The sequence below is a fragment of the Lagopus muta genome, chromosome 3 (genome assembly GCF_023343835.1).
Source record: "Lagopus muta isolate bLagMut1 chromosome 3, bLagMut1 primary, whole genome shotgun sequence".
Taxonomy (NCBI): domain Eukaryota; kingdom Metazoa; phylum Chordata; class Aves; order Galliformes; family Phasianidae; genus Lagopus; species Lagopus muta.
This window is the reverse complement of record NC_064435.1, coordinates 466,448-535,703: the sequence shown is the minus strand read 5'-3', so window position 1 is coordinate 535,703 and position 69,256 is coordinate 466,448. Positions and strand designations below refer to the sequence as shown.

The following is a 69,256-nucleotide window of genomic DNA, read 5'->3' as shown; positions in this document are numbered from 1 at the left end:
TGCCGAGCTGCGATGCTGCATTCCTGCACCCCAGCACCACTGCTTTGCATTCTGACACAGCTCTTCTTGCTGCCGAGCTGCGATGCTGCGATGCTGCATTCCTGCACCCTAGCACCACTGCTTTGCATTCTGACACAGCTCTTCTTGCTGCCGAGCTGCGATGCTGCTCAGCTGCATTCCTGCACCCCAGCACCACTGCTTTGCATTCTGACACAGCTCTTCTTGCTGCGATGCTGCTCAGCTGCATTCCTGCACCCCAGCACCACTGCTTTGCATTCTGACACAGCTCTTCTGCCGAGCTGCGATGCTGCGATGCTGCATTCCTGCACCCCAGCACCACTGCTTTGCATTCTGACACAGCTCTTCTTGCTGCGATGCTGCTCAGCTGCATTCCTGCACCCCAGCACCACTGCTTTGCATTCTGACACAGCTCTTCTTGCTGCCAAGCTGCAATGCTGCTCAGCTGCATTCCTGCACCCCAGCACCACTGCTTTGCATTCTGACACAGCTCTTCTTGCTGCCGAGCTGCGATGCTGCTCAGCTGCATTCCTGCACCCCAGCACCACTGCTTTGCATTCTGACACAGCTCTTCTTGCTGCGATGCTGCGATGCTGCATTCCTGCACCCCAGCACCACTGCTTTGCATTCTGACACAGCTCTTCTTGCTGTGATGCTGCGATGCTGCATTCCTGCACCCCAGCACCACTGCTTTGCATTCTGACACAGCTCTTCTTGCTGTGATGCTGCTCAGCTGCATTCCTGCACCCCAGCACCACTGCTTTGCATTCTGACACAGCTCTTCTTGCTGCGATGCTGCAATGCTGCATTCCTGCACCCCAGCACCACTGCTTTGCATTCTGACACAGCTCTTCTTGCTGCCAAGCTGCAATGCTGCTCAGCTGCATTCCTGCACCCCAGCACCACTGCTTTGCATTCTGACACAGCTCTTCTTGCTGCCGAGCTGCGATGCTGCAATGCTGCATTCCTGCACCCCAGCACCACTGCTTTACATTCTGACACAGCTCTTCTTGCTGCCGAGCTGCGATGCTGCGATGCTGCATTCCTGTCCTGGAGCCGTTCCCTTTTGTCTGGGGACAATTCTCACCAATGTCAGCATTGGGTTCGTTGTGGGACCGCTTGGGGGTCCCCCTCTGTCTCCCACCCTGTCTGTGGGGTCAGCAGTGCTCAGCGATCCTCGTTCCCGTTTCCTCCAGACAAGCAGAGCCTGCTTGGGTTGGCTTGGCAGAGGGAAGCTTGCTGTGTCTGGAGGGGCTGAAGAGGAGCAGACCTTGCAGCAGGAGGGAGAGCAGCCACAGGCTGAGCTGCTGTCCTTGCTTAAAAGGGCTTTGAAGGATGATGCTGTCTGTGCACACGGAGGAAAAGGAAGGACGAGTGCCTGCACTGTTAGCGACGTGTTGGCCTCGTGTGCGTCCTGAGCACAGGATTGGGCATTTGCCCTTCAGGCTCGCAGATATGCCTTGCGGCTGCCCCTGTTTCCCAAACTGCACGACTGCCACCAGCTGTGTCCTGAAGGCCCTGCTGGGCACCGACAGCTCCAGAAACACGTGAGGATCTTCCAGGTCGAATTCCCAGTTGCTGAAGCGTGGGCTGGAGAGCTGTATTTCCATCCTTGTGACCCACGGCTCGCATGGAGCAGCAGCGGGCAGGCTGACGCTTCAGCCCCAAGCGTGGCTGCGCCAGTACAGGATGGGGGATGAGCTGCTGGATGGGGGATGAGCTGCTGGAGGGGAGCTCTGCGGAAAGGGACCTGGGTGTCCTGGTGGACGACAGGTTGCCATGAGCCAGCAGTGTGCCCTTGTGGCCAAAAAGGCCAATGGCATCCTGGGCTGCATTGCACAGAGCGTGGCCAGCAGGGCGAGGGAGGCGATCCTCCCCCTCTGCTCTGCCCTGGTAAGACCTCACCTGGAGCACTGCGTCCAGTTCTGGGCTGCCCAGCACAAAACAGACAGGGATCTGTTGGGAAGAGTCCAGCGGAGGGCCACCAAGATGGTGAGGGGCCTGGAGCATCTCTGCTATGGAGAAAGGCTGAGTGAGCTGGGTCTGTTCAGCATGGAGAAAAGAAGGCTGAGAGGGGAGCTGATCCAGGTCTGTCAATATCTGAGGTGTGGGGGGGGCAGAATGGCGAGGCCGGACTGTTTTCAGTGGGGAGTGGAGACAGGACAAGGGGAAATGGCCAGAAACTGGAGCATAGGAAGTTCCGCACAAACATGAGCAAGAACTTCTTTACAGTGAGGTGACGGAGCACTGGAACAGGCTGCCCAGGGAGGTGGGGGAGTCTATGGGTCCCAACGTGTCTCTATGGGTCCCAATGTGTCTCTGTGTCCCAACGAGTCTCTATGGGTCCCAATGTGTCTCTATGGGTCCAATCGTGTCTCTATGGGTCCCAGTGTGTTTCTATGGGTCCCACCGTGTCTCTATGGTCCCACTGTTCACTGGAACAGGCTGCCCAGGGAGGTGGTGGAGTCTCCTGCTCTGCAGATGTTCCAGACCTGCCTGGATGCCTACCTGTGCTACCTGGTGTAGGGAACCTGCTTTGGCAGGGGGTTTGGACTCGATGATCTCTGGAGGTCCCTTCCAACCCCTACAATTCTGTGATGCTGTGATTCTGTGGCAGATCTGTGAGCATCTCAGCATCTCGTGAGGAGATCAGAAAAACAGATCTCTGTGCTGCTCCTCAGCTGCTCTGGCAGCGCCCCTCCTGGCCCAGCTTTCCTTCCCGAGCCAGCTGATGACTTCTTAATTGCTGAGGTGTTGGCTGCATTGCAGCACAGACTTTGCAGGCACACGGGGATGTCCGCGTCCTGCCTGCAGTGTGAATGAATGCGCTCCCAACTGCTGGTGTCAGCTGTAGGGTTGTCATGGACAGACACGTCTGACCCATCTGCAGGGCTGTACTCAGCACACAGCTGATCAGCTGTCGTTCCATTTCTGCCCTACGGTCCTCCACCTCAGCAAAGAGAGAATTGCCTTTACTTGCAGGGTCCAAAGATTGCTGCACCACATGATCCAGCTGAACCTGAAGCTCTTGATTAGCTTCACGAGCTTTCTCTAGTGCATTACAGTAAGAAACAACTTCTTTTTCCCTCTCTTCCTTTTCTGCTTGTAGACGCTCCAGCTGATTACGTAAGTTACTGTTGATGAGTTCTAGTTGCTCTTTGCTGTACTGCAGTTCATTCAGCTTTTCTTCAACACTGGCCTTCACACTTTCTAGTTCTGTGAGCTCCATCTGAAGATTGAGCATTTCTGAAGACATGGTTTCATGCACGCGTTCAGACATCGTGTGCAGCTCTTCTGTTTTGGCAGCAATTATTTCCTTCTGATGGTCCACTTTGTGCCTCAGTTGTTTCTCAGAGAGCCGAGTTTTATCTACTTCTGCCTTCAGATTCTCCAACTTGTATTTAAGGTCATTGACTTCTTGTCCATGAGCTCTGGTAAGCTGTTCTTTCTGTTTATCCAGTTGCACATTTTGCTGTTGCTTGAGGGCATCGCATTCAAAACTCAGGCTTTCCAACATCCTATTCTTAAGTTCGATTTCTCTCTGAAGAGAATATTTCTCTTGTTCAAATTTCTCAGTCTTCTCCGTTAATTCCCGACGTATTTGATCCAACTGATTCTGAATTTCATTTTGAGACTCCAACAAGTGTAAGCCATATTGTGCAGCCTTCCTTCGCTCGTTCTCTGCTTCTTCCAGTTGTTGTCTAAGATTTCAAATGGTCTCTGTCTCCATTTTTTCTTCCTTTTATTACCTTCAAAAGTCCATTTAAGCTTCACTTAACCTTTATGCCCTCAGCCCCGCGCCGCCACCGTTGCTACCGTTCAAACTCGCCTCCCAGCTCTTGCACAGACCTTCAGTTTCACCCCAGTGCTTCCCAAAGCTGTTACTTTGAGGCTGCAATGGAGTCTGGCGTTGGCAAGCAGTGATTTGCTTGCAGAACGTTCGCATTGTAGGTGGTTGGTTTTCATCCCTTGGCGCAATGGGCTCCGTTGTGGATGTGGAGATATGAAGAGGGGAGAAGGATTTTGCAGCATGAGCTGTTTTGTAGGAAGGAGGCACTGCTGACGTCTGCCTTTCTGCCCCCAGGTGTCCAGCATAAAGAACGAGGACATCAAGGTGCGGCAAGACAACGTCACCAAGCTGCTGACCGACATCCAGGTGATGAAAGGAAAGCAGGAGAGCATGGACTCCAAGCTGATAGCCATGAAGCAGTATGTATGTGGGGAGGGGTGGCGGAAATCTCACCGTTTGCTCCGTGTTTTCCTTCCTCCACACGTTGGGTTTGGGGCAGGAAGTGGGGCAGTGCTGCGGGGAGCTCGTGAGCACCATCACAGCCCGTTGGTGACGTCCTGTTTGCAGCCAGATCGCAATCCCGAACATGGGGTGAAGGTTCCTGGAGTGCAGCTCTGCTTTGAGACCCTTGCAGTGGTGGTGAGGCCTTCTGTGCCCCCCTGGTTTTGGTCTGACGTTTTGGGTGATGTTTTGCCCTTGTGGGTTTCTTTGGTGGACTTTTTTTGTCTCCCTCTCACAAAGTGTAACTGTTCCATCCTGTGCTGCGCTGGGGTGTTGGGGTCATTTCGGATCATGTCTGCTGCCCTTCTCTTGTGTTACTGCAGTCCTCCTCCAGGCCCTTGTCCTCTTGCACCAGTTGGATTCTGGCTGTGTGTGGCTCACTGACGGTGCTTGCGCTGGGCTGGAGGCAGAGCGGGCGATCTCAAGGCCTCCAGGATGCTGCCTTCCCCTAAAGAAATCCGTCACCAAGGTGATGAGGCTCCAGCACTGCTGCCCGGAGCTGTGGGGGCCCCAGCCATGGAGGTGCCCCAGGCTGGGGGTGGGCACTGGGCAGCCTGAGCTGGGGGGCAGCCAGCCCACGGCAGCGGTGGGGCTGGGGGGTCCTTATAACCCACTGTTCTGTGGTTGTGTGATCTGTAAGGACCCTTCCAACCCAACTGTGGTGTGGTTGTGTGATCTGTAAGGACCCTTCCTATCCAACCCAACTGTGTTGTGGTTATGTGATCTGTAAGGACCCTTCCATTCCAACCCAACCATTCTGTGGTTCTGTGATCTGTAAGGATCCTTCCAATCCAACCCAACCATTCTGTGGTTCTGTGATCTGTAAGGACCCTTTCTATCCAGCCCAACTGTGTTGTGGTTGTGTGATCTGTAAGGACCCTTCCTATCCAACCCAACTGTGTTGTGGTTGTGTGATCTGTAAGGACCCTTTCTATCCAACCCACTGTGCTGTGATTGTGTGATCTGTAAGGACCCTTCCAATCCAACCCACTGTGCTGTGGTTGTGTGATCTGTAAGGACCCTTCCTATCCAACCCAACTGTGTTATGGTTCTGTGATCTGTAAGGACCCTTCCAATCCAACCCAACTGTGCTGTCATTGTGTGATCTGTGAGGACCCTTCCAATCCAACCCAACCATTCTGTGGTTCTGTGATCTGTAAGGACCCTTCCTATCCAACCCAACTGTGTTATGGTTCTGTGATCTGTAAGGACCCTTCCAATCCAACCCAACTGTGTTATGGTTGTGTGATCTGTAAGGACCCTTCCAACCCAACTGTGTTATGGTTGTGTGATCTGTGAGGACCCTTCCTATCCAACCCACTGTGTTGTGGTTGTGTGATCTGTGAGGACCCTTCCAATCCAACCCAACCATTCTGTGGTTGTGTGATCTGTGAGGACCCTTCCTATCCAACCCAACTGTGTTGTGGTTGTGTGATCTGTGAGGACCCTTCCTATCCATCCCAACCATTCTGTGGTTGTGTGATCTGTAAGGACCCTTCCTATCCAACCCACTGTGCTGTGCTTGTGTGATCTGTAAGGACCCTTCCAATCCAACCCAACCATGCTGTGGTTGTGTGATCTGTGAGGACCCTTCCATTCCAACCCAACCATTCTGTGGTTCTGTGATCTGTAAGGACCCTTCCTATCCAACCCACCGTGCTGTGGTTGTGTGATCTGTAAGGACCCTTCCTATCCAACCCAACTGTGTTGTGGTTGTGTGATCTGTAAGGACCCTTCCTATCCATCCCAACCATTCTGTGGTTGTGGGATCTGTAAGGACCCTTCCTATCCAACCCAACCATTCTGTGGTTGTGTGATCTGTAAGGACCCTTCCTATCCAACCCAACTGTGTTATGGTTCTGTGATCTGTAAGGACCCTTCGAATCCAACCCAACTGTGCTGTGGTTGTGTGATCTGTAAGGACCCTTCCAACCCAACTGTGTTATGGTTGTGTGATCTGTAAGGACCCTTCCTATCCAACCCAACTGTGTTGTGGTTGTGTGATCTGTAAGGACCCTTCCAATGCAACCCAACTGTGTTGTGGTTGTGTGATCTGTAAGGACCCTTCCAATCCAACCCAACTGTGTTATGGTTCTGTGATCTGTAAGGACCCTTCCAATCCAACCCAACTGTGCTGTGGTTGTGTGATCTGTGAGGACCCTTCCTATCCAACCCAACCATTCTGTGGTTCTGTGATCTGTAAGGACCCTTCCAATCCAACCCAACCCAACTGTGTTGTGGTTGTGTGATCTGTAAGGACCCTTCCAATCCAACCCAACTCTGTTATGGTTGTGTGATCTGTGAGGACCCTTCCAATCCAACCCAACCATTCTGTGGTTGTGTGATCTGTGAGGACCCTTCCTATCCATCCCAACCATTCTGTGGTTGTGTGATCTGTAAGGACCCTTCCTATCCAACCCACTGTGCTGTGGTTGTGTGATCTGTAAGGACCCTTCCAATCCAACCCAACTCTGTTATGGTTGTGTGATCTGTAAGGACCCTTCCAATCCAACCCAACCATTCTATGGTTGCCAACCCAACCATTCTATGGTTGTGTGATCTCCTAAGAGCCATTCCAAGACAGCCATTCCATGGCTCTATGATCTGTGATCTTTAAGGACCCTTCCACCCCAACCATTCCATGGCACTACAATCTCTAAGAACCCTTCCAACCCAACCATTCTATGGCTCTACAGTCTTTAAGGACCCTTCCAACCCAATCATTCCCAGACTCTGTGATCTTTAAGGACCCTTCCAACCAATGTGTACTGTATTGCTGTGATCTTAAAAGACCATTCCAACTCAACCATTCCATGGCTCTATGATCTTTAAGGACCCTTCCAACCCAACCATTCTGTTTTCTATGATCTGTAAGGACCCTTCCAACCCAACTCATTCCATACCTCTATAAACAGTAAGGACCCTTCCTCCCCAACCATTCCATGGCTCTATGATCTTTTAGGACTCTCCCAACCCAACCATTTCAAGGCTCTGTGATCTTTAAGGACCCTTCCAACCCAACCATCCCATGCCTCTGATATTTAGGACCCTTCCAACCCATACTATGTCACTGTGATCTTTAAGGACCCTTCCAACCCAACCATCCCATGCCTCTCTGATATTTAGGACCCTTCCAACCCATACTATGTCACTGTGATCTTTAAGGACCCTTCCAACCCAACCATCCCATGCCTCTCTGATATTTAGGACCCTTCCATCCCATACTATGTCACTGTGATCTTTAAGGACCCTTCCAACCCAACCCACCCCATGGCCCTATTGTCTTTAAAGGCCCTTCCAACCCCACTCAGAACCATTCCGTGGCTCTGTGTTCAACATACATGTGCAGTGTGCGCAGCAACACGTGTGTGCTGTGCCCGTAGCCCTGTGGCTACATATGCACACATACATGTGCACACGCGTGCGCTGCTCTGCGCTCCCTGGTGCAGTGAGAGCTCTCTGCAGCCGCGATGCCAGCAGCCCACAGCCTTTCCTGGTGCCTGGAGCTCTGTTGTGAAACCTTTCTCCTCATCCAGAGGTGCATTTGGAACAGACAGGGCTCCCCTCCGCTGCTCCCCAGCTGTCCTTTCTATTAAGCCTCTCTGCCTGCTTAATAGGAACAGCTTAACGAGCGCGGCGCGTCCGTCTCACAGGGAGATCCCATAGCATTGGGATGCAGCGGGCTGGGAGCTGCTCTGGGAGTTTCCTGCTGCGGCTCAGATGCATCCTTGTGGCTTTTGGTGTTTTAGTTTCTGGGTTTGTTTTTTTCTTAGGTTGTTTTTTGTGGGTTTTTTTGCTGCTCCCCTGGAAAATGCAAATCCTTGGTCTTCTTCCAGAGCCTTTATGGGTCTCTGGAGGTTGAAAAGTAAAAACAACATATGTACGAGATGGAGAAAAAAGGCACGCCTGCCACACGTGGAACAAATGGAACGGCCAGGAGCTTTAGGGAAGGTTTTAGTGCCCCCTGCGGCCTCTCTGCCTTCTGGCTCCGAGCGCTGCGGTGCATCGCAGCTTCCCCATCCTTCCAGTTCACCCCCAGATGGAGGAGCGAATGCAGCGGGTCCTGGCCTGAGGAGAACGCAGTTCTGTGCAGGAGGAGCGTGGAGCTGGCACCCAGCTGTGCCTTGGGGCTGTGCAGCCCCAGCACTGCTGCCCAGAGCTGTGGGTGCCCCAGCCATGGAGGTGCCCCAGGCTGGGGGTGGGCCCTGGGCAGCCTGAGCTGGGGGGCAGCCAGTTCAGGGCAGGGGGGGCTGGGAATCCCTTCCAACAGGTCCTAAGATTCTCTGATCATGAAGGACCCTTCCAACCCAAACATTCTGTTCTCTATGATCTGTAAGGACCTTCCCAACCCAACCATTCAGTGATTCTATGACCTTTAAGAGCCCTTCCAACCCAACCCATTCTATGGCTCTATGACCTTTAAGAGCCCTTCCAACCCAACCCATTCTATGGCTCTATGGCCTTTAAAAGCCCTTCCAACCCAACCCATTCTATGGCTCTATGACCTTTAAGAGCCCTTCCAACCCAACCCATTCTATGGCTCTATGACCTTTAAGGACTCTTCCAACCCAACCATCTTATGGCTCAGTGATCTTTGTGAACACTCCCAACCCAACCATCCCATTGATTTATGATCTTTAAGGACCCTTCCAACCCAACCATTCTGTTCTCTATGACTTCAATGACCCTTCCAACCCAACCATTCTGTTCTCTATGACTTCAAGGACCCTCCCAACCCAGCCAGTTGGTGTCTCTGTGACCTTCAAGGACCCTCCCAACCCAACCATTCTGTTCTCTATGACTTCAAGGACCCTCCCAACCCAACCAATCGGTTTCACTGTGACCTCCAAGGACCCTTCCAACCCCCCACCCCATGGCTGTACGACAGGTCAGGTCTGGGTTGTGTGGGGCAGAACGCTGAGCTGTGCCACCCCGCTTCGCACTGCTTGTCTCGCAGTTTGCCACCTGAACGTGGTGTTCTTGCCGGCGTTTCTGTGTATCACAGAGGGAAATTTATTGGAGCATACAAAGGCAGCCCCTCTGGGCCTTACCCATAGCTGGGGCACACCATGGGGAGTTCTGCCCCACACAGCTTGTCCTGCAGCTTTTTCCTGATCTCTGCAGCCGTGGTGCAGAAGTGGATCTGCAGCAATGGCGTGGTGCAGCTGAGCAGCACTTCCATTTCTCTACTCTGACGTGAGGCCCTGGGCGTTAGCAGTGCCTCTGTTGGGATCACTGCTAATTCTGAGTTGCTTTATGTTTCAGTGTTGAAACGTTTGGGAGGTTGTGGGAGTTGGGGACAGGAGGACTGAGAGGACCCCCAGTTGTCCTCCAGCAACTCCTCTTTGAGCCTGCAAGTGCTGCAGTTGCTTTTGGCGACCGTTCTGCTTTCTGAGCTTCCTAAGTTGGGACCCGCGTCAGCCAAACGTTTCCTTCTGGGCTTTTCAGCCTGGAGCTGTGCGGGTTTTAAGCTGACAGCTGCAATTAGCGCCGTGCCACGCAGTCGGGTGCTGAGCAGCTTTAAATCAGGGCAGCGTGTTTCCCTGCTCCGATTCTGTCGGTGCCTGGCTGTGACCCCTCAGCTCTTACAGTGCCTGAAGGGGATTTCTGAACACGAGGAGAGCGACTGCGTGCGGGCAGCGAGTGATGGGACACAGGGGAATGGTGTGAACACAAAACAGGGGAGATTGGGGTCAGACGTGGGGAAATCCTTCAGCCAGAGGCGGTGCAGCCCCAGCACTGCTGCCCGGAGCTGTGGGTGCCCCAACCATGGAGGTGCCCCAGGCTGGGGGTGGGCACTGGGCAGCCTGAGCTGGGGGGCAGCCAGCCCACGGCAGCGGTGGGGCTGGGGGGTCCTTCCAACCCACTGTGCTGTGCTTCTGTGATCTTTAAAGATCCTTCCAATCCAACCCATATCATGTCTCTATGACCCATAAGGACCCTTCCAACCCAACCATTCCGTGGTTCTGTGACCTTTAAGGACCTTCCCAACCCTTTCTATGCTAACCTATAAAGACCCTCCTAACCCAACCGTCCCATGGCTCTGTGATCTTTAAGGACCTTTCTAACCCTACCATATCATGGCTCTATGATCATTAAGGACCCTTCCGACCCAACCATTCCACGGCTCTGTGATCTTTAAGGACCCTTCCAACCCAACCATCCCATGGCTCTGTGATCTTTAAGGACCCTTCCGACCCAACCATCCCATGGCTCTGTGATCTTTAAGGACCCTTCCGACCCAACCATCCCATGACTCTGTGATCTTTAAGGACCCTTCCAACCCAACCATCCCATGGCTCTGTGATCATTAAGGACCCTTCCAACCCAACCATTCCATGGCTCTGTGATCATTAAGGACCCTTCCAACGCAACCATTCCACGGCTCTGTGATCATTAAGGACCCTTCCAACCCAACCATCCCATGGCTCTGTGATCTTTCAGGACCCTTCCAACCCAACCATTCCATGGCTCTGTGATCATTAAGGACCCTTCCAACCCAACCATCCTGTATCTCTATGATCTTTAAGGACCCAACCAATCCATCCCATCCTGTGATTCCATGGTTCTGTGATCACCGCCGACTCACCTGTGGTTCTGCCCATGTGTGACGTTAGCGTGTCAGCCAGCTCAGAAGGAGACCTGGTCATCTTTTATCAGCAGGTGGCTGCTCTTAATAGAGTCACAGATCTTAATAGAGTCACGGAATCACCAAGGATGGAAAAGACCTCCAAGATCCCCCAGCCCAACCCGCCCTGCCCACCTCCACATCCCCAGGTGCCACATCTCCACCATTCTGGATCCCTCCAGGGATGCTCCCGCTCCCTGGGCAGCCCGTGCCAAAGCATCACTGCTCTTTCAGAGAAGCTTTTCCTGATCTCCAAGCTGACCCTGCCCTGGGTGCACCATGAGGCCATTCCCCTCTCATTCCATCACTGCTCCCCGGGAGCAGAACGGTCTGGAAAGGAGTCATCCCCAGTAGCTGCTGGTTCCCCACCTGCTTGATCTGCTGGAAGTGTGGATCTGCCTGGGGGTAACGAGGCCCTACAGAGGGATCTGGACAGGCTGGAGGGCTGGGCTGAAGCCAATGGGATGAGGTTCAACAAGGCCAAATGCCGGGTCCTGCACTTGGGCTACAACAACCCCAGGCGACGCTGCAGGCTTGGGGCGGTGTGGCTGGAGGACGGCGTAGAGGAAATGGAGCTGGGGGTATGGATGGATGCTGGGCTGAACAGGAGCCAGCAGTGTGCCCAGGTGGCCAGGAAGGGCAATGGCAGCCTGGCCTGCATCAGAAATGGCCAGCAGGAGCAGGGAGGTGAGCATCCATCCCCTGTGCTCAGCACTGGTGAGGCCGCACCTCGAGTGCTGTGTCCAGTTTTGGGCCCCTCACTGCAAGAAAGACATGGAGGGCCTGGAACGTGTTCAAAGGAGGGCAACGAAATGGTGAGGGGTCTGGAGCACAGGGCTGGTGAGGAGAGGCTGGAGGAGCTGGGAATGTTCAGCCTGGAGAAGAGGAGCTCAGGGCAGAGCTCACTGCTCTCTATGGCTGCTGAAGGCAGGCTGCAGGGAGCTGGGGGTCGGCCTCTGCTCTCGTGTCATCAGTGATGGGAGCAGAGGGAACGGCTTCAAGCTGCGGCAGGGGAGATTCAGGCTGGACATGAGGAAGAATGAGGTGTCAGAAAGGTGGGCAGCACTGCAATGGATGCCCAGGGAGGTGGGGGAGGCACCGAGCCTGGGGGTGTTGAAGGAAAGGCTGGATGCTGTGCTGAGGGCCGTGGTTCAGTGGGAGCTGTTGGTGATGGGTGAGCGGTTGGACTGGGGGAGCTTGGAGGTCTTTTCCAACCTTGGTGATTCTATGATGCTATGATTCTGTGATTCTATGATCTGTTTCTCCACTTCTCCTTTGGGGACCATTCCGGTGTCGGCTTTGTGGGATCTGAGCACGATTCCTCCCAGCTGTGCTGTGCCAATGAGGCCCGCAGAGCTCAGAGTGAGCATTTCACTCGATGCAAATAAATCTGAGCAGACACGAGAACTTGGCTGTGCTCAGCGCAGTTCCTCCTCACCAGCATTAGTTTACCGCACGCAAACCCCCCATAAATCATACCAAATAACTCCAACCCCTGTAACTTTCCTTACGGGTTCGGGAGTTCCAAAAGCAACAGATCCATCACCGCTCCACGCTGAGCCCTGGGGACGGCATTTGCAGCGGAGCATTTGTGGAGAGGATGGAATCCATCAGCGTTGGGTGAGAGGAGAGCGGTGCTGGGCCGCGGCGGAGCCAACGAGGCGATCTGTGCGTGCCTCGTTAGCAGGGGGCTGCGCTGCTCTGCTCCAGTGCTGCTGGGGTGACGTGGGAGAGCAGCGAGCACAGCTCTGTCCCAGCACGGCTGCAACTTACAGCCCTGCTTCTCTCTTCCTTTTTCCTCCATGGCTCTGGGAGCGTGATGGCATTCCATGCGCCGGCATTAAGGGCTATGGAAAAAGTGAGGCTCGGTGTGTGCTGCAGCAGCGTAAAGCTCGTAACGAGATCTCTTGTGAGATTGCTGCCCGGATACTTTCTGTTTTACACCGTGCTTTACAAGTCTGTCTTGCCCCATGTGTCCTGCCTGCAGGTGTGCAGCTGCGTGCCGGTGCTGCACTGCCAAACTGGGGCAGGAGCTGCTGTCCCTTAAGGCCATCTGGGCACACCGAGGGCTGGGTGAGGAGGAACCTGGTGGGCTTCAGCAGTGCAGGGTCCTGAGCCCAGGAACAACAGCATGGAGAAGGACAGGTTGGGGCTGAGCTGCTGGGAAGGAGCTCTGCCAAAGGACCTGGGGGTCCTGGTGGGCAACGGCCAAGGGTTGACCAGCAGTTGACTAATGATTGACCAACGGTTGAGCAGCAGTTGACCAGTGGTTGACTAATGATTGACCAATGGTTGAGCAGCAGTTGATGAATTGACCAGTGGTTGACCAACAGTTGACCATTGGTTGACCAACTCTTGTCCAACGGCTGACTGTGAACCAGTATTGAGCCCTTTTGCCAAGAAGCTGTCAGGAGCCCATCAGAAGCTGTTAGGAGCCCATCAGAAGCTGTCAGGAGTCCATCAGAAGTACAAGGTGCCTATCAGAAGCTGTCAGGAGCCCATCAGAAGTACAAGGTGCCTATCAGAAGCTGTCAGGAGCCCATCAGAAGTACAAGGTGCCCATCAGAAGCTGTCAGGAGCCCATCAGAAGTACAAGGTGCCCATCAGAAGTACAAGGTGCCCATCAGAAGCTGTCAGGAGCCCATCAGAAGTACAAGGTGCCCATCAGAAGCTCTCAGGAGCCTATCAGAAGTACAAGGTGCCCATCAAAAGCTGTCAGGAGCCCATCAGAAGCTGTCAGGAGTCCATCAGAAGTACAAGGTGCCCATCAGAAGCTGTCAGGAGCCCATCGGAAGTACAAGGAGCCCATCAGAAGTACAAGGTGCCCATCAGAAGCTCTCAGGAGCCCATCAGAAGTACAAGGTGCCCATCAGAAGTACAAGGTGCCCATCAGAAGCTGTCAGGAGCCCATCAGAAGTACAAGGTGCCCATCAGAAGCTCTCAGGAGCCCATCAGAAGCTGTCAGGAGCCCATCAGAAGCTGTCAGGAGCCCATCAGAAGTACAAGGTGCCCATCAGAAGCTGTCAGGAGCCCATCAGAAGTACAAGGTGCCCATCAGAAGCTGTCAGGAGCCCATCAGAAGTACAAGGTGCCCATCAGAAGCTCTCAGGAGCCCATCAGAAGTACAAGGTGCCCATCAGAAGCTGTCAGGAGCCCATCAGAAGTACAAGGTGCCCATCAGAAGCTCTCAGGAGCCCATCAGAAGCTGTCAGGAGTCCATCAGAAGTACAAGGTGCCCATCAGAAGCTGTCAGGAGCCCATCAGAAGTACAAGGTGCCCATCAGAAGCTGTCAGGAGCCCATCAGAAGTACAAGGTGCCCATCAGAAGTACAAGGTGCCCATCAGAAGCTCTCAGGTGCCCATGAGAAGTACAAGGTGCCCATCAGAAGCTCTCAGGTGCCCATCAGAAGTACAAGGTGCCCATCAGAAGCTGTCAGGAGCCCATCAGAAGTACAAGGTGCCCATCAGAAGCTGTCAGGAGCCCATCAGAAGCTGTCAGGAGCCCATCAGAAGTACAAGGTGCCTATCAGAAGTACAAGGTGCCAATCAGAAGCTCTTAGGAGCCCATCAGAAGCTGTCAGGAGCCCATCAGAAGTACAAGGTGCCCATCAGAAGCTGTCAGGAGCCCATCAGAAGCTGTCAGGAGTCCATCAGAAGTACAAGGTGCCCATCAGAAGCTGTCAGGAGCCCATCAGAAGCTGTCAGGAGTCCATCAGAAGTACAAGGTGCCCATCAGAAGCTGTCAGGAGCCCATCAGAAGTACAAGGTGCCCATCAGAAGCTGTCAGGAGCCCATCAGAAGCTGTCAGGAGCCCATCAGAAGTACAAGGTGCCCATCAGAAGCTGTCAGGAGCCCATCAGAAGTACAAGGTGCCCATCAGAAGTACAAGGTGCCCATCAGAAGTACAAGGTGCCCATCAGAAGCTGTCAGGAGCCCATCAGAAGTACAAGGTGCCCATCAGAAGTACAAGGTGCCCATCAGAAGCTGTCAGGAGCCCATCAGAAGTACAAGGTGCCCATTAGGATTGCTCTTGAGGCACCGTGGTCCCACAACCCAGGTCTGGGCGCTGGGATCAGGACAAGTGGAAGGAGCCCCAAGGAGCAGCCCCACACTGAGGCTCCGTGCACCGGGTCAGGAAGCTGGGCAGCGTTGTTGCTCTGGCTGCAGAGCCTGAGTGCTGCGCCGTGCTGCTCTGCCTGCTCCCAACCAGCCGTTCCCTCCCGAAAGGAGTGGTTTTGGGATTAACGGCAGCTCTGTTGCTGAGCATCTGCACCGAGCGCTTCTGTGGGGCTCCGCTTTGCAGCATAGCGACCCCCCTCTGGAAAATCATAAACTGATTTTGCTGCATTGCTGAATTTCCATTTAAAAATGCGCGAGGGGGAGCTGTGGTGCAGCAGAGGCTGAGGGCTGGGATTGCAGGAGCTCAGGAGCCGGCGGTGAGAACATTTGTGCTCACAGCAATCGTTAGCAGCTGTGCTGGTAGAAGGGCTTCCATCGCCCGTCCCGTGTGCTGCAGTGATGGAAGGGATTGAGCACCTCTGGCTGCAGCCTCATCTGAGCCCCGTACCTGGGCCAGGTCCGGAGGGGGGACCCTCTGTTGGCACAAATGTTGCCCAGTGCTGCTCCCAGCGAAGAGCTGGGGGTAGGGGGATGACTGTCACTGCCCCATGTGCTGCTCCTTTCAATTAAAGGAAATGAAAGCAATTAAAGCCTTTCTGCAGGTGTGCTATCAGCGTGGTCACCTGCTGCTTCAAAGCGGAGGTGGCGCTGCTTTGGCAGAGGAGGGAGAGTTGGAACTGGAGGATCTTTAAGGACCCTTCCAACCCAACCATCCCATGGCTCTATGATCTGTAAGGACCCTTCCAACACAACCATCCCCTGTGACCTTTAAGGACCCTTCCAACCCAACCATCCCATGGCTCTATGATCTGTAAGGACCCTTCCAACCCAACCATCCCGTGTGATCTGTAAGGACCCTTCCAACCCAAACCATCCCATGGCTCTATAATCTTTAAGGAACCTTCCAACCCAACCATTCCATGGCTCTGTGATCTGTAAGGACCCTTCCAACCCAACCATCCCATGGCTCTATAATCTGTAAGGACCCTTCCAACCCAAACCATCCCGTGGCTCTATGATCTTTAAGGACCCTTCCAACCCAACCATCCCGTGGCTCTATGATCTTTAAGGACCCTTCCAACCCAACCATCCCATGGCTCTATTATCTTTAAGGACCCTTCCAACCCAACCATTCCATGGCTCTATAATCTGTAAGGACCCTTCCAACCCAACCATCCCCTGTGATCTTTAAGGACCCTTCCAACCCAACAATCCCGTGGCTCTGTGACCTTTAAGGACTCTTCCAACCCAACCACCCCATGTGATCTTTAAGGACCCTTCCATCCCAACCATCCCATGGCTCTATAATCTGTAAGGACCCTTCCAACCCAACTATCCCCTGTGATCCATAAGGACCCTTAGAACCCAACCACCCCATGGCTCTGTGACCTTTAAGGACCCTTCCAACCCAAACCATACCATGGCTCTATTATCTTTAAGGACCCTTCCAACCCAACCATCCCGTGGCTCTATTATCTTTAAGGACCCTTCTAACCCAAACCATCCTGTGGCTCTATTATCTGTAAGGACTCTTCCAACCCAAACCATCCCGTGGCTCTGTGATCTGTAAGGACCCTTCCAACCCAAACCATCCCATGGCTCTATGATCTTTAAGGACCCTTCCAACCCAAACCATCCCATGGCTCTATGATCTTTAAGGACCCTTCCAACCCAACCATTCCATGGCTCTGTGATCTGTAAGGACCCTTCCAATCCAACCATCCTGTGGCTCTAATCTTTAAGGACCCTTCCAACCCAACCATCCCATGGCTCTGTGATCTTTAAAGACCCTTTGAACCCAACCTAAGCTCAGGGCAGTGAGGCTCCTGGAACCCAGCTACCACTCAATCTGATTTTATGGAGGGAAGACCGTACACCCAAATTCTCCCCAGAAGCCAAAAAGAAGTCCTTGGAATTCCATCCATCCCCAACCAGGAACGCGCTGCTCTCCATTTCTCTCCCAACCCGACTCCCATTGGCCGAACTGGGGCTCTTCCAGCCCCACACCGTCACCACGCTCCCTGCACCTGTGACCCCTAAGTGGGACAATTGCTGTGTGTTGTTTCACAGCCTTCCTGCACTGAGGACCAGCCCAGCCCCGGGGAGCCACACTGGCTCCGAATCAACCATCAGCTGGAGCCTAAAATGGCGTTGATGGCCCGTAATGCTGCGCACAATGTGGGATCTGTGCGTTTTATCTCCGCTGCTGCTTTTTTACGAGCTGAGTCACTGCTTGAGATGATCTGAAGTCATTTGTACGGGGCGTTCCGAAGCGGGGGTTAAAGACCTGGAGATCTGAATCTGAAATTAATTACTGCTGCAGCCCAGCTAACGATGCTAAAGTAACTCGAGCCAACCGGCCGCTGCCATTCCTCCTTCTGGCTCCCGCCGCACGGTTTTGGCTGCGTGGGGTTTGTGGGCCTGAGCAGCACCCGTAGGCTGTGGGGTGCAGGTGCCAAACGAAATGGGCTTCGCAGGCTGGGGGCTGGGAAGTTGCCCTCAATGGCTGTCAGATCAGCGCTTCTCCAAACGTCCCGCTGCTTTCGGCAGCAAGAGTGGATTGGAAACACAAAGTCCTTATGGAGCACAGATGTCCTGGTTGGATTTTGGTTGCTGGAAGTTTGACTGGCAGAGCGCAGAGGGTCGTTGTTGGTGGTGCAGGGTCCGGTTGGAGGCCTGTAAGCAGTGATGTCCCCCAGGGGTCGGTGCTGGGTCCAGTCTTGTTCAACATCTTCATCAATGACCTTGATGAGGGGATGGCGGCCACCCTCAGCAAGTTTGTGATGATACCAAGTTGGGAGGATTGGCTGAAGGCCGTGCTGCCATTCAGCGAGAGCTGGACAGGATGAGAGCTGGGCAGGAAGAAACCAGATGGGGTTTAACAACAGCAAGTGTAGAGTCTTGCATCTGGGGAGGAATAATGGCGTGCAGCAGTACAGGATGGGGGATGAGCTGCTGGAGGGGAGCTCTGCGGAGAGGGAGCTGGGTGTCCTGGTGGACGACAGGTTGCCATGAGCCAGCAGTGTGCCCTTGTGGCCAAGAGGGCCAATGGCATCCTGGGCTGCATTGCACAGAGCGTGGCCAGCAGGGCGAGGGAGGCGATCCTCCCCCTCTGCTCTGCCCTGCTGAGGCCTCATCTGGAGCACGGCGTCCAGTTCTGGGCTGCCCAGCACAAAACAGACAGGGAGCTCTTGGGAAGAGTCCAGCGGAGGGCCAGCAAGATGGTGAGGGGCCTGGAGCATCTCTGCTATGGAGAAAGGCTGAGTGAGCTGGGTCTGTTCAGCATGGAGGAAAGAAGGCTGAGAGGGGAGCTGATCCAGGTCTGTCAATATCTGAGGTGTGGGGGGCAGAATGGCGAGGATGGACTGTTTTCAGTGGTGAGTGGAGACAGGACGAGGGGAAATGGCCGGAAACTGAGCATAGGAAGTTCCGCACAAACATGCGCAAGAACTTCTTTACAGTGAGGTGACGGAGCACTGGAACAGGCTGCCCAGGGAGGTGGGGGAGTCTATGGGTCCCAACGTGTCTCTGTGTCCCATCGTGTCTCTATGGGTCCCAATGTGTCTCTATGGGTCCCACTGTGTCTCTATGGGTCCCAACGTGTCTCTATGGGTCCCAATGTGTCCCTATGGGTCCCAACGTGTCTCTATGGTCCCACTGTTCACTGGAACAGGCTGCCCAGGGAGGTGGTGGAGTCTCCTGCTCTGCAGATGTTCCAGACCTGCCTGGATGCCGACCTGTGCGACCTGCTGTAGGGAACCTGCTTTGGCAGGGGGTTGGACTCAATGATCTCTGGAGGTCCCTTCCAACCCCTACAGTTCTGTGTGATTCTGTGATACTGTGAAGTTTAGCGACAGCGAATGCACGGGAAAGGTCGGGTTGGATGGATGGAGCCCTGGGCAGCTTCAGGTCGGATGTGGGGAAGGATTTCTGCTCTGAAAGTGGTGATGCATGGCTGTGGGCTGCGCTGGGAGCTGCCAGGCCATCGTCCCCACAGCTGTTTGGGAACCATGAGATGTGGCGCCTGAGGACGGGTCAGTGGGGCTGGTTGGGATTGGGGATCTTGGAGGTCTTCTCCAGTCTTTATGATTCTACGAACTTGTTCTGGTGCATGATTTAGTGGCTGGGAGCCTGCCCACCATGGGGTTGGAATGACGTGATCTGTAAGGACCCTTCCAACCCAACCATCCGGTGTGATCTGTAAGGACCCTTCAAACCGAACCATCCCGTGTCATCTGTAAGGACCCTTCCAACCCAACCATCCCATGGTTCTGTGATCTTTAAGGACCCTTCCAACACAACCCAACCATCCCATGGCTCTATGATCTGTAAGGACCCTTCCAACCCAACCATCCCATGGTTCCATGAGCTGTAAGGACCCTTCCAACACAACCCAACCATCCCATGGCTCCGTGATCTGTAAGGACCCTTCCAACACAACCCAACCATCCCATGGCTCCGTGATCTGTAAGGACCCTTCCAACACAACCCAACCATCCCATGGCTCCATGATCTGTAAGGACCCTTCCAACACAACCCAACCATCCCATGGTTCTATAATCTTTAAGGACCCTTCCAACCCAACCATCCCATGGTTCCATGATCTGTAAGGACCCTTCCAACACAACCCAACCGTCCCATGGCTCTGTGATCTGTAAGGACCCTTCCAACCCAACCATCCCATGGTTCCATGATCTGTAAGGGCCCTTCCAACACAACGCAACCATCCCACGGCTCTATGATCTGTAAGGACCCTTCCAACCCAACCATCCCATGGCTCTGTGATCTGTAAGGACCCTTCCAGCTCAACCATTCCGTGGTTCTATGAGGTGTTGGCACCAGGGTCAGGAATTCTGCTGCCCCTAACCCTAAGCCAGCCACGTTACTGAACTTGCTGCTGCGTGGTGCTGGTGTTTCCCTCAGTCTTTGGGTATGGTGTTACGGTGGTGTTTTTTTTGAGCCCTATCAAAATAAATAGGTTTTTTTTTCTTTCTTTGTTTTCTTGTGACCTTGGGATCAATGCTGGTTACAACTCTTTGATCATTATTTTTACACGTATTAAAAATTGTGTACTGACAAACTGGGCAGAAAAGTACAGAACCACGGGGTCGTTAAGGTTGGAAGAGACCTCTGAGATCATTGAGCCCAACCCATCCCCACGGAGACCCTAATTAGAACCACAGAGTCGTTCAGGTCGGAAGATGCCTCCAACCCCACTCCAGCCTCACCCTACCCCCACCGTGACCCCAAACAGAACCACAGAGTCATTAAGGTTGGAGGAGAGCTCCAGGATCCCCAGCCCAAACCCCTCCACACTCCACAATGTCTCTGTGCCCATGCGAGGGGCTGACTTGCAGTGCACCCACAGCTTGCTTGGAGAGAAAAGGGAGCCATGCACCGAGGAAGCCAGGCGTGCAGAGCACGAGGCTGCAGATGCAGCAGCCGCTTTTTGCAGCAGCAGAGCGAGAAGCAGAACGCGGAGCTGAGGATGGAAGGCAGAGGGATCCCCTGCTGTCGGGTCTCAGCTCTCCTTGCGTTGGCTGCGTCCCTGCGGCCCGCAGTGAGACGCTGCGTTCTCACCGCTCAGCAGTGATGGAAGGAGGGCCGGAGCGGCGCTGATGGGCGCTGATGGATGCGTTCGGGGTGCAGCCTCGTTTAGTCAGCAGAACGCAGCTGATCCCCGTGTCGGGGCCGTCAAATTAACGAGCTGCTGCCTGGCTCTCAGATGTGCCGTTCGCAGCCGTTTGGTGCTTTCCCACACAATGCGTCCCCCGAAGGTGGGACCCGCTGGAGGCCGATGATGGATGGCAGCGCAGCCGCCATGCGCGGCCGCTTTTTGGGCCGGCGGCTGATTTGGTGTGAGCCACAACAGCTGCTTCCCCGACAGCTGGCACTGCGGCACTGCAGGGATGCGCCGCTCCGTGGCACTGTGCTCCAACAGATCAACGCCAGCCTTGTGCCCTCGGCCCGGTCCTGACCCTCAGCCCCATCCTTCTGCCCTCAGCCCCATCCTTCTGCCCTCAGCCCCATCCTTCTGCCCTCAGCACAGTCCTGACCCCATCCTTCTGCCCTCAGCCCCATCCCTCTGCCCTCAGCCCAGTCCTGACCCTCAGCCCCATCCTTCTGCCCTCAGCCCCGTTCCTCTGCCCTCAGCCCCATCCCTTTGCCCTCAGCCCCATCCCTCTGCCCTCAGCCCAGTCCTGACACTCAGCCCCATCCCTCTGCCCTCAGCCCCATCCTTCTGCCCTCAGCCCCATCCTTCTGCCCTCAGCCCAGTCCTGACCCCATCCTTCTGCCCTCAGCCCCATCCTTCTGCCCTCAGCACAGTCCTGACCCCATCCTTCTGCCCTCAGCCCCATCCCTCTGCCCTCAGCCCCATCCTTCTGCCCTCAGCCCAGTCCTGACCCCATCCTTCTGCCCTCAGCCCCATCCTTCTGCCCTCAGCACAGTCCTGACCCCATCCTTCTGCCCTCAGCCCCATCCTTCTGCCCTCAGCCCCATCCTTCTGCCCTCAGCACAGTCCTGACCCCATCCTTCTGCCCTCAGCCCCATCCCTCTGCCCTCAGCCCCATCCTTCTGCCCTCAGCCTCATCCCTCTGCCCTCAGCCCCATCCTTCTGCCCTCAGCCCCATCCCTCTGCCCTCAGCCCCATCCTTCTGCCCTCAGCCCAGTCCTGACCCCATCCTTCTGCCCTCAGCCCCATCCTTCTGCCCTCAGCCCCATCCTTCTGCCCTCAGACCAGTCCTGACCCCATCCTTGTGCCCTCAACCCCATCCCTCTGCCCTCAGCCCCATCCTTCTGCCCTTAGCACAGTCCTGACCCCATCCTTCTGCCCTCAGCCCCATCCCTCTGCCCTCAGCCCCATCCTACTGCCCTCAGCCCCATCCCTCTGCCCTCAGCCCCATCCCTCTGCCCTCAGCCCCATCCTTCTGCCCTCAGCCCCATCCTTCTGCCCAAGGCCCCATCCCTCTGCCCTCAGCCCAGTCCTGACCCCATCCTTCTGCCCAAGGCCCCATCCCTCTGCCCTCAGCCCAGTCCTGATCCTATCCTTCTGCCCTCAGCCCCATCCCTCTGCCCTCAGCCCAGTTCTGACCTCATCCTTCCACCCTCAGCCCCATCCTTCCACCCTCAGCCCCATCCTTCTGCCCTCAGCCCAGTCCTGACCCTATCCTTCTGCCCAAGGCCCCATCCCTTTGCCCTCAGCCCAGTTCTGACCTCATCCTTCCACCCTCAGCCCCATCCTTCTGTCCTCAGCCCAGTTCTGACCCCATCCTTCCACCGTCAGCCCCATCCTTCCACCCTCAGCCCCATCCTACTGCTCTCAGCCCAGTCCTGACCTCATCCTTCCACCTTCAGCCCCTCTCCTCTGCCCTCAGCCCAGTCCTGACCCCATCCTTCTGCCCAAGGCCCCATCCTTCTGTCCTCAGCCCAGTTCTGACCCCATCCTTCCACCCTCAGCCCCATCCTTCTGCCCTCAACCCAGTCCTGACCCCATCCTTCTGCCCACAGCCCCATCCTTGTGTCCTGAGTGCAGTCCTGACCCTGTCCTTGTGCCCCAAACCCCATCCTTCTGCCCTCAGCCCCATCCTTGTGCCCCAAGCCCTGTCCTGACTCTGTCCCTGTGCCTGGATCCCCGTCCTTGTGCCCTGACCCCATCCTTGTGCCCCATCCCTGTGCCCTGGACCCTACCCTGACCCTGTCCTTGTGCCCACAACATTGCATGTCATGGAACACCTCCCTTTGGACCCCATCCTCCAGGAGCTGTCAGCTCAGGCATGGAGGCAGCGATGTTGGGTTGTTGGGTTGGGCAAACCGGGGTCAGATGTTGTGGGAAGGGGCTGAGTTGGGATTCAGCTGCGTGCTGACCTTACGGGATAGTGGGGAAAGGGCTTAAAAACCAACGGGCTGCGGAGCTGATGCTCCCAAACCGCTCACGGCCACGGAGCCATTGTTGCACTCCTCCGATTTGTTTTCCTGGCCTGACTTTGTCCCACGACCCCCGGGAGGCTGCGGCGGCTCTGCATCTCAATTACAGGTGCCTGGGGAGCGGCGGCCTTTTGTGTGCGTTGAATCCACCAGCTGCTGGCTTCGACTGATGCCTCCGGATCAGGGGAGGGGGAGAAGTGCTGTGCCCACGCTTTGTCTTCTGGCTGTGCTGCGCTGGGACCCTCGGTGCTCGTAGATCTGATGCTGGGAGGCGCACAGCCGCAGCACGGCGCCGTCCTGTGCTGTTCTGCTGCGTCGTGTCTGCTTCTGGTATCCGTCTGCTGCATAGAAGCACAGAATTGTAGAAAGGGTTGGGGTGGAAGGGGTCTGATAGGTCATGGAACTGTGGGGTGGTTGGGGTGGAAGGGGTCTGATAGGTCATGGAACTGTGGGGTGGTTGGGGTGGAAGGGGTCTGATAGGTCATGGAACTGTGGGGTGGTTGGGGTGGAAGGGGTCTGATAGGTCATGGAACTGTGGGGTGGTTGGGGTGGAAGGGGTCTGATAGGTCATGGAACTGTGGGGTGGTTGGGGTGGAAGGGGTCTGATAGGTCATGGAACTGTGGGGTGGTTGGGTCAGAGGGGTCCTGGAAGATCAGAGAGCTGTAGGATGGTTGGATTGGGTTGGAAGAGTCCTTACAGATCATAGAGCCACAAGATGGTTGAGTTGGGTTGGAAGGGTCCTTCAAGATCGTGGAGGCATGAAATGAGTTGGAAGGAGCATTAAAGATGATAGAACCACAGAATGGTCGGATTGGAAAGGTCCTTACAGGTCGTAGAGCCACGAGATGGTTTGACTTGGGTTGGAAGGGTCCTTTATTAGAATTGTGAGACCACACAATGGTTGGTGTGGAAGGGTCCTTAAAGATGGATAAAGCCATGGAATGGGCTGGGTTGAGAGGATCCTTGAAGGTCGTAGAGCTGTAGGATGGTTGGGTTGGGTTGGGTTGGGTTGGAAGGGTTGGAAGGGTTCTTTAGAACTGTAGAACCACAGAATAGATACAGCTGGGAGGGTCCTTGAAGATCATAGAGCCACGGGATGGTTCGGTTGGAAGGGTCCTTAAAGGTCACAGAACCACAGAATGGTTGTGTAGGGAAGGTCCTTGAAGATCATAGAGCTGTGGAATGGTCGAGTTGGGTTGGAAGGGTCCTTTGGAGTTGTAGAAGCACAGTATGGTTGGGTTGGGAGGGTCCTTGAGATCATAGAGCTGTGGAATGGTAAGGTTGGGTGGGAAAGGTCCTCTGGAGTCGTAGAATCACAGCATGGATGCTTTGGGAGGGTCCTTAAAGATCACAAAACCACAGAATGGTGGTGTTAGGAGGGTCCTTGAAGATCATAGAGCCGTGGAATGGTTGGATTGGGTTGGAAGGGTCCTTTAGAGTCATAGGAGCACAGCGTGGCTGGGTTGGAAGGGTCCTTACAGATCATAGAGCCATGGAATGGTTGAGTTGTGTTGGAAGGGTCATTTGGAGCTGTAGAAGTGGAGTGTGGTTGGGTTGGAAGGGTCCTTACAGATCACAGAGCCACGGAATGACTTAGTTGTGTTGGAAGGGTCGTTTGGAGCTGTAGAAGCACAGCGTGGTTGGGTTGGAAGGGTCCTTACAGATCACAGAACCACAGGATGGTGGTGTTGGGAGGGTCCTTACAGATCACAGAGCCACGGAATGGTTGAGTTGTGTTGGAAGGGTCGTTTGGAGCTGTAGAAGCAGAGTGTGGTTGGGTTGTAAGGGTCCTTACAGATCACAGAACCACAGAATGGTGGTGTTGGGAGGGTCCTTACAGATCACAGAGCCACAGAATGGTTGAGTTGTGTTGGAAGGGTCGTTTGGAGCTGTAGAAGCGGAGTGTGGTTGGGTTGGAAGGGTCCTTACAGATCACAGAACCGCAGGATGGTGATGTTGGGAGGGTCCTTACAGATCATAGAGACACGTAATGGTTGAGTTGTGTTGGAAGAATCATTTGGAGCTGTAGAAGCACAGCGTGGTTGGGTTGGAAGGGTCCTTACAGATCACAGAACTACAGGATGGTGATGTTGGAAGGGTCCTTACAGATCACAGAGCCACAGAATGGTTGAGTTGTGTTGGAAGGGTCGTTTGGAGCTGTAGAAGCAGAGCGTGGTTGGGTTGGAAGGGTCCTTACAGATCACAGAACCACAGGATGGTGGTGTTGGGAGGGTCCTTACAGATCATAGAGACACGTAATGGTTGAGTTGTGTTGGAAGAATCATTTGGAGCTGTAGAAGCACAGCGTGGTTGGGTTGGAAGGGTCCTTACAGATCACAGAACCACAGGATGGTGATGTTGGGAGGGTCCTTACAGATCATAGAGACACGTAATGGTTGAGTTGTGTTGGAAGAATCATTTGGAGCTGTAGAAGCACAGCGTGGTTGGGTTGGAAGGGTCCTTACAGATCACAGAACCACAGGATGGTGGCGTTAGGAGGGTCCTTAAAGATCATAGAGCCACAGAATGGTTGAGTTGTGTTGGAAGGGTCGTTTGGAGCTGTAGAAGCACAGCGTGGTTGGGTTGTAAGGGTCCTTACAGATCACAACACCACAGGATGGTGGCGTTAGGAGGGTCCTTAAAGATCATAGAGCCACAGAATGGTTGAGTTGTGTTGGAAGGATCGTTTGGAGCTGCAGAAGCACAGCGTGGTTGGGTTGTAAGGGTCCTTACAGATCACAACACCACAGGATGGTGGTGTTGGAAGGGTCCTTAAATGATCATAGAGACACAGAATGGTTGAGTTGGGTTGGAAGAGTCGTTTGGAGCTGTAGAAGCACAGCGTGGTTGGGTTGGAAGGGTCCTTACGGATCACAGAACCACAGGATGGTTGGGTTGGGAGGGTCCTTAAAGATCACAGAACCACAGGATGGTGGTGTTGGGAGGGTCCTTACAGATCACAGAGCCACAGAATGGTTGAGTTGTGTTGGAAGGGTCGTTTGGAGCTGTAGAAGCACAGCGTGGTTGGGTTGGAAGGGTCCTTACAGATCACAGAGCCACAGAATGGTTGAGTTGTGTTGGAAGGGTCGTTTGGAGCTGTAGAAGTGGAATATGGTTGGGTTGGAAGGGTCCTTACAGATCACAGAACCACAGGATGGTGATGTTGGGAGGGTCCTTACAGATCATAGAGCCACAGAATGGTTGAGTTGTGTTGGAAGGGTCGTTTGGAGCTCTAGAAGCGGAGTGTGGTTGGGTTGTAAGGGTCCTTACAGATCACAACACCACAGGATGGTGGCGTTAGGAGGGTCCTTACCGATCATAGAGCCACAGAATGGTTGAGTTGTGTTGGAAGGGTCGTTTGGAGCTGTAGAAGCGGAGTGTGGTTGGGTTGTAAGGGTCCTTACAGATCACAACACCACAGGATGGTGGCGTTAGGAGGGTCCTTACAGATCATAGAGCCACGGAATGACTGAGTTGTGTTGGAAGGGTCGTTTGGAGCTGCAGAAGTGGAATGTGGTTGGGTTGGAAGGGTCCTTACAGATCACAGAGCCACGGAATGACTGAGTTGTGTTGGAAGGGTCGTTTGGAGTTGTAGAAGCACAGTATGGTTGGGTTGGAAGGGTCCTTACAGATCACAGAACCACAGGATGGTTGGGTTGTAAGGGTCCTTACAGATCACAGAACCACAGGATGGTGGTGTTGGGAGGGTCCTTACAGATCACAGAACCACAGGATGGTTGGGTTGGAAGGGTCCTTAAAGATCACAGAACCACAGGATGGTTGGGTTGGAAGGGTCCTTACAGATCACAGAACCACAGAATGGTGATGTTGGAGGGTCGTTTGGAGCTGTAGAAGCTGAATGTGGTTGGGTTGTAAGGGTCTTTACAGATCACAGAACCACAGGATGGTGGTGTTTGGGGGGGTCCTTAAAGGTCACAGAACCACAGGATGGTTGGGTTGGAAGGGTCCTTACAGATCACAGAACCACAGGATGGTGGTGTTGGGGAGGTCCTTGCAGATGATAGGTGGAGTTGTGTTGGAAGGGCCGTTTCGCGGCTGCAGAAGCACAGCTCGGCTGGCTCGGTAGGAGCCCTGTCCGTACCCCTGCCCAGGGCTGGGTGCCGCTCACGGCCTTCTCATAAAAGCTCCGTGTCCGCAGCGCAGCCCCGCCGATGGGAGCGCAGCGATTTGCGACGCCGCGTTTTCTTTTTAATTGCAAATGAGGGGATTGCAAAAGAGCCATTCATCCGAGGGCCGGCCGGCTGCCAAGCGGAGCCGCCTCTCAGCCGCAGCAATGTTATCTGCGCCGGGAGCGGCGGCCGCTCCTGAGCCGTCGTGCAATTAGCGCTGCTTTGCATGAGCTGCGCCGTGATAAACGAGCGGCGCCGCTGGGCCGGGCAGATAACCGGGGGGGGGGGGGGAGGGAGGGGGGGGCTGAGGGGGGGGGATGAGACGGGCTGGATAACGCGGGGGGTGAGGGGGTGAGGGGGGGGGGGTGGGGGGGGGGGGTGGGGTGTGTTTCGCTGCCGGGTCGGGAGGGACGTGTGGGAGGGAGGGATACTAAAGGGGGCTCAAGGGTAAAGGGTGGGGCGAAAGGGTGGGGCTCAGGGGGGGGGGGCGAAGGGGCGGCCAGGGCGCGCGCTCGGGGGCTGGGGTGGGGCATAGGGGGCGTATCCAAAAATAACAAAAGGGCCAGGGGACTGAGGTAGGTGATGAGACCGGGCTGATAACGCGGGGGGGTGGGGGGTGATGGGAGGGCTCCAGGGGTGAGGAGGGACCGAGTGGCAGGGGGTAATGGGGCTGTGGGTCACCAGCACTGTCCCCATGTCCCCAGCGCTGTGCTATGGCTGTGTTTCCCCATGTCACCAGCACTGTGCTTTGGCTGTGTGTCCCCATGTCCCCATCACTGTTCCCCCATGTCCCCAGCACTGTGCTATGGCTGTCTGTCCCCATGTCCCCATCACTGTGCTATGGCTGTGTGTCCCCATGTCACCAGCACTGTCCCCATGTCCCCAGCACTGTGCTGTGGCTGTCTGTCCCCATGCCACCAGCACTGTCCCCATGTCCCCAGCATTGTGCTATGGCTGTGTGTCCCCATGTCCCCAGCACTGTGCTATGGCTGTGTGTCCCCATGTCCACAGCACTGTGCAATGGCTGTGTGTCCCCACACCACCAGCACTGTGCTATGGCTGTCTGTCCCCACGCCACCAGCACTGTCCCCATGTCCCCCATCATTGTGCTATGGCTGTGTGTCCCCATGTCCCCATCACTGTGCTGTGGCTGTCTGTCCCCATGTCCCCATCACTGTGCTATGGCTGTGTGTCCCCATGTCCCCATCACTGTCCCCATGTCCCCAGCACTGTGCTATGGCCGTGTGTCCCCATGTCCCCAGCACTGTGCTTTGGCTGTCTGTCCCCACGCCACCAGTTCTGTCCCCATGTCCCCATCATTGTGCTTTGGCTGTCTGTCCCCATGTCCCCAGCACTGTGCTATGGCTGTGTGTCCCCATGTCCCCATCACTGTGCTGTGGCTGTCTGTCCCCGTGTCCCCCATCACTGTGCTATGGCTGTGTGTCCCCATGTCCCCATTATTGTGCTATGGCTGTGTGTCCCCATGTCCCCAGCACTGTGCTTTGGCTGTCTGTCCCCATGTCACCAGCACTGTCCCCATGTCCCATCACTGTGCTATGGCTGTGTGTCCACATGTCCCCAGCACTGTGCTATGGCTGTCTGTCCCCACGCCACCAGCACTGTCCCCACATCACCAGCACTGTGCTATGGCTGTGTGTCCCCATGTCACCAGCACTGTCCCCATGTCCCCATTATTGTGCTATGGCTGTGTGTCCCCATGTCCCCAGCACTGTGCTTTGGCTGTCTGTCCCCATGTCCCCATCACTGTGCTATGGCTGTGTGTCCCCATGTCCCCATCACTGTGCTATGGCTGTGTGTCCCCATGTCCCCATCACTGTCCCCATGTCACCAGCACTGTGCTATGGCTGTGTGTCCCCACGCCACCAGCACTGTCCCCATGTCCCCATCATTGTGCTTTGGCTGTGTGTCCCCCATGTCCCCAGCACTGTGCTATGGCTGTCTGTCCCCCATGTCCCCATCACTGTCCCCATGTCCCCATCACTGTGCTATGGCTGTGTGTCCCCATGTCCCCATCATTGTGCTATGGCTGTCTGTCCCCATGCCACCAGCACTGTCCCCATGTCCCCAGCACTGTGCTATGGCTGTGTGTCCCCATGTCCCCATCACTGTCCCCATGTCCCCAGCACCTGTGCTATGGCTGTGTGTCCCCCACGCCACCAGCACTGTGCTATGGCTGTGTGTCCCCCACGTCCCCATCATTGTGCTTTGGCCGTGTGTCCCCATGTCCCCATCACTGTGCTTTGGCTGTCTGTCCCCATGTCCCCATCATTGTGCTTTGGCTGTCTGTCCCCATGCCACCAGCACTGTCCCCATGTCCCCAGCACTGTGCTATGGCCGTGTGTCCTCATGTCCCCAGCACTGTGCTATGGCTGTGTGTCCCCATGTCCCCATCACTGTGCTGTGGCTGTCTGTCCCCATGCCACCAGCACTGTCCCCATGTCCCCAGCACTGTGCTATGGCTGTGTGTCCCCATGTCCCCATCACTGTGCTTTGGTTGTCTGTCCCCATGTCCCCAGCACTGTGCTATGGCTGTGTGTCCCCACACCACCAGCACTGTGTTATGGCTGTGTGTCCCCATGACCCCAACATTGTGCTGTGGTTGTCTGTCCCCATGTCCCCATCACTGTCCCCATGTCCCCAGCACTGTGCTATGGCTGTGTGTCCCCATTGCCACCAGCACTGTGCTATGGCTGTCTGTCCCCATGTCCCCATCACTGTGCTATGGCTGTGTGTCCCCATGTCCCCCAGCACTGTGCTGTGGCTGTCTGTCCCCATGACACCAGCACTGTCCCCCATGTCCCCAGCACTGTGCTATGGCTGTCTGTCCCCATGTCCCCTGCACTGTGCTATGGCCGTGTGTCCCCACGCCACCAGCACTGTCCCCATGTCACCAGCACTGTGCTATGGCTGTGTGTCCCCATGTCCCCAGCACTGTGCTATGGCTGTGTGTCTCCATGTCACCAGCACTGTGCTATGGGCTGTGTGTCCCCACGTCCCCAACATGTCCACGTGTCCCCCCAGAGCCGCTCCATCGGAGCCCCAGGTGCACAGCAGCCCCATCTCCCTTCGTTCCCCCCCACCAAGCTCCGCTCTCCCCCTTTAATAACTCCTCATCGCAACCCTTTGCCTCGTCCCTCGTCAGCTCCGCGCCGTTTAATTGCCCCGTGGAGCGGAGCTCTGCAAAGCGTGACGGATGGGTGCAGCCCTGGGGGCCGCCGGCCCAGCTGCTCCTCCGCAGCCCCTTAATGAGCCTTGCTGCTGCCCCGTGCAGCGGTTCAGGTGTTCGCTGCTCGCCTCGTCGCCCCGCTGCTGCCTGCAGTAATTGGTGCAGCTGTGCCCCGCGGCCCTCCTGTGCTCCTCAAAGGACCGGGGGGGTCCTCAGCGCTTCCCAAAAGCAGCTCTGGGTTGGAGCCCCCCTGCCCTCTCTATGGCTGCTGAAGGCAGGTTGTAGGGAGCTGGGGGTCGGCCTCTGCTCTCGTGTCATCAGTGATGGGAGCAGAGGGAACGGCTTCAAGCTGCGGCAGGGGAGATTCAGGCTGGGCACGAGGAAGAATGAGGTGTCAGAAAGGTGGGCAGCACTGCAATGGATGCCCAGGGAGGTGGGGGAGGCACCGAGCCTGGGGGTGTTGAAGGAAAGGCTGGATGCTGTGCTGAGGGCCGTGGTTCAGTGGGAGCTGTTGGTGATGGGTGAGCGGTTGGACTGGGGGGAGCTTGGAGGTCTTTTCCAACCTCAGTGATTCTATGATTCTAAGATCATAAACCCATGGGATGGTCGGGTTGGAAGGGTCCTTGAAGATCCACAGGGCTGATAAGGAGAGGCTGAAGGAGCTGGGAATGTTCAGCCTGGAGAAGAGGAGCTCAGGGCAGAGCTCACTGCTCCCTATGGCTGCTGAAGGCAGGCTGCAGGGAGCTGGGGGTCGGCCTCTGCTCTCGTGCCATCAGTGATGGGAGCAGAGGGAACGGCTTCAAGCTGCGGCAGGGGAGATTCAGGCTGGACATGAGGAAGAATGAGGTGTCAGAAAGGTGGGCAGCACTGCAATGGATGCCCAGGGAGGTGGGGGAGGCACCGAGCCTGGGGGTGTTGAAGGAAAGGCTGGATGCTGTGTTTCCAACCTTGGTGATCTCTATGATTCTATGATTCTGTGCCCTCTCCCCCACCCCCAAAATGGGTTTTGAGCGTAGCGTTGCAGAATTGATGGAGTCACAGAATCATGGAATGGTTGGGCTGGAAGGGACCTCAAGGATCACGAATCCTCCTGTGTCACAGAATCATCGAATCACCAAGGTTGGAAAAGACCTCCAAGCTCCCCCAGCCCAACCGCTCACCCATCACCAACAGCTCCCACTGAACCACGGCCCTCAGCACAGCATCCAGCCTTTCCTTCAACACCCCCCAGGCTCGGTGCCTCCCCCACCTCCCTGGGCATCCATTGCAGTGCTGCCCACCTTTCTGACACCTCATTCTTCCTCACACCCAGCCTGAATCTCCCCTGCCGCAGCTTGAAGCCGTTCCCTCTGCTCCCATCACTGATGGCACGAGAGCAGAGGCCGACCCCCAGCTCCCTGCAGCCTGCCTTCAGCAGCCATAGAGAGCAGTGAGCTCTGCCCTGAGCTCCTCTTCTCCAGGGTGTCTTTGTGTGGGGCCACAGAATGGCTGAGGTTGGGATGATGGAATGGTTGGGTTGGAAGGGAGTCCGCTGAATGGCTGAGGTTGGGATCACAGCATGGCCTGGGTTGGAAGGGACCTCAGGGATCACTATTCTGTTCTGTTCTGTTCTGTTCTGTTCTATTCTATCCTGCTCTGTTCTATTCTATCCTGCTCTGTTCTGTTCTATCCTGCTCTGTTCTGTTCTATCCTGCTCTGTTCTATCCTGTTCTATCTTATTCTGTTCTATCCTGCTCTGTTCTGTCCTGTTCTCTTCTGTTCTATCCTGTTCTCTTCTGTTCTATCCTGCTCTGTTCTATCCTGCTCTGTTCTATCCTGTTCTATCCTGTTCTGTTCTATCCTGTTCTGTTCTATTATGTTCTTTTCTATCCTGTTCTATTCTGTTCTGTTCTGTCCCATCTTATTCTGTTCTATCCTGTTTTGCTCTATCCTGTTCTATCCTGCTCTGTTCTGTCCTGTTCTGTTCTATCCTGCTCTGTTCCATCCTGCTCTGTTCCATCCTGCTCTGTTCCATCCTGTTCTGTTCCATCCTGTTCTGTTCCATTCTATTCTGTTCTATCCTGTTTTGCTCTATCCTGTTCTATCTTATTCTGTTCTATCCTGCTCTGTTCTATCCTGTTCTGTTCTATCCTGTTCTGTTCTATCCTGTTCTATTCTGTTCTGTCCCACCTTATTCTGTTCTATTCTGTTCTATCCTGTTTTGCTCTATCCTGTTCTATCCTGCTCTGTTCTGTTCTATCCTGCTCTGTTCTGTTCTATCCTGCTCTGTTCTGTTCTATCCTGTTCTGTTCTGTTCCATCCTGTTCTGTTCTATCCTGCTCTGTTCTATCCTGTTCTGTTCTATCCTGTTTTGCTCTATCCTGTTCTATTCTGTTCTGTTCTGTCCCATCTTATTCTGTTCTATTCTGTTCTATTCTGTTTTGCTCTATCCTGTTCCATCTTATTCTGTTCTATCCTGCTCTGTTCTGTCCTGCTCTGTTCTGTCCTGCTCTGTTCTGTCTTGTTCTGTTCAGTTCTATCCTGTTTAGATCTGTTCTGTTTGGTTCTATTCTGTTCTGACCCGCTCTGTTCTGTTCTATCTTGTTCTATCCAGCTCTGATGTATTCTGTACTGTCTGTTCTATCCTGTTCCTATCTCTCATGCTCTGATCTATCCTACTCTGTTCTATTCTGCTCTATTCTCTCCTCTGCTCCCTCCAGCTCTGTTACAGAATCACAGCACGGTTGGCTTGGAAGGGACCTCAAGGATGACGAAGCTCCAACCCCCACCACAGCAGGGCCACCACCCTCCCCATTTCACAGCAGCCCAGGCTGCCCAGGGTCCCATCCAACCTGGCCTTGGACACCTCCAGGGATGGACGGGGCATCACAGCCTCTGTGGGCAGCAGTGAGTTGGATGGGACCTTGGAAGGTCCTCTGCTCCGAACTGCTGCGAGCTGGGAGGCGTGATGGGATCAGCTGTGGGGGGATGTGTGGTCCAAGAGGGGTGGGAGGCTCTGGTGGGATCTCAGAGGCACGGGAAGGTTTGGGTCAGAGGGGAGATTGAAGCCCACCCAGCCTCAGCCCCATAGCACTGCCCCATAGGCAGCTCTGCGGAGAGCTCATCGCTCCCTACAGCTGCTGGAAGGACGGCGTGGTGAGGGGGGGTCGGCCTCTGCTCCAAGGGAGCAGCAATGGGATGAGAGGGGATGAGAGGGGATGGCCTCACAGTGCACCTGGGGGGGTCAGGTTGGACATCAGGGAACATTTCTAACCAAAAACATTTCTTCCATGCATCGGCAAGGGCTGCGTGGGGAGGCGGTGGGGTCACCATCCCTGGAGGTGTTCAGAACTGAGGGGATATGGGGCACGTGGGGACAGGGTAGTGGGCAACAGTAGGGGTGGGCTGGGGTTGCACTGGGGGTCCTGGGGGTCTCTTCCAACCTTAACGACTCTGTGGTTCAATTTAGGGTCATGGTGGGGATGGCTTGGGTTGAATTGAGTGATCTTGGAGGCATCTTCATACCTTAACAACTCCTTGGTTCAATTTAGGGTCACGGTGGGGATGATTTGGGTTGAATTGAGTGATCTTGGAGGCATCTTCATACCTTAACGACTCCTTGGTTCAATTTAGGGTCGCAGTGCGGTGGGTTGGGGTTGGACTGGGTGATGCTGGGGGTCTCTTTCAACCTTAATGACTTTATGGTCCTATTTAGGGTTATGGTGGGGGTCAGTTGGGATTGAACTTGGGGATCTGAAAGGTCTCTTCCAACCTGTATGACTGTGGGTCTATTTAGTATCATAATGGGATGGGTTGGGGTTGGACTGGGGGTCTTGGAGATCTCTTCCAACCTTAATGACTCTGTGGTTCTGTTTAGGATCACAGTGGGGATGGTTTGGGTTGAATTGAGTGATCTTGGAGGCATCTTCATACCTTAACGACTCCTTGGTTCAATTTAGGGTCACAGTGAGGATGGGTTTGGGTTGAATTGAGTGATCTTGAAGGCATCTTCATACCTTAACGACCTCTTGGTTCAATTTAGGGTCATGGTGGGGATGGTTTGGGTTGAATGGAGTGATCTTGGAGGCATCTTCATACCTTAACGACTCCTTGGTTCAATTTAGGGTCACGGTGGGGATGGATTTGGGTTGAATTGAGTGATCTTGGAGGCATCTTCATACCTTAACGACCTCTTGGTTCAATTTAGGGTCACGGTGGGGATGGTTTGGGTTGAATTGAGTGATCTTGGAGGCATCTTCATACCTTAAGGACTCCTTGGTTCAATTTAGGGTGACGGTGAGGATGGGTTTGGGTTGAATTGAGTGATCTTGGAGGCATCTTCATACCTTAATGACTTTATGGTCCTATTTAGGGTTATGGTGGGGGTCAGTTGGGATTGAACTTGGGGATCTTAAAGGTCTCTTCCAACCTGTATGACTGTGGGTCTATTTGGTGTCATAATGGGATGGGTTGGGGTTGGACTGGGCGTCTCGGAGATCTCTTCCAACCTTAATGACTCTGTGGTTCAATTAGGATCACAGTGGGGATTGTCTGGGTTGAATTGAGTGATCTTGGAGGCATCTTCATACCTTAACGACTCCTTGGTTCTTTTTAGGGTCGCAGTGCGGTGGGTTGGGGTTGGACTGGGTGATGCTGGGGGTCTCTTTCAACCTTAATGACTTTATGGTCCTATTTAGGGTTATGGTGGGGGTCAGTTGGGATTGAACTTGGGGATCTGAAAGGTCTCTTCCAACCCGTATGACTGTGGATCTATTTAGTGTCATAATGGGATGGGTTGGGGTTGGACTGGGCGTCTCGGAGATCTCTTCCAACCTTAATGACTCTGTGGTTCAATTAGGATCACAGTGGGGATGGGGTCGGGGTCGGACTTGGGGATCTGGGAGCTCTCTTCCAACCTGAAGGGATCTGTTTGGCGCCGTGATGGGGTGAATTGGGCTGGAGGATCCCAGAGGTCTCTTCCGACCTCACTGCCCCTGTGGTTCTGTCATTTGATCTCCCACGGGCCGGGTGGCCAAGCAACCCTGAGCACCTCCAGGAATGGAGCGCGTGGGGAAACTGGCAGAGAATTGGGGCTCAGCCTTGAAACTGACACAAGATTGGGGCCAAAAAGGCTGGAAAAGGACAACTTGCTTGTGGGGTGGGCGCCTAACAGTGAGCTCACAGCAGTGCTGCCATCGCATCGGCGTAACTCTCTTAAACCACACCGTGCAGCCGCTCCTGGGGTCTGGAGGAGCCTGGAGAAGAAGAGGAAGCCCTGCAGCCTTCCTGCCCGTCTCTCCCCTGGTTTCTATTTGCACAATTCACCATTCTGTGTCCGCGTTTGTCCTCAGCAGATTTCTTGCTTCCCTTGCAGTGAGAACGAGGCGCTGTGGAGGGAGGTGGCCAGCCTGAGGCAGAAGCACGCGCAGCAGCAGAAGGTGGTGAATAAGGTAAAATCCAAAGCGGAGGGACGAGTCGGCGGCTGCTGCCATCCCACGCACAAGGGGGGTCTGGAAATGCAACAGGGAGGGCTGGGTTTTGGGGCAGAGCTCAGCTGGGAGCCGTGTTCTGTTCACATGGAGCTCCCTGGGCTCCCATGTGTGTCCAGTGCCCCTCGTCCTGTCACTGGGCAGCACCCAGCAGAGCCCGGCCCCCTCCTCCCACCCCCCAGATACCCATCAGCGCTGCTCACACCCCTCTCAGCCTTCTCTCTTCTCTCTCCCCCAGCTGCACAGCCCCGGGGCTCTCAGCCCATCCCCACCAGGAGGGGCTCCAGGCCCCCCCATCCCCACACCCTCCGCTGGGCTCTCCCAGCACTTCCCAGTCTGCCCTGAACTGGGAGCCCAGCTCCGGGCGCAGCGCTGCAGCAGTGCCTGCAGGGCAGAGCAGAGGGGAGCAACACCTCCCTGCCCCGCTGGCTGCGCTCTGGCAATGCAGCACAGGGTCCCGTTGGCCCTCTTGGCCTCCAGGGCTCACTGCTGGCTCGTGGTCAGCTTCCGGTCAACCGTTGGTCAACCACTGCCCAACCGTTGGTCAACCATTGGTCAACCACTGCCCAACCATTGGTCAATCACTGGTCAATCACTTCCCAATCACTGGTCAACCACTGCCCAACCGTTAGTCAACCATTGGTCAATCACTGCCCAACCATTGGTCAACCACTGCCCAACCACTGCCCAACCATTGGTCAATCACTGGTCAGTCACTTCCCAATCACTGGTTAACCACTGCCCAACCATGGGTCAACCATTGGTCAACCACTGCCCAACCATTGGTCAACCATTGGTCAATCACTGGTCAACCACTGCCCAACCATTGGTCAATCATGGGTCAACCACTGCCCAACCATTGGTCAGCCATTGGTCAATCACTGGTCAACCACTGCCCAACGATTGATCAACCATTGGTCAACCACTGCCCAACCACTGCCCAACCATTGGTCAGCCATTGGTCAATCACTGGTCAACCACTGCCCAACCATTGGTCAATCATGGGTCAACCACTGCCCAACCGTTTGTCAACCATTGGTCAATCACTGCCCAACCATTGGTCAACCACTGCCGAACCATTGGTCAACCATTGGTCAATCACTGGTCAATCACTGCCCAACCATTGGTCAACCACTGCCCAACCATTGGTCAACCACTGCCGAACCATTGGTCAACCATTGGTCAACCACTGCCCAACCATTGGTCAACCATTGGTCAATCACTGGTCAATCACTGGTCAATCACTGCCCAACCATTGGTCAACCACTGCCCAACCATTGGTCAATCACTGGTCAATCACTTCCCAATCACTGGTCAACCACTGCCCAACCATGGGTCAACCATTGGTCGACCACTGCCCAACCATTGATCAACCATTGGTCAACCCCTGCCCAACCATTGGTCAGCCATTGGTCAATCACTAGTCAAACACTGCCCAACTACTGATCAACCATTGGTCAACCACTGCCCAATCACTGATCAACCATTGGTTGACCACCACTCAACCCTTGGCCAGCCGTAGTCACTCCATGTCTCCCAACAGCTTTTCCTTTTTCTCTCCTCACAGCTTATCCAGTTTCTGATTTCCCTGGTGCAATCCAACCGCATCCTCGGGGTGAAGAGGAAGATGTAAGTCTGCATTTCTACCTCCCAATTAAGGTTCCCTGTCTGAGATGAAGGAGAGGAGCAGCACAGGGGGTCCCCCGGGTCTCTGTCACCTGTAGAGGCCTTGCCAGTGGGGCAGGGCCGTCCATGGGGTGGTGTGGGCCTCCAAATCCTCCCTGACTCTGCTTTGGGATGGGAGCCAGAAGGGTTGGTGAGCCCACAGGGTGCAGAGCATCCTTCATCCTGCCCTACCAACACAGCATCCTGTCCCCACCGTGGCGTTGGTTATCATTAGAGTGAAAAAGATCCACGGGGCCATTGGGACACACACCCAAAATCACCCCAAGCCTGTCTTCCACTGGGCTGGGGGATCCTTTCCCTTCTGATTGCACTCAGTGCTGAGGGATCCTTTCCCTGCTGATTGCACTCACACAGTGCTGAGGGATCCTTTCCCTGCTGATTGCACTCAGTGCTGAGGGATCCTTTCCCTGCTGATTGCATTCACACAGTGCTGAGGGATCCTTTCCCTGCTGATTGCACTCACACAGAGCTGAGGGATCCTTTCCCTGCTGATTGCACTCACACAGTGCTGAGGGATCCTTTCCCTTCTGATTGCACTCACACAGTGCTGAGGGATCCTTTCCCTGCTGATTGCACTCACACAGTGCTGCTGAGGGATCCTTTCCCTGCTGACTGCACTCACACAGAGCTGAGGGATCCTTTCCCTGCTGATTGCACTCACACAGAGCTGAGGGATCCTTTCCCTGCTGATTGCACTCAGTGCTGAGGGATCCTTTCCCTGCTGATTGCACTCAGTGCTGCTGAGGGATCCTTTCCCTGCTGATTGCACTCACTCAGTGCTGCTGAGGGATCCTTTCCCTGCTGATTGCACTCAGTGCTGAGGGATCCTTTCCCTGCTGATTGCACACAGTGCTGCTGAGGGATCCTTTCCCTGCTGATTGCACTCACACAGAGCTGAGGGATCCTTTCCCTGCTGATTGCACTCAGTGCTGAGGGATCCTTTCCCTGCTGATTGCACTCAGTGCTGAGGGATCCTTTCCCTGCTGATTGCACTCAGTGCTGAGGGATCCTTTCCCTTCTGATTGCACTCACACAGTGCTGCTGAGGGATCCTTTCCCTGCTGATCGCACTCACACAGTGCTGAGGGATCCTTTCCCTGCTGATTGCACTCACACTGTGCTGAGGGATCCTTTCCCTGCTGATTGCACTCAGTGCTGCTGAGGGATCCTTTCCCTGCTGATTGCACTCACACAGCGCTGAGGGATCCTTTCCCTGCTGATTGCACTCAGTGCTGAGGGATCCTTTCCCTGCTGATTGCACTCACTCAGTGCTGAGGGATCCTTTCCCTCCTGATTGCACTCACACAGTGCTGAGGGATCCATTCCCTGCTGATTGCACTCACACAGTGCTGAGGGATCCTTTCCCTGCTGATTGCACTCAGTGCTGAGGGATCCTTTCCCTGCTGATTGCACTCACACAGTGCTGCTGAGGGATCCTTTCCCTGCTGATTGCACTCACACAGTGCTGCTGAGGGATCCTTTCCCTGCTGATTGCACTCACACTGAGCTGAGGGATCCTTTCCCTGCTGATTGCATTCACACAGTGCTGAGGGATCCTTTCCCTGCTGATTGCACTCACACTGTGCTGAGGGATCCTTTCCCTGCTGATTGCACTCAGTGCTGAGGGATCCATTCCCTGCTGATTGCACTCAGTGCTGAGGGATCCTTTCCCTGCTGATTGCACTCACACAGTGCTGAGGGATCCTTTCCCTGCTGATTGCACTCAGTGCTGCTGAGGGATCCTTTCCCTGCTGATTGCACTCAGTGCTGCTGAGGGATCCTTTCCCTGCTGATTGCACTCACACAGCGCTGAGGGATCCTTTCCCTGCTGATTGCACTCACTCAGTGCTGAGGGATCCTTTCCCTGTTGATTGCACTCAGTGCTGAGGGATCCTTTCCCTGCTGATTGCACTCAGTGCTGAGGGATCCTTTCCCTGCTGATTGCACTCAGTGCTGAGGGATCCTTTCCCTGCTGATTGCATTCACACAGTGCTGAGGGATCCTTTCCCTGCTGATTGCACTCACACAGAGCTGAGGGATCCTTTCCCTGCTGATTGCACTCACACAGTGCTGAGGGATCCTTTCCCTTCTGATTGCACTCACACAGTGCTGAGGGATCCTTTCCCTGCTGATTGCACTCACACAGTGCTGCTGAGGGATCCTTTCCCTGCTGACTGCACTCACACAGAGCTGAGGGATCCTTTCCCTGCTGATTGCACTCACACAGAGCTGAGGGATCCTTTCCCTGCTGATTGCACTCAGTGCTGAGGGATCCTTTCCCTGCTGATTGCACTCAGTGCTGCTGAGGGATCCTTTCCCTGCTGATTGCACTCACTCAGTGCTGCTGAGGGATCCTTTCCCTGCTGATTGCACTCAGTGCTGAGGGATCCTTTCCCTGCTGATTGCACACAGTGCTGCTGAGGGATCCTTTCCCTGCTGATTGCACTCACACAGAGCTGAGGGATCCTTTCCCTGCTGATTGCACTCAGTGCTGAGGGATCCTTTCCCTGCTGATTGCACTCAGTGCTGAGGGATCCTTTCCCTGCTGATTGCACTCAGTGCTGAGGGATCCTTTCCCTTCTGATTGCACTCACACAGTGCTGCTGAGGGATCCTTTCCCTGCTGATCGCACTCACACAGTGCTGAGGGATCCTTTCCCTGCTGATTGCACTCACACTGTGCTGAGGGATCCTTTCCCTGCTGATTGCACTCAGTGCTGCTGAGGGATCCTTTCCCTGCTGATTGCACTCACACAGCGCTGAGGGATCCTTTCCCTGCTGATTGCACTCAGTGCTGAGGGATCCTTTCCCTGCTGATTGCACTCACTCAGTGCTGAGGGATCCTTTCCCTCCTGATTGCACTCACACAGTGCTGAGGGATCCATTCCCTGCTGATTGCACTCACACAGTGCTGAGGGATCCTTTCCCTGCTGATTGCACTCAGTGCTGAGGGATCCTTTCCCTGCTGATTGCACTCACACAGTGCTGCTGAGGGATCCTTTCCCTGCTGATTGCACTCACACAGTGCTGCTGAGGGATCCTTTCCCTGCTGATTGCACTCACACTGAGCTGAGGGATCCTTTCCCTGCTGATTGCATTCACACAGTGCTGAGGGATCCTTTCCCTGCTGATTGCACTCACACTGTGCTGAGGGATCCTTTCCCTGCTGATTGCACTCAGTGCTGAGGGATCCATTCCCTGCTGATTGCACTCAGTGCTGAGGGATCCTTTCCCTGCTGATTGCACTCACACAGTGCTGAGGGATCCTTTCCCTGCTGATTGCACTCAGTGCTGCTGAGGGATCCTTTCCCTGCTGATTGCACTCAGTGCTGCTGAGGGATCCTTTCCCTGCTGATTGCACTCACACAGCGCTGAGGGATCCTTTCCCTGCTGATTGCACTCACTCAGTGCTGAGGGATCCTTTCCCTGTTGATTGCACTCAGTGCTGAGGGATCCTTTCCCTGCTGATTGCACTCAGTGCTGAGGGATCCTTTCCCTGCTGATTGCACTCAGTGCTGAGGGATCCTTTCCCTGCTGATTGCACTCAGTGCTGAGGGATCCTTTCCCTGCTGATTGCACTCAGTGCTGAGGGATCCTTTCCCTGCTGATTGCACTCAGTGCTGCTGAGGGATCCTTTCCCTGCTGATTGCACACAGTGCTGAGGGATCCTTTCCCTGCTGATTGCACTCAGTGCTGAGGGATCCTTTCCCTGCTGATTGCACTCACACTGTGCTGCTGAGGGATCCTTTCCCTGCTGATTGCACTCACACTGTGCTGAGGGATCCTTTCCCTGCTGATTGCACTCACACTGTGCTGAGGGATCCTTTCCCTGCTGATTGCACTCAGTGCTGAGGGATCCTTCCCTTCTGATTGCACACAGTGCTGAGGGATCCTTTCCCTGCTGATTGCACTCAGTGCTGAGGGATCCTTTCCCTGCTGATTGCACTCAGTACTGCTGAGGGATCCTTTCCCTGCTGATTGCACTCAGTGCTGAGGGATCCTTTCCCTGCTGATTGCACTCAGTGCTGAGGGATCCTTTCCCTGCTGATTGCACTCACACAGTGCTGCTGAGGGATCCTTTCCCTGCTGATTGCACTCACACAGTGCTGCTGAGGGATCCTTTCCCTGCTGATTGCACTCACACAGTGCTGAGGGATCCTTTCCCTGCTGATTGCACTCACACTGTGCTGAGGGATCCTTTCCCTGCTGATTGCACTCAGTGCTGCTGAGGGATCCTTTCCCTGCTGATTGCACTCAGTGCTGAGGGATCCTTTCCCTGCTGATTGCACTCACACAGTGCTGAGGGATCCTTTCCCTGCTGATTGCACTCAGTGCTGAGGGATCCTTTCCCTGCTGATTGCACTCAGTGCTGAGGGATCCTTTCCCTGCTGATTGCACTCACACAGTGCTGCTGAGGGATCCTTTCCCTGCTGATTGCACTCAGTGCTGAGGGATCCTTTCCCTGCTGATTGCACTCACACAGTGCTGCTGAGGGATCCTTTCCCTGCTGATTGCACTCAGTGCTGAGGGATCCTTTCCCTGCTGATTGCACTCACACAGTGCTGCTGAGGGATCCTTTCCCTGCTGATTGCACTCAGTGCTGAGGGATCCATTCCCTGCTGATTGCACTCAGTGCTGAGGGATCCTTTCCCTGCTGATTGCACTCATTGCTGAGGGATCCTTTCCCTGCTGATTGCACTCAGTGCTGAGGGATCCTTTCCCTGCTGATTGCACTCAGTGCTGCTGAGGGATCCTTTCCCTGCTGATTGCACTCACACAGTGCTGAGGGATCCTTTCCCTGCTGATTGCACTCACACAGAGCTGAGGGATCCTTTCCCTGCTGATTGCACTCACACAGTGCTGCGGAGGGATCCATTCCCTGCTGATTGCACTCAGTGCTGAGGGATCCTTTCCCTGCTGATTGCACTCAGTGCTGAGGGATCCTTTCCCTGCTGATTGCACTCAGTGCTGATGGATCCTTTCCCTGCTGATTGCACTCACACTGTGCTGAGGGATCCTTTCCCTGCTGATTGCACTCAGTGCTGCTGAGGGATCCTTTCCCTGCTGATTGCACTCAGTGCTGAGGGATCCTTTCCCTGCTGATTGCACTCAGTGCTGAGGGATCCTTTCCCTGCTGATTGCACTCAGTGCTGAGGGATCCTTTCCCTGCTGATTGCTCTCACTCTGTGCTGGGGATCCCCCCCCCTGCTAATTAGTCTGAAGGCCCCTAGGAGATTCTCACCACTTCCACCTTAATTTGACTTCTTCCATTTGTGCTTCTCACCCCGGTTGATGCTGCAGCCCCCCCTTTTCTCCCCCCTGATCCTCACCACCCCGCTCTGCCTCTGCTCCCCCCCTCCCCATCACATCCCCTATGCTCCCCCCCATTTGTACCCTATGATGCTGGGCCGTGTCGGATGCCAGCAGCGCGTTGACCCTGCGTTGTTCTGGACTCTCATGCAGCCCCCTGATGTTGAACGACAGCAGTTCAGCTCATTCCATGCCGAAATACAGCCGCCAGTACTCCCTGGAGCACGTCCACGGCTCATCCCCATACGCAGTAAGTGAGCGGGGCAGAGGGGAGGGGGTGGCACAGCATCCCTGGGTTGGATCCCGCTGGGGTTTCCTGCTTTTCCTTTTCTTGGTGTGGGGTCTGCTCATGAATTCTTGGCTCTGTTTGGCTGTCGGGTGCTGCTCTGTGCTGATGGAGCTCGTGGGATGGAGATGGCAGCTGAGAGGGAAGAGCAGGAGGCATCGAAACAGGATGGAGCAGAACAGAATAGATCAGAACAGAACAGGAGAGGATGGGATGGAGCAGAACAGGTTAGGATAGAATGGAAAGGATCCGAAAGGAACAGGATGGAGCAGAACAGAATAGATCAGAACAGTGCAGAATAGGAGAGGATGGGATAGAGCACAACAGGATAGGATAGAATGGAAAGGATCTGAAAGGAACAGGATGGAGCAGAACAGAATAGATCAGAACAGAACAGGACAGGAGAGGATGGGATCGAGCAGAACAGGTTAGGATAGAATGGAAAGGATCTGAAAGGAACAGGATGGAGAAGAACAGAATAGATCAGAACAGCACAGGAGAGGAGAGAATGGGATAGAGCAGAACAGGATAGGATAGAATGGAAAGGATCTGAAAGGAACAGGATGGAGCGGAACAGAATAGATCAGAACAGTGCAGAATAGGAAGATGGGATAGGGCAGAACAGGTTAGGATAGAATGGAAAGGATCCGAAAGGAACAGGATGGAGCAGAACAGAATAGATCAGAACAGCACAGAATAGGAGAGGATGGGATAGAGCAGAACAGGTTAGGATAGAATGGAAAGGATCCGAAAGGAACAGGATGGAGTGGAACAGAATAGATCAGAACAGTGCAGAATAGGAGGATGGGATAGAGCAGAACAGGATAGGATAGAATGGAAAGGATCCAAAAGGAACAGGATGGAGCAGAACAGAATAGATCAGAACAGCACAGAACAGGAGAGGATGGGATAGAGCAGAACAGGATAGGATAGAATGGAAAGGATCTGAAAGGAACAGGATGGAGCAGAACAGAATAGATCAGAACAGCACAGAACAGGAGAGGATGGGATAGAGCAGAACAGGATAGGATAGAATGGAAAGGATCTGAAAGGAACAGGATGGAGCAGAACAGAATAGATCAGAACAGAGCAGAATAGGAGGATGGGATAGAGCAGAACAGGTTAGGATAGAATGGAAAGGATCCAAAAGGAACAGGATGGAGCAGAACAGAATAGATCAGAACAGAACAGGACAGGAGAGGATGGGATCGAGCAGAACAGGTTAGGATAGAATGGAAAGGATCTGAAAGGAACAGGATGGAGAAGAACAGAATAGATCAGAACAGCACAGGAGAGGAGAGAATGGGATAGAGCAGAACAGGATAGGATAGAATGGAAAGGATCTGAAAGGAACAGGATGGAGCGGAACAGAATAGATCAGAACAGTGCAGAATAGGAAGATGGGATAGGGCAGAACAGGTTAGGATAGAATGGAAAGGATCCGAAAGGAACAGGATGGAGCAGAACAGAATAGATCAGAACAGCACAGAATAGGAGAGGATGGGATAGAGCAGAACAGGTTAGGATAGAATGGAAAGGATCCGAAAGGAACAGGATGGAGTGGAACAGAATAGATCAGAACAGTGCAGAATAGGAGGATGGGATAGAGCAGAACAGGATAGGATAGAATGGAAAGGATCTGAAAGGAACAGGATGGAGCGGAACAGAATAGATCAGAACAGCACAGAATAGGAGAGGATGGGATAGAGCAGAACAGGTTAGGATAGAATGGAAAGGATCCGAAAGGAACAGGATGGAGTGGAACAGAATAGATCAGAACAGTGCAGAATAGGAGGATGGGATAGAGCAGAACAGGATAGGATAGAATGGAAAGGATCCGAAAGGAACAGGATGGAGCAGAACAGAATAGATCAGAACAGAGCAGAATAGGAGGATGGGATAGAGCAGAACAGGTTAGGATAGAATGGAAAGGATCCGAAAGGAACAGGATGGAGCAGAACAGAATAGATCAGAACAGCACAGGAGAGGATGGGATAGAGCAGAACAGGATAGGATAGAATGGAAAGGATCTGAGAGGAACAGGATGGAGCAGAACAGAATAGATCAGAACAGAGCAGAATAGGAGGATGGGATAGAGCAGAACAGGATAGGATAGAATGGAAAGGATCTGAAAGGAACAGGATGGAGCGGAACAGAATAGATCAGAACAGCGCAGGAGAGGATGGGATAGAGCAGAACAGGATAGGATAGAATGGAAAGGATCTGAAAGGAACAGGATGGAGCAGAACAGAATAGATCAGAACAGCACAGAACAGGAGAGGATGGGATCGAGCAGAACAGGATAGGATAGAATGGAAAGGATCTGAAAGGAACAGGATGGAGCAGAACAGAATAGATCAGAACAGCGCAGAACAGGAGAGGATGGGATAGAGCAGAACAGGATAGGATAGAATGGAAAGGATCTGAAAGGAACAGGATGGAGCAGAACAGAATAGATCAGAACAGCGCAGAACAGGAGAGGATGGGATAGAGCAGAACAGGATAGGATAGAATGGAAAGGATCTGAAAGGAACAGGATGGAGAAGAACTGATGAGAGCAGGGGAGAACAGAACAGAGCAGGACAGATCAGAGCAGAAATAGGACAGGGCAGGATAGGTCAGAAGAGAGCAGAGCAGAGCAAAAGAGAACAGGATGGGACTGAACAGAGCAGGATAGGACTGAACAGAACAGGATAGGACTGAACAGAACAGGATAGGACTGAACAGAACAGGATAGGACTGAACAGAACAGGGTAGGACTGAACAGAGCAGGATAGGAGTGAACAGAACGGGATAGGGCTGAACAGAGCAGGATAGGACTGAACAGAGCAGGATAGGACTGAACAGAGCAGGATAGGACTGAACAGAACAGGATTAGACTGAACAGAACAGGATAGGACTGAACAGAACAGGATAGGAATGAACAGAACAGGATAGGACTGAATAGAACAGGATAGGATTGAACAGAGCAGGATAGGACTGAACAGAACAGGATAGGACTGAACAGAGCAGGATAGGACTGAACAGAACAGGATAGGACTGAACAGAGCAGGATAGGACTGAACAGAACAGGATTAGACTGAACAGAACAGGATAGGACTGAACAGAACAGGATAGGAATGAACAGAACAGGATAGGACTGAATAGAACAGGATAGGATTGAACAGAGCAGGATAGGGCTGAACAGAACAGGATAGGACTGAATAGAACAGGATAGGGCTGAACAGAGCAGGATAGGACTGAACAGAACAGGATAGGGCTGAACAGAACAGGATAGGACTGAATAGAACAGGATAGGATTGAACAGAATAGAGCAGAGCAAAATAGAGCAGGATAGGAGTGAACAGAGCAGGATAGGAGTGAACAGAACAGGGTAGGACTGAACAGAGCAGGATAGGGCTGAACAGAGCAGGATAGGACTGAACAGAACAGAGCAAAGCAAAAGAGAACAGGGTAGGACTGAACAGAACAGGGTAGGACTGAACAGAGCAGGATAGGACTGAACAGAATAGAGCAGAGCTAAGGAGAACAGGATAGGAGCAAAAGAGAACAGGATAGGTCAGAACAGAACAGGATAGGACTGAACAGAGCAGGATAGGACTGAACAGAACAGGATAGGACTGAACAGGATAGAGCAGAGCAAAATAGAACAGGGTAGGACTGAACAGAGCAGGATAGGACTGAACAGAACAGGATAGGACTGAACAGAGCAGGGTAGGACTGAACAGATCAGGGTAGGACTGAACAGAACAGGATAGGACTGAACAGAACAGGATAGGACTGAACAGAGCAGGGTAGGACTGAACAGATCAGGGTAGGACTGAACAGAACAGGGTAGGACTGAACAGGATAAATCTAAACAGAGTAGGTCATGACAGAACAGAATGGAATGAATCCAAGCAGAATAGAGCAGAAGAGGACAGAAGGGACCTTGAGGATCACTGGGTCCAGCTCCCTTAAGGATCGCTGGGTCCAGCTCCCTGGCCATCCAAAAACATTGTAGAGCCATAGCAGATGGAATGGGTTGGGTTGGAGCGGTCCTTGAAAGATGGAGACCCATTTTTCGGGGTCGGAAGGGTCCCTAAAGGTGATAGAACCGTGGGATGGTTGCATTGGAAGAGTCCTTAAAGGTCGTGGTGACATAGTGTTGAGTTGGAAAGGTCCTTAAAGATCGCAGGACCATTTGATAATAAATAGAATGGATTGAGTTGAAAGGGTCCTTAAAGGTCATAGTGACATAACATGGTTGGGTTGGAAGGGTCCTTAAAGGTCATAGTGACACAGCATGGTTGGGTTGGAAGGGTCCTTAAAGATCGCAGGACCATTTGATCATAAATAGAATGGATTGAGTTGAAAGGGTCCTTAAAGGTCATAGTGACATAGCATGGTTGGGTTGGAAGGGTCCTTAAAGGTCATAGTGACACAGCATGGTTGGGTTGGAAGGGTCCTTAAAGGTCATAGTGACAAAGCATGGTTGGGTTGGAAGGTCCTTAAAGGTCATAGTGACACAGCATGGTTGGGTCAGAAGGTCCTTAAAGGTCATAGTGACACAGCATGGTTGGGTCAGAAGGTCCTTAAAGGTCATAGTGACACAGCATGGTTGGGTTGGAAGGTCCTTAAAGGTCATAGTGACACAGCATGGTTGGGTTGGAAGGGTCCTTAAAGGTCATAGTGACAAAGCATGGTTGGGTTGGAAGGTCCTTCAAGGTCATAGTGACAAAGCATGGTTGGGTCAGAAGGTCCTTAAAGATCATAGTGACACAGCATGGTTGGGTCAGAAGGTCCTTAAAGGTCATAGTGACACAGCATGGTTGGGTTGGAAGGGTCCTTAAAGGTCATAGTGACAAAGCATGGTTGGGTTGGAAGGTCCTTCAAGGTCATAGTGACACAGCATGGTTGGGTCAGAAGGTCCTTCAAGGTCACAGTGACACAGCATGGTTGGATCGGAAGGTCCTTCAAGGTCATAGTGACATAACATGGTTGGGTCAGAAGGGTCCTTAAAGGTCATAGTTACAAAGCATGGTTGGGTCAGAAGGGTCCTTAAAGGTCATAGTGACACAGCATGGTTGGGTCAGAAGGTCCTTCAAGGTCATAGTGACAAAGCATGGTTGGGTTGGAAGGTCCTTAAAGGTCATAGTGACAAAGCATGGTTGGGTTGGAAGGTCCTTAAAGGTCATAGTGACACAGCATGGTTGGGTCCGAAGGTCCTTCAAGGTCATAGTGACACAGCATGGTTGGGTCAGAAGGTCCTTAAAGGTCATAGTGACAAAGCATGGTTGGGTAAGAAGGTCCTTAAAGGTCATAGTGACACAGCATGGTTGGGTCAGAAGGTCCTTAAAGGTCATAGTGACAAAGCATGGTTGTGTTGGAAGGGTCCTTCAAGGTTATAGTGACAAAGCATTGTTGGGTCAGAAGGGTCCTTAAAGGTCATAGTGACACAGCATGGTTGGGTCAGAAGGTCCTTCAAGGTTATAGTGACAAAGCATGGTTGTGTTGGAAGGTCCTTAAAGGTCATAGTGACATAGCATGGTTGGATCGGAAGGTCCTTAAAGGTCATAGTGACATAGCATGGTTGGGTTGGAAGGGTCCTTAAAGGTCATAGTGACAAAGCATGGTTGGATCGGAAGGTCCTTAAAGGTCATAGTGACACAGCATGGTTGGGTTAAAAGGGTCCTTCAAGGTCATAGTAACATAACATGGTTGGGTCAGAAGGATCCTTCAAGGTCACAGTGACACAGCATGGTTGTGTTGGAAGGGTCCTTCAAGGTGATAGTGACACAGCATGGTTGGATCGGAAGGTCCTTCAAGATCATAGTGACATAGCATGGTTGTGTTGGAAGGGTCCTTCAAGGTCATAGTGACATAGCATGGTTGGATCACAAGGGTCCTTCAAGGTCATAGTGACACAGCATGGTTGGGTCGGAAGGTCCTTCAAGATCATAGTGACATAGCATGGTTGTGTTGGAAGGGTCCTTAAAGATCATAGTGGCATAACATGGTTGGGTCAGAAGAGTCCTTCAGGGTCATAGTGACAAAGCATGGTTGGGTTGGAAGGGTCCTTAAAGGTCATAGTGACATAGCATGGTTGGGTCAAAAAGGTCCTTCAAGGTCATAGTGACACAGCATGGTTGGATCGGAAGGTCCTTCAAGGTCATAGTGACAAAGCATGGTTGAGTCAGAAAGGTCCTTCAAGGTCATAGTGACACAGCATGGTTGGATCAGAAGGTCCTTCAAGGTCATAGTGACAAAGCATTGTTGGATTGGAAGGGTCCTTAAAGATCATAGTGGCTTAGAATGGTTGGGTTAAAAGGGTCCTTCAAGATCATAGTGACACAGCATGGTTGGATCAGAAGGTCCTTCAAGGTCATAGTGACATAACATGGTTGGGTTGGAAGGTCCTTAAAGGTCATAGTGACATAGCATGGTTGGATTGGGAGGGTTCTTAAAGATCATAGAGACATAACATGGTTGGGTCAGAAGGGTCCTTAAAGGTCATAGTGACACAGCATGGTTGTGTTGGAAGGGTCCTTCAAGGTCATAGTGGCATAACATGGTTGGGTCATAAGGGTCCTTCAAGATCATAGTGACACGGCATGGTTGGATTGGAAGGTCCTTAAAGATCATAGTGGCATAGAATGGTTGGGTTGGAAGGGTCCTTAAAGGTCATAGTGACACAGCATGGTTGGGTTGGAAGGTCCTTAAAGGTCATAGTGACATAGCATGGTTGGATCAGAAGGTCCTTCAAGAACCGTAGCAGTGTTGTGTTGGACGGGTCCTTGCTGGTGAATGGGGGCTGTGTGTGATCAGCACGGCTCCCACAAGAAGCCTGCTTTCCGTGGGTCACAGCAGGAGCCCACAGCGTGGGGTGACGGAGCTCACAGAGCAGTGGGGCGCCGTGGGGCTCAGAAATGGCTGCGGTGCCGCCTGCTGTGGGAGCCGTGCAGCGCCTGCATCCAGGCCCCCCTCCCCACCTGGCAGCCCTGCCTGCCTCAAGCACAGAACCACAGGGGTTGGAAGGGAGCTGCAGGGATCACAGAGTCCGACCCCCTGCCCCAGCACCGGGTGGCACGAGTCGGTGTGCAGGCGGGCCTTGAACATCTCCAGACAAGGAGAGCCCACCTTATCCCTGTGCTGCCCGTAGCAGCGCTGGCATCACCTCACCTCAACAAGTTCTTGCTCACATTTGTGCCCAACTTCCTGTGCTGCGGTTTCTGCAGCGTTCACAGCATCGTTGGAGCTGGAAGAGTCACAGAATCACAGAGTTGCGAGGTTGGAAACGACCTGCAAGATCATCCGGTCCTACCACCCTCCCTATCAGTACCAAAGAGGCCCTCCAGGATCGTTCAGCCCGACTGCCCTGCAAGGAGCAGGGACACCTGCGGCTCCATCAGGAGCTCGGAGCCCCATCCAGCCTGCTTTTGAACGGCTCGTCTCCAGCTTCCCATCCTCCAGTGCCCCGAGGTCTTTTTGGCAGGGCCGTCCTGATAGCAGGGATTGCAAGACCTCACACTTAGCCTCATTAAACCTCATTAAACCCGCCTCACGTGAGACCTGGTCGGTGGGTGGCCCGACTTTTCCTTGCAGCAAAACGAAGCCGTCTCCAACGGCAGATGGCAACCCTTGCTGCTCTGCACCGAGCTCTGCCTCCCGAAATCAGGCTCCAGCTGGGCTGCTGCGATCCAGGAGCATTTCCAGCTGACCCCGACCCTCCTGGCCATGCTTTACAAGCTGTCTGCCATCACACCGCCCGCGGCGGCTCTGTGTTCCCCTTCCAGCTCCTGTGATCTCTGCTTTCAAAGCCATTCTTCTCGCTGGCGCAGAGCTGTTCCAGCGATGAGAAATGCAGCTGCTCCCTGTTTTCTCGCATGGTTGCTCTGCCCACAACTGGCCGGGTGGCTTTCAGAGCGCCCTGCCAATGAATGCGACGGATGCGACGCCGCCGTGGTCCCGCTCGGATGGGACAAAGCTAAAGCGAAGCGTGGCCACGGGGCTGTGGGTGGGCTGCCCGCCTCCCTGCTCGCTCTGTGCCCGATGGGATCCTTCACCTGGGAAGGAGAATCCCAACAGCCGGGAGCACAGCCGGGCAGCCCCGAACCCATGGCTGCCGAGCGTCTGCGGCTCCCTGCGTGGCTTTGCTTTGAGTCAGAAGCGGCTACTGAAGGCCATCTGGTCCAACTCCTCTGTTGGATCAACCGTGCTGGGGGTGCAATAAATCCCCCTCTCGTGCCACTGATGAAGCGGTTGAAGGGTCCCCCTCCCCCTGGGGACACCGCCGTCACCAAACCCCAACCATCGACCCGCTGAGCCATCCGCCATCGCTGCCTGTGTACCATCTCCAACCATCTCCCCCCATCCCCTTGGGGACACCGCTGTCACCAATCCCCATCCATTGACCCCCTGAGCCACCCACCACCATTCTCTGTGTACCATCTCCAACCATCTCCCCCCGTCCCCTTGGGGACACCGCTGTCACCAATCCCCATCCATTGACCCCCTGAGCCACCCACCACCATTCCCTGTGTACCATCTCCAACCATCTCCCCCCATCCCCTTGGGGCCACCGCTGTCACCAATCCCCATCCACTGACCCCCTGAGCCACCCACCACCATTCTCTGTGTACCATCTCCAACCATCTCCCCCTGTCCCCTTGGGGACACCGCTGTCACCAATCCCCATCCATTGACCCCCTGAGCCACCCACCACCATTCCCTGTGTAGCATCTCCAACCATCTCCCCCCATCCCCTTGGGGACACCACTGTCACCAATCCCCATCCACTGACCCCCTGAGCCACCCACCACCATTCTCTGTGTACCATCTCCAACCATCTCCCCCCACCCCCTTGGGGACACCGCTGTCACCAATCCCCATCCACTGACCCCCTGAGCCACCCACCACCATTCCCTGTGTACCATCTCCAACCATCTCCCCCCACCCCCTTGGGGACACAGCTGTCACCAATCCCCATCCATTGACCCCCTGATCCATCCACCACCATTCTCTGTGTACCATCTCCAACCATCTCCCCCATCCCCATGGGGACACCGCTGTCACCAATCCCCATCCATTGACCCACTGACCCACCCACCACCATTCTCTGTGTACCATCTCCAACCATCTCCCCCCATCCCCTTGGGGACACCACTGTCACCAATCCCCATCCACTGACCCCCTGAGCCACCCACCACCATTCTCTGTGTACCATCTCCAACCATCTCCCCCCACCCCCTTGGGGACACCGCTGTCACCAATCCCCATCCACTGACCCCCTGAGCCACCCACCACCATTCCCTGTGTACCATCTCCAACCATCTCCCCCCACCCCCTTGGGGACACAGCTGTCACCAATCCCCATCCATTGACCCCCTGATCCATCCACCACCATTCTCTGTGTACCATCTCCAACCATCTCCCCCATCCCCATGGGGACACCGCTGTCACCAATCCCCATCCATTGACCCACTGACCCACCCACCACCATTCTCTGTGTACCATCTCCAACCATCTCCCCCATCCCCCTGGGGACACAGCTGTCACCAATCCCCACCATTGACCCACGAGCCATTCAGCCATTCACCGCTGCTCTCTGTGTGCCATCTCCATCCATCGTCTCATCTCAGATGATGCACAGAGAGCAGACGACATCTGTGTTCACTTCAACTCCTCGAGCCGTTTTGCTTCTTAGCAAAACTGACAGCGAAATGCAGCCATTTCCCGTCGGCCGTTACTGGAGTGGAAATCTTGTATTTCCTGCAACTTCTGTTGTGGAATCGTAGAACCTTTTGTGTTGGAAGGGACCTTTAAAGGTTTCCTGGTCCAATTCTGTCCGTCTGTAGATCCTCACCCCACAAATTCCACCTTTCCTGGAGGCGTAAAAGCGGAGGTGCTGAGTGGGAGGGGAAAGCTTCAAGTGGGAGCATGGAAAAATCCGAGCGCTGAGCGGTGCAGGAAAGGAATCTGGTGTTGCTGTGTTTTCCTCTCTCCAAGAAAACCTGCTGCCCTTGTCATTGCAGGCTTCCTCCCCAACGTACAGCGGCTCCAACATCTATTCCCCGGATTCATCCACCAACTCTGGTCCCATCATCTCGGACGTGACGGAGTTGGCTCAGTCCAGCCCTTCAGCATCTCCCAGCGGCAGCCTGGACGAGAGGTGAGCGGGCAGCTCTGCGTTGCCGGGAGCCCTTTGCTGTGCTTGGGGGTCACTTGTGGGCTCCCTCACGTTCACATGGAGCTCCCCAGGCCCCGGTTTGTGCCCGCTGCTCTGTCTCCTATTCCTGGGCACGGCAGTGGGGCTGCGGGTTCCCTCCGACCCAACCGCGCCGTGGTTCTGTCATCTTCCAGGACCCTCCCAACCCATTCTGTGACTCTGTATCCCTGTGGTCTTTAAGGACCCTTTTCCTGCCCAACCCATTCCACAGGGCCAAGGTGTTACAGCAGCTCCTTTTTTAGTGCCAGCATCGCTGGAACAACAGAAATGGACCCAGCACCTCGAGGAAGCCACTCGTGCACCCCTGCCCCCACCTCTGGGATGGCCAAAGCCTCCCCAGCGCCCGCAGTGCTGCTGTTCCTCCCGTGAGCTCAGCCTTGTGGGCCCATCTTTTTTTATCACGTTGTGGCCTCTGTTTTTTCCCCCTCTTCTTTCACGTCTTATTTCCAGCATCGGCTCTTCCCCCGAGGCGCTGGATCACCCACCGATGCCATTTATTGCCTCCATACCCACTGCTAGCAACGCCAGCGCTGAAATACAGACCAGACGTTTGCTAAATGGCCCCTTTCGTGTTCCTTCTTGCTGGCCTTTCCAGTGGGGCTGATGGAGCCTCTTCCACCCCAAACCACTGAGCTCGGGTGGTTTCCATCCACGCAATGTGGGGCTGAACCAAAGGAGTCACCTTCCGTCCCCACAGCAGCGCAGGGCTGCATCCAAAGCTGCTTGGTTTCAACTGCGCTGATAGAAAAAAACCCAAGCGCCACCTCCTGCCTGCGACCCCCCTGCCCACAAGTGGGGCGCTGTGGGGCGCTGAGCGGCATCGGTTTGGTCAAGCGTTGATCAGATGGTCAACTACTGATCAGCTGTTGGTCAACTGGTTGTCAAGCATTGGTCAACTGCTGGTCAACCGTTAGTCAGCTGTTGGTCAGCCGTTGGTCAGCCATTATTCAACTGTCAGTCAACTGTTGATCAGCCGTGGGTTAACTACCAGTCAACCACGGATCAGCTGTCAGTCAGCTGTTGGTCAACCGTGAGTCAGCTGTCAGTCAACCCCTGGTCAACCGTTGGCCAAACACTAGGCAACTGTTGGTCAACCAGATGGTCAACCATTGGTCAACCATTAGTCAACTGTTGGTCAACCGTTAGTCAGCTGCAGTCAACTGCTGGTTAACCATTGGTCAACCTTTAGTAAACTGTTGGTCAACTGTTGGTCAACTGTGACTCAGCTGTCAGTCAACCCCTGGTCAACCATTGGTTAACTGTCATTTAGCCATTGGTCAGCTGTCAGTCAACCCCTGGTCAACCGTTGGCCAACCACTAAGCAACTGTTGGTCAACCAGATGGTCAACCATTGGTCAACTATTAGTCAACTGTTGGTCAATTGTTGGTCAACCATGAGTCAGCTGTCAGTCAACCAGTGATCAGCCATTGGTCAGCTGTCATTGGTCAACAATTGGTTGGTTGTCAATCAACCATTGGTCAATGATCATTCTGTCAACTACTGGTAGACTGTTGGTCAACGATTGGCAAACTGTCAACCACTGGTCAAGTGTTGGCTGCCTGCTGGTCAACCAGGACGCCCGGTAGCAGAGCTCCGGTGCGCCGGGGGAGCTGCTCCGAATGGGAGATGCAGAAAAAGCCACATCAGGGGAGCTGGTTCGGATCAGAGTCGGGGAAGAAACATTTGCAGATGCTTCCAGCCTCGTCCCTATGGCCTCCCCGAGGCTTTGCATGGATTTCTCCTGGTCGTGTGGAAGCCGCCCTTGCAAGATGCTCACCCTCCTCTGTCTTCCCCCCCCAGGAGCAGCCCTGTGGTCCGCATCAAAGAGGAGCCCCCCAGCCCCTCGCGCAGCCCCAAGGTAGAGGAGGCCAGCCCAGGGAACCCCCCCGCTGTCGAAACCCCTCTGTCTCCCTCCACCTTCATCGACTCCATCCTGCAGGAGAACGAGCCCAGCACCACGACCGCCGCGGCCGGCAACAGCACCGCGCAGCCTCAGCCCCAGGAAAAGTGCCTCAGCGTTGCCTGCCTCGACAAGTGAGTGCCCCCCATCTGAGGTGCTGCAGTCATTGGTGTAAAGGAGGACGGTTCTGTAGGGTAAAGGAATCAGAAAACGGGTGGGCGCCTCGATTCGATCTACAGGAGGGAGATGAGGTTCTTCTAACGAGTGCATGAGATTGAGAAACAACGGGTCATATGTTGTTTGTTACAACATATTTGTGTTTATGTTTATTATTGGGGCCTGTCCTCTGCAGTATCTGTATTGATGGCCTGGAGGAGGGCATCGAGTGCAGCCTCAGTGCATTCGCAGGCGACACCAAATGGGCTGGAAGCGTGGATCTGGGGTGGAGAGGCCCTACAGAGGGATCTGGACAGGCTGGAGAGCTGGGCTGGAGCCAATGGGATGAGGTTCAACAAGGCCAAATGCCGGGTCCTGCACTTGGGCTACAACAACCCCAGGCGACGCTGCAGGCTTGGGGCGGTGTGGCTGGAGGACGGCGTAGAGGAAATGGAGCTGGGGGTATGGATGGATGCTGGGCTGAACAGGAGCCAGCAGTGTGCCCAGGTGGCCAGGAAGGGCAATGGCAGCCTGGCCTGCATCAGAAATGGCCAGCAGGAGCAGGGAGGTGAGCATCCATCCCCTGTGCTCAGCACTGGTGAGGCCGCACCTCGAGTGCTGTGTCCAGTTTTGGGCCCCTCACTGCAGGAAAGATATTGAGGCCTTGGAACGTGTTCAAAGGAGGGCAATGAAATGGTGAGGGGTCTGGAGCACAGGGCTGATGAGGAGAGGCTGAAGGAGCTGGGAATGTTCAGCCTGGAGAAGAGGAGCTCAGGGCAGAGCTCACTGCTCTCTATGGCTGCTGAAGGCAGGCTGCAGGGAGCTGGGGGTCGGCCTCTGCTCTCGTGCCATCAGTGATGGGAGCAGAGGGAACGGCTTCAAGCTGCGGCAGGGGAGATTCAGGCTGGACATGAGGAAGAATGAGGTGTCAGAAAGGTGGGCAGCACTGCAATGGATGCCCAGGGAGGTGGGGGAGGCACCGAGCCTGGGGGTGTTGAAGGAAAGGCTGGATGCTGTACTGAGGGCCGTGGTTCAGTGGGAGCTGCTGGTGATGGGTGAGCGGTTGGACTGGGGGAGCTTGGAGGTCTTTTCCAACCTTGGTGATTCTATGATGCTATGATTCTATACCTAAATCCTAATCAGGGAGACGGGGAAGGGAAGGAGGGCGATAGAAAACATGGGAAAGAAGCAAGAATTGCATAAAGCGGGGATGGGTCAACACCAGGATCCGGCAGCGTCACATTGCGCGGCGTTTGAAGGTCCCAGCACAAAGCTGTGCTGCTCAGGTCCTGGCAGAGCACAAAGCTGTGCTGCTCAGGTCCTGGCAGGACACAAAGCTGTGCTGCTCAGGTCCTGGCAGGGCACAAAGTTCTGCTGCTCAGGTCCTGGCAGAGCACAAAGCTGTGCTGCTCAGGTCCTGGCAGAGCACAGAACTTTGCTGCTCAGGTCCTGGCAGGGCATAGAGCTGTGCTGCTCAGGTCCTGGCAGAGCACAAAGCTGTGCTGCTCAGGTCCTGGCAGGGCACAAAGCTCTGCTGTTCTGATCCTGGCAGAGCACAAAGCTGTGCTGCTCAGGTCCTGGCAGAGATAAAGCTGTGCTGCTCAGGTCCTGGCAGAGCACAGAACTTTGCTGCTCAGGTCCTGGCAGAGCACAGAACTTTGCTGCTCAGGTCCTGGCAGGGCACAAAGCTGTGCTGCTCAGGTCCTGGCAGAGCACAAAGCTGTGCTGCTCAGGTCCTGGCAGGGCACAAAGCTCTGCTGCTCAGGTCCTGGCAGAGCACAAAGCTTTGCTGCTCAGGTCCTGGCAGGGCACAAAGTTCTGCTGCTCAGGTCCTGGCAGGGCCCAAAGTTCTGCTGCTCAGGTCCTGACAGGGCACAAAGTTCTGCTGCTCAGGTCCTGGCAGGGCACAAAGCTGTGCTGCTCAGGTCCTGGCAGAGCACAAAGCTGTGCTGCTCAGCTCCTGGCAGGGCACAAAGCTGTGCTGCTCAGGTCCTGGCAGAGCACAAAGCTGTGCTGCTCAGGTCCTGGCAGAGCACAAAGCTGTGCTGCTCAGGTCCTGACAGGGTGCAAAGCTGTGCTGCTCAGGTCCTGGCAGGGCACAAAGCTGTGCTGCTCAGGTCCTGGCAGGGCACAAAGCTGTGCTGCTCAGGTCCTGGCAGGGCACAAAGCTGTGCTGCTCAGTTCCTGGTAGAGCACAAAGCTCTGCTGCTCAGGTCCTGACAGGGTGCAAAGCTGTGCTGCTCAGGTCCTGGCAGGGCACAAAGCTGTGCTGCTCAGGTCCTGGCAGGGCACAAAGTTCTGCTGCTCAGGTCCTGGCAGAGCACAAAGCTGTGCTGCTCAGGTCCTGGCAGAGCACAAAGTTCTGCTGCTCAGGTCCTGGCAGGGCACAAAGCTGTGCTGCTCAGGTCCTGGCAGAGCACAAAGCTGTGCTGCTCAGGTCCTGGCAGGGCACAAAGCTGTGCTGCTCAGGTCCTGGCAGGGCACAAAGCTGTGCTGCTCAGGTCCTGGCAGGGCACAAAGCTGTGCTGCTCAGTTCCTGGTAGAGCACAAAGCTCTGCTGCTCAGGTCCTGACAGGGTGCAAAGCTGTGCTGCTCAGGTCCTGGCAGGGCACAAAGCTGTGCTGCTCAGGTCCTGGCAGGGCACAAAGTTCTGCTGCTCAGGTCCTGGCAGAGCACAAAGCTGTGCTGCTCAGGTCCTGGCAGAGCACAAAGTTCTGCTGCTCAGGTCCTGGCAGGGCACAAAGCTGTGCTGCTCAGGTCCTGGCAGAGCACAAAGCTGTGCTGCTCAGGTCCTGGCAGGGCACAAAGCTGTGCTGCTCAGGTCCTGGCAGGGCACAAAGCTGTGCTGCTCAGGTCCTGGCAGGGCACAAAGCTGTGCTGCTCAGGTCCTGGCAGGGCACAAAGCTGTGCTGCTCAGGTCCTGGCAGGGCACAAAGCTGTGCTGCTCAGATCCTGGCAGGGCACAAAGTTCTGCTGCTCAGGTCCTGACAGAGCACAAAGTTCTGCTGCTCAGGTCCTGACAGGGTGCAAAGCTGTGCTGCTCAGGTCCTGGCAGGGCACAAAGCTGTGCTGCTCAGGTCCTGGCAGGGCACAAAGCTGTGCTGCTCAGGTCCTGGCAGGGCACAAAGCTGTGCTGCTCAGGTCCTGGCAGGGCACAAAGCTGTGCTGCTCAGGTCCTGGCAGGGCACAAAGTTCTGCTGCTCAGGTCCTGGCAGGGCACAAAGCTGTGCTGCTCAGGTCCTGGCAGGGCACAAAGCTTTGCTGCTCAGGTCCTGGCAGGGCACAAAGCTGTGCTGCTCAGGTCCTGGCAGGGCACAAAGCTGTGCTGCTCAGATCCTGGCAGGGCACAAAGTTCTGCTGCTCAGGTCCTGACAGAGCACAAAGTTCTGCTGCTCAGGTCCTGACAGGGTGCAAAGCTGTGCTGCTCAGGTCCTGGCAGGGCACAAAGCTGTGCTGCTCAGGTCCTGGCAGGGCACAAAGCTGTGCTGCTCAGGTCCTGGCAGGGCACAAAGCTGTGCTGCTCAGGTCCTGGCAGAGCACAAAGCTGTGCTGCTCAGGTCCTGGCAGGGCACAAAGCTCTGCTGCTCAGGTCCTGGCAGGGCGCACATCTCTACTGCTCCCTTCCTGGCCGTGGCAATGGCAGCCCCGAGGTGCCGCTGCCCTAACGAGGTTTCTCCTTAATGAGAAGCACTGCGGGTTGGGATGAGGCCGCGTCCCGAGGGCTGCTGGCTGAGCTGGGGCTGGCGGTGCGAGGCGGCGCCGTCGTCGCGCTGTCGTGTTGCTGGATGTCAGGAAAGAGGAGGGGAAGGGGGAACAAAAGCTGCTCTGTGTGGGCACAGCGCTGCCAGGGAGGAGGCAGAGCGCGAGGGAGGGATGCATCCAGGGTGTTTTGGGGGGGGGGGGGGATGGGAACCAAAGGAGTGGGTGAGGGGCGCTGTGGGTGCTGGGTCGGGCTGGGCCTGCAGTGCTTCTGGTCTTTTTGTTGTGGGTCACTGCAGGTGGAATCATAGAGGTGGTCGGGTTGGAAGGGCCAGAGCGTGGAGGCATGGGGTGGGTGGGAAGGGACCTAAGAGGACGTAGAGGCATGGGGTGGTTGGGGTAAAAGGGTTCTTAAAGTTCGTAGATGCATGGGATGGGCTGCAAGGGCCCTTAGAGGTCGTAGAGGCATGGGGTTGTCGGGTTAGAAGGGTTTTTAAAGATCGTAGATGCATGGGATGGGTTGGAAGGGTCCTTAAAGATCATAGAGGCATGGGGTGGTTGGGGTAGAAGGGTTCTTAAAGATGGTAGATGCATGGGATGAGTTGGAAGGGCCCTTAAAGATCATAGAGGCATGGGATGAGTTGGAAGGGTCCTTAGAGGTGGTAGAGCCATGGACTGGTTGGGTTAGAAGGGTTCTTAACTATCGTAGATGCATGGGATGGGTTGGAAGGGTCCTTAGAGGTGGTACAGATGTGGAATGGTTGGTGTAGAAGGGTTCTTAAAGATCATAGATGCATGGGATGGGTTGGAAGGGTCCTTAAAGATCATAGAGCAATGGAATGGTTGGGGTAAAAGGGTTCTTATAGATCGTAGATGCATGGGATGGGTTGGAAGGGCCCTTAGAGGTCCTAGATGCATGGGGTGGTTAGGATAAAAGGGTTCTTAACGATTGTAGATGCATGGGGTGGGTTGGAAGGGTCCTTAGAGGACGTAGAACTGTGGGGTGGTTGGGGTAAAAGGGTTCTTAAAGATGGTAGATGCATGGGATGGGTTGGAAGGGTCCTTAAAGATCATAGAGCCATGGAATGGTTGAGGTAAAAGGGTTCTTAAAGATGGTAGATGCATGGGATGAGTTGGAAGGGTCCTTGGAGGTGGTAGAGGCATGGAATGGTTGGGATAAAAGGGTTCTTATAGAGCGTGGAGGCATGGGGTGGGTTGGAAGGGTCCTTAAAGATCATAGAGCCATGGAATGGTTGAGGTAAAAGGGTTCTTAAAGATGGTAGATGCATGGGATGGGATGGAAGGGTCCTTGGAGGTGGTAGAGGCATGGAATGGTTGGGTTAGAAGGGTTCTTATAGAGCATGGAGGCATGGGGTGGGTTGGAAGGGTCCTAAGAGGACGTAGAGCCATGGGGTGGTTGGGGTAGAAGGATTCTTAAAGATGGTAGATGGATGGGATGGGTTGGAAGAGTCCTTAAAGATCATAGAGCCACGGAATGGTCGGGTTAGAAGGGTTCTTAAAGATCGTAGATGCGTGGGATGGGTTGGAAGGGTCCTTAGAGGTGGTAGAGGCATGGGGTGGTTGGGGTAGAAGGGTTCTTAAAGTTCATAGATGCATGGGATGGGCTGCAAGGGTCCTTAGAGGTCGTAGAGACGTGGAATGGTCGGGTTAGAAGGGTTCTTAAAGATCATAGATGCATGGGATGGGTTGGAAGGGTCCTAAGAGGTCGTAGAGGCATGGGGTGGTTGGGGTAAAAGGGTTCTTAAAGATGGTAGATGCATAGGATGGGTTGGAAGGGTCCTTAAAGATCATAGAGGCATGGGATGAGTTGGAAGGGTCCTTAGAGGTGGTAGAGCCATGGACTGGTTGGGTTAGAAGGGTTCTTAACTATCGTAGATGCATGGGATGGGTTGGAAGGGTCCTTAGAGGTGGTACAGATGTGGAATGGTTGGGGTAAAAGGGTTCTTATAGATCATAGATGCATGGGGTGAGTTGGAAGGGTCCTTAAAGATCATAGAGCCATGGAATGGTCGGGTTAGAAGGGTTCTTAAAGATCATAGATGCGTGGGGATGGCTGCAAGGGTCCTTAGAGGTCGTAGAGCCATGGAGTGGTTGGGTTAGAAGGGTTCTTAATGATGGTAGATGCATGGGATGGGTTGGAAGGGTCCTTAGAGGTGGTAGAGGCATGGGGTGGTTGGGTTAGAAGGGTTCTTAAAGATCATAGATGCATGGGATGGGTTGGAAGGGTCCTTAAAGATCATAGAGCCATGGGGTGGTTGAGGTAAAAGGGTTCTTAAAGATGGTAGATGCATGGGATGAGTTGGAAGGGTTCTTAGGGGCTGTAGAGGCATGGAATGGTCAGGTTAGAAGGGTTCTTAAAGATGGTAGATGCATGGGATGGGATGGAAGGGTCCTTGGAGGTGGTAGAGGCATGGAATGGTTGGGATAAAAGGGTTCTTATAGAGCGTGGAGGCTTGGGGTGGGTTGGAAAGGTCCTAAGAGGCCGTAGAGCCGTGGGGTGGTTGGGGTAGAAGGGTTCTTAAAGATCGTAGATGCATGGGATGGGTTGGAAGAGTCCTTAGAGGACGTAGTGGCATGGAATGGTTGGGGTAAAAGGGTTCTTAAAGATCATAAATGCATGGGGTGGGTTGGAAGGGTCCTTAAAGATCATAGAGCCATGGGGTGGTTGGGGTAAAAGGGTTCTTAAAGATCGTAGATGCATGGGATGGGTTGGAAGGGTCCTTAGAGGTCGTAGAGGCATGGGGTGGTTGGGGTAAAAGGGTTCTTAAAGATCATAGATGCATGGGATGGGTTGGAAGGGCCCTTAGAGGTCATAGAGCCGTGGAATGGTCGGGTTAGAAGGGTTCTTAAAGATTGTAGATGCATGGGGTGGGCTGCAAGGGTCCTTAAAGATCATAGAGCCATGGAATGGTTGGGTTAGAAGGGTTCTTAAAGATGGTAGATGCATGGGGTGGGTTGGAAGGGTCCTTAGAGGACGTAGAACTGTGGGGTGGTTGGGGTAAAAGGGTTCTTAAAGATGGTAGATGCATGGGATGGGTTGGAAGGGTCCTTAAAGATCATAGAGCCATGGACTGGTTGAGGTAAAAGGGTTCTTAAAGATGGTAGATGCATGGGATGGGATGGAAGGGTCCTTAGAGGTCGTAGAGGCATGGAGTGGTTGGGTTAGAAGGGTTCTTAACGATTGTAGATGCATGGGATGGGTTGGAAGGGTCCTTAGAGGTGGTACAGATGTGGAATGGTTGGGGTAAAAGGGTTCTTAAAAATCGTAGATGCATGGAATGGGTTGGAAGGGTCCTTAAAGATCATAGAGCCGTGGTTTGGTTGAGGTAAAAGGGTTCTTAAAGATGGTAGATGCATGGGATGGGATGGAAGGGTCCTTGGAGGTGATTGAGGCATGGAATGGTTGGGTTAGAAGGGTTCTTATAGAGCATGGAGGCATGGGGTGGGTTGGAAGGGTCCTAAGAGGACGTAGAGCCATGGGGTGGTTGGGGTAGAAGGATTCTTAAAGATGGTAGATGCATGGGATGGGTTGGAAGGGTCCTTAGAGGACGTAGAGGCATGGAATGGTTGGGGTAAAAGGGTTCTTAAAGGTGGTAGATGCATGGGGTGGGCTGCAAGGGTCCTTAGAGGTCGTAGAGGCATGGGGTGGTTGGGTTAAAAGGGTTCTTAAAGATCGTAGATGCATGGGATGGGTTGGAAGGGTCCTTGGAGGTTGTAGAGGCATGGAGTGGTTGGGTTAGAAGGGTTCTTAACTATCGTAGATGCATGGGATGGGTTGGAAGGGTCCTAAGAGGTCATAGAGGCATGGGGTGGTTGGGGTAAAAGGGTTCTTAAAGATGGTAGATGCATGGGATGGGTTGGAAGGGTCCTTAGAGGACGTAGAGGCATGGAATGGTTGGGATAAAAGGGTTCTTATAGAGCGTGGAGGCATGGGGTGGGTTGGAAGGGTCCTAAGAGGACGTAGAGCCATGGGTGGTTGGGGTAGAAGGGTTCTTAAAGATGGTAGATGCATGGGATGGGTTGGAAGGGTCCTTAGAGGTCGTAGAGGCATGGGGTGGTTGGGGTAAAAGGGTTCTTAAAGATCATAGATGCATGGGATGGGTAGGAAGGGTCCTTAGAGGCCGTAGAGGCATGGGGTGGTTGGGTTAGAAGGGTTCTTATAGAGCGTGGAGGCATGGGGTGGGTTGGAAGGGTCCTAAGAGGACGTAGAGCCGTGGGTTGGTTGGGGTAAAAGGGTTCTTAAAGATGGTAGATGCATGGGATGGGTTGGAAGGGTCCTAAGAGGTCATAGAGGCATGGAATGGTTGAGGTAAAAGGGTTCTTAAAGATGGTAGATGCATGGGATGGGATGGAAGGCTCCTTAGAGGTCGTAGAGGCATGGGGTGGTTGGGTTAGAAGGGTTCTTATAGAGCGTGGAGGCATGGGGTGGGTTGGAAGGGTCCTAAGAGGACGTAGAGCCGTGGGGTGGTTGGGGTAAAAGGGTTCTTAAAGATGGTAGATGCATGGGATGGGTTGGAAGGGTCCTAAGAGGTCATAGAGGCATGGAATGGTTGAGGTAAAAGGGTTCTTAAAGATGGTAGATGCATGGGATGGGATGGAAGGCTCCTTAGAGGTCGTAGAGGCATGGAGTGGTTGGGTTAGAAGGGTTCTTAACGATTGTAGATGCATGGGATGGGTTGGAAGGGTCCTTAGAGGTGGTACAGATGTGGAATGGTTGGGGTAAAAGGGTTCTTAAAAATCGTAGATGCATGGAATGGGTTGGAAGGGTCCTTAAAGATCATAGAGCCGTGGTTTGGTTGAGGTAAAAGGGTTCTTAAAGATGGTAGATGCATGGGATGGGTTGGAAGGGTCCTTAAAGATCATAGAGCCATGGAATGGTTGAGGTAAAAGGGTTCTTAAAGATGGTAGATGCATGGGATGGGATGGAAGGGTCCTTAGAGGTCGTAGAGGCATGGAATGGTCAGGTTAGAAGGGTTCTTAAAGATTGTAGATGCATGGGATGGGATGGAAGGGTCCTTAGAGGTCGTAGAGGCATGGAATGGTTGGGTTAGAAGGGTTCTTATAGAGCATGGAGGCATGGGGTGGGTTGGAAGGGTCCTAAGAGGACGTAGAGCCGTGGGGTGGTTGGGGTAGAAGGGTTCTTAAAGATCATAGATGCATGGGATGGGTTGGAAGGGTCCTTAAAGATCATAGAGCCATGGAATGGTTGAGGTAAAAGGGTTCTTAAAGATCGTAGATGCATGGGATGAGTTGGAAGGGTTCTTAGGGGCCGTAGAGGCATGGAATGGTTGGGTTAGAAGGGTTCTTAAAGATGGTAGATGCATGGGATGGGATGGAAGGGTCCTTGGAGGTGGTAGAGGCATGGAATGGTTGGGATAAAAGGGTTCTTATAGAGCGTGGAGGCATGGGGTGGGTTGGAAGGGTCCTAAGAGGACGTAGAGCCGTGGGGTGGTTGGGGTAGAAGGGTTCTTAAAGATGGTAGATGCATGGGATGGGTTGGAAGAGTCCTTAGAGGCCGTAGAGGCATGGAATGGTTGGGGTAAAAGGGTTCTTAAAGATCATAAATGCATGGGATGAGTTGGAAGGGTCCTTAAAGATCATAGAGGCATGGACTGGTTGAGGTAAAAGGGTTCTTAACGATGGTAAATGCATGGGATGGGTTGGAAGGGTCCTTAGAGGTTGTAGAGCCATAGGATGTGTGGGTTGGAAGGGTCCTTCAAGGTCATGGAGCCATTGAATGGGATGGGTTGGAAAGGTTGTTACAGATCATAGAGCCATGGGATGATTGGGTCGGAAGGGTCCTTACAGATCACACAACCACAGCATGGTTGGGTTGGAAGGGTCCTTACAGATCACACAACCACAACACAGTTGGGTCTGAAGGGTCCTTACAGATCACACAACCACAAAATGGTTGGGTTGGAAGGGTCCTTACAGATCAGATTCCTGTGGCACCCTATGGGTCCTTATGGCACCCTATATATTCCTATGAGTCCCTATGGCACCCTATGGATTCCTGTGGCACCCTATGGGTCCTTATGGCACCCTATGATTCCTATGGGTCCCTATGGCTCCCTATGGCACCCTATAGATTCCTATGGCTCCCTGTGGCTCCCTATGGATCCCTATGACACCCTATGGATTCCTGTGGCACCCTATGCGATCCCTATGGCTCCCTATGGATTCCTGTGACACCCTATGCGTTCCCTATGACACCCTATGGATTCCTATTGGTCCCTATGGCACCCTATGGCACCCTATAGATTCCTATGGCTCCCTATGGATTCCTATGACACCCTATTGGTTCATTATGGCACCCTATAGATTCCTATGGCTCCCTATGGCTCCCTATGGCACCCTATGGATTCCTATTGGTCCCTATGGCACCCTATGGCACCCTATAGATTCCTATGGCTCCCTATGGATTCCTGTGACACCCTATGCGTTCCCTATGACACCCTATGGATTCCTATTGGTCCCTATGGCTCCCTATGGCACCCTATGCCATCCCTATGGCTCCCTATGGATTCCTATGACACTCTATGGATTCCTGTGACACCCTAAGCGTTCCCTATGGCACCCTATGGATTCCTATGGCACCCTATGGGTCCTTATGGCACCCTATGCGATCCCTATGGCACCCTATGATTCCTATGGGTCCCTATGATTCCTATGGGTCCCTATGGCACCCTATAGATTCCTATGGGTCCCTATGGATTCCTGTGACACCCTATGCAATCCCTATGACGCTCTATGGATTCCTATGGGTCCCCATGGCTCCCTATGGCACCCTATGCCATCCCTATGGCTCCCTATGGATTTCTGTGACACCCTATGGATTCCTGTGACACCCTATGTGTTCCCTATGGCATCCTATGGGTCCCTATGGCACCCTATGGGTCCTTATGGCACCCTATGATTCGTATGGGTCCCTATGGCTCCCTATGGCACCCTATAGATTCCTATGGGTCCTTATGGCTCCCTATGGATTCCTATGGCACCCTATGGATTCCTGTGGCACCCTATGGGTCCTTATGGCACCCTATGCGATCCCTATGCGATCCCTGTGGCACCCTATGGGTCCCTATGGCACCCTATAGATTCCTATGGCTCCCTATGGATTCCTGTGACACCCTATGCCATCCCTATGGCTCCCTATGGATTCCTATGACACCCTATGGATTCCTGTGGCACCCTATGCGTTCCCTATGGCACCCTATGGATTCCTGTGCCACCCTATGGGTCCTTATGGCACCCTATGCGATCCCTATGGCACCCTATGCGATCCCTATGGCACCCTATGATTCCTATGGGTCCCTATGATTCCTATGGGTCCCTATGGCACCCTATAGATTCCTGTGGGTCCCTATGGATTCCTGTGACACCCTATGCGTTCCCTGTGGCACCCTATGGATTCCCGTGGCACCCTTTGGGTCCTTATGGCTCCCTATGGCACCCTATGCCATCCCTATGGCTCCCGATGGATTCCTATGACACTCTATGGATTCCTGTGACACCCTATGCGATCCCTATGACACCCTATGGATTCCTGTGGCACCCTATGGGTCCTTATGGCACCCACTGGTTCTCCAGGCCGCCTGGTCTGTTGGCAAGCGCCCCTTGCACCCATCTGAGTGTTGTAAGTCCGCGATCCTTTTTCCATCCATGCCGCGCTGTGACCACACGGCTCACGGTCTCCCTTCTGCCCCGCACTCAGGAACGAGCTCAACGACCACCTGGACACCATCGACTCCAACCTGGACAACCTGCAGACCATGCTGAGCACGCACGGCTTCAGCGTGGACACCAGCGCGCTGCTGGACGTGAGTGCTGCAACACCCCCCTCCCCTTCCCCAGCACCCCAAAACATCCCCGTTCCCCCCCTTGTCTCTGCTCCCCATCCCCAATGTCCCCCCCCAATCCCCAGCACCCCAAAATGTCCCCATCCCCCCCCTTGTCTCTGCTCTCCATCCCCCCCCTTCCCCATCACCCCAAAACACCCCCATCCCCCCCCTTGTCTCTGCTCTCCATCCCCAACCCCCCCCAAAACGTCCCCATCCCCCCCCTTGTCTCAGCTCCCCATCCCAAATGTCCCCCCCTTCCCCAGCACCCCAAAACCTCCCCATCCCCCCCCTTATATCTGCTCTCCATCCCCAAACCCCCCCACTTCCCCCCCCCTTATCTCTGCGCTCCATCCCCAAACCCCCCCACTTTCCCCCCCTTGTCTCTGCTCTCCATCCAGAATGCAGCCCCCCCCCTTCCCCAGCACCCCAAAACACCCCCCGTCCCCCCCTTGTCTCTGCTCTCCATCCCCCCCTTTCCCCAGCACCCCAAAACATCCCCAACCCCCCCCCTTGTCTCAGCTCTCCATCCCCCCCCTTCCCCAGCACCCCAAAACGTCCCCATCCCCCCCCATTATCTCTGCTCTCCATCCCCAACGTCCTCCCCCTTCCCCAGCACCCCAAAACATCCCCGTCCCCCCCTTTTCTCTGCTCTCCATCCCCAACGCAGCCCCCCCTTCCCCAACACCCCAAAACGTCCCCATCCCCCCCCTTATCTCTGCTCTCCATCCCCAACCCCCCCCCTTCCCCAGCACCCCAAAACGTCCCTGTCCCCCCCTTGTCTCTGCTCTCCATCCTCAAACCCCCCTTCCCCATCACCCCAAAACACCCCCGTCCCCCCCCTTGTCTCTGCTCTCCATCCCCAATGCCCCCCCCTTCCCCAGCACCCCAAAACGTCCCCATCCCCCCCCTTGTCTCTGCTCTCCATTCCCAATGTCCCCCCCCATCCCCAGCACCCCAAAATGTCCCCGTCCCCCCCCTTGTCTCTGCTCTCCATCCCCCCCCTTCCCCAGCACCCCAAAACACCCCCGTCCCCCCCCTTGTCTCTGCTCTCCATCCCCAACCCCCCCCCTTCCCCAGCACCCCAAAACATCCCCGTTCCCCCCCTTGTCTCTGCTCCCCATCCCCAATGTCCCCCCCCAATCCCCAGCACCCCAAAATGTCCCCATCCCCCCCTTGTCTCTGCTCCCCATCCCCAATGTCCCCCCCTTCCCCAGCACCCCAAAACACCCCCATCCCCCCCTTGTCTCTGCTCTCCATTCCCAACGTCCCCAGCCTTCCCCAGCACCCCAAAACACCCCCGTCCCCCCCCTTGTCTCTGCTCCCTGTCCCCAAACCCCCCCTCCCCCAGCACCCCGAAAAGTCCCCATCCCCCCCTTTGTCTCTGCTCTCCATCCCCACCCCCCCCCTTCCCCAGCACCCCAAAACGTCCCCATCCCCCCCCTTATCTCTGCTCTCCATCCCCAAACCCCCCCATCCCCAGCACCCCAAAACGTCCCCATCCCCCCCCTTTGTCTCTGCTCTCCATCCCCAATGCAGCCCCCCCTTCCCCAGCACCCCAAAACATCCCCGTCCCCCCCCTTATATCTGCTCTCCATCCCCAAACCCCCCCACTTCCCCCCCCTTATATCTGCTCTCCATCCCCAAACCCCCACACTTTCCCCCCCGTTGTCTCTGCTCTCCATCCCCAACCCCCCCACTTCCCCATCACCCCAAAACGTCCCCATCCCCCCCCTTGTCTCTGCTCTCCATTCCCAACGTCCCCCCCCATCCCCAGCACCCCAAAACGTCCCCATCCCCCCCTTTGTCTCTGCTCTCCATCCCCAACGTCCCCCCCCTTCCCCAGCACCCCAAAACACCCCCCACCCCCCCCCTTATCTGTGCTCTCCATCCCCCCCCTTCCCCAGCACCCCAAAACCTCCCCGTCCCCCCCTTATCTCTGCTCTCCATCCCCCCCCTTCCCCAGTACCCCAAAACGTCCCCATCCCCCCCCTTGTCTCTGCTCTCCATCCCCCCCCCTTCCCCAGCACCCCAAAACGTCCCCCGTCCCCCCGTTATCTCTGCTCTCCATCCCCAAACCCCCCCACTTCCCCCCCCTTGTCTCTGCTCTCCATCCCCCACCCCCCCCTTCCCCAGCACCCCAAAACGTCCCCATCCCCCCCCCCTTGTCTCTGCTCTCCATCCCCAATGCAGCCCCCCCCCCCCCCTTTTCTTTGCTCCCCGTCCCCAACGCCGCTCCTTTTGCAGCTCTTCAGCCCTTCCATGACGGTGACAGACATGAACCTCCCCGACCTGGACAGCAGCCTCGCCAGCGTGAGTAACGGCACCAGCAGGCAGGAAATGGCTTTAAAAGAGGGGGGTTGCAAAACAGGCAGGCCCGAAT

The 69,256-nt window shown here is 54.4% G+C and overlaps 4 protein-coding genes and 1 long non-coding RNA gene across 40 annotated transcripts in view; 4 read left to right on the top strand and 1 right to left on the bottom strand.

Annotated features, from left to right (window-relative positions):
- The window catches only part of LOC125691173 (heat shock factor protein 1-like), a 45,385-nt gene extending 38,803 nt beyond the window's left edge, over nt 1-6,582 (top strand). The window contains exon 4 of the mRNA XM_048940205.1: nt 4,103-6,582. Coding sequence (XP_048796162.1) covers nt 4,103-4,693 — 591 coding nt within the window. The 3' untranslated portion in view covers nt 4,694-6,582. The remainder of the gene's footprint in view (nt 1-4,102) is intronic.
- LOC125691182 (protein Spindly-like) lies at nt 2,681-4,018 on the bottom strand. The gene has a single exon (XM_048940223.1). The coding sequence runs from the start codon at nt 3,533-3,535 to the stop codon at nt 2,696-2,698; it is 840 nt and encodes a 279-aa protein (XP_048796180.1). The 5' UTR covers nt 3,536-4,018; the 3' UTR covers nt 2,681-2,695.
- Nucleotides 6,583-33,722: 27,140 nt separating the features above from the next.
- Nucleotides 33,723-45,542, top strand: LOC125691171 (uncharacterized). Of its 36 annotated transcripts, none has more exons than XR_007376016.1 (8): nt 33,723-35,729; nt 37,336-37,397; nt 42,916-43,275; nt 43,576-43,773; nt 43,872-44,169; nt 44,468-44,567; nt 44,666-44,765; nt 45,450-45,530. XR_007376016.1 is itself a non-coding variant. In XM_048940202.1 (4 exons), exons 1-4 carry the CDS (start codon nt 35,151-35,153, stop codon nt 45,457-45,459), a joined length of 1,011 nt encoding a protein of 336 aa, XP_048796159.1. In that variant the 5' UTR covers nt 33,723-35,150; the 3' UTR covers nt 45,460-45,542. The 36 variants fall into 36 exon arrangements, 6 of the variants coding, with proteins under 6 accessions (XP_048796159.1, XP_048796158.1, XP_048796157.1 ...); XR_007376012.1 differs by having other exon boundaries at nt 45,350-45,452; XR_007376009.1 differs by lacking the exon at nt 45,450-45,530 and adding an exon at nt 45,250-45,329.
- Nucleotides 45,543-50,963: 5,421 nt separating this feature from the next.
- LOC125690802 (heat shock factor protein 1-like) overlaps nt 50,964-69,256 on the top strand; it is a 30,115-nt gene continuing 11,822 nt past the window's right edge. The window contains exons 1-6 of the mRNA XM_048939521.1: nt 50,964-51,230; nt 52,960-53,198; nt 55,057-55,114; nt 55,196-55,290; nt 66,750-66,855; nt 69,121-69,186. Of these exons, the coding sequence (XP_048795478.1) occupies nt 50,964-51,230; nt 52,960-53,198; nt 55,057-55,114; nt 55,196-55,290; nt 66,750-66,855; nt 69,121-69,186 (831 nt within the window). The remainder of the gene's footprint in view (nt 51,231-52,959; nt 53,199-55,056; nt 55,115-55,195; nt 55,291-66,749; nt 66,856-69,120; nt 69,187-69,256) is intronic.
- Nucleotides 60,208-66,743, top strand: LOC125691191 (uncharacterized). The gene is made up of 3 exons (XR_007376034.1): nt 60,208-60,678; nt 61,374-62,112; nt 63,588-66,743. It is a non-coding gene; the product is annotated as an uncharacterized LOC125691191 (long non-coding RNA).

Bases quoted from the DNA above. Each gene is read 5' to 3' on its own strand.
- LOC125691182 (XM_048940223.1), bottom strand. From the start codon at position 3,535: ATGTTGGAAAGCCTGAGTTTTGAATGCGATGCCCTCAAGCAACAGCAA.
- LOC125691171 (XM_048940202.1), top strand. From the start codon at position 35,151: ATGGGGTCGGGGTCGGACTTGGGGATCTGGGAGCTCTCTTCCAACCTG. The intron at 35,730-37,335 runs GTAAAATCCAAA...CTCTCCTCACAG, and splicing joins AGCAGAAGGTGGTGAATAAG to CTTATCCAGTTTCTGATTTC. The intron at 37,398-42,915 runs GTAAGTCTGCAT...ACTCTCATGCAG, and splicing joins CTCGGGGTGAAGAGGAAGAT to CCCCCTGATGTTGAACGACA.